The following is a 67,837-nucleotide window of genomic DNA, read 5'->3' as shown; positions in this document are numbered from 1 at the left end:
ACGTTCGGCTTGTCCCATCAGGGGTTTAATTAAGCAACAACTGTGTGTATCTGTAATTGCCATAACAATTGAGAATGTGCCCATTTTTTAGATTTTTTTTATTTATTTTCAATTAAAAAAAAGTCACAATTTTAGAAGAAAAAAAAAAGTTGAGAATAAAAATAAAAAGATGAAAAAGTTACGTTTATAAGGCAAACATGTAGGCTATGTTAAATGATAAAAATGTTGAATCCTTTAAGAATTAAATTGTATTTTCCGAGATAAATTTATTTTAGATTCACTACTTTATCTACCCTGCGAAGGAAATTAAATGGTGAGAGTAAGTGAAAGCCAAAGTGAATTTGAACTTTATTCTTGTAATAGTATGCTTTTTAGATACCTTTATTCTCAAAAATATACAAATATATAACCTTTTTGTTGGAAAAATAGGACTTTATTACAGTAATAATATACATGTTTTGTTTAAAAAAAAATACTTTATTAATGCAGCAATGTCATATTAATATCTTGATATGTACATTCCTATCAGAGGACTATTTTTTTTTTTGAGTTGTATTTACTTTAATTGATGCTTCTTTTATTTGTAATTTGTTTCCACCATAATTTTTCTCCTTGATTGTTTGTTCTATAAATGAAATTCTAATTTACTTGCCTCTCTCCGTATAGGTATGCACTTTTATAAACTGATACGACATAATAATTTATTTGAAATTATTTTTGGGACACTGACATCACTTTTTTTTTTTTTTTTTTTTTTTTTAGAAGGTTACTTTTTATGGGGTTTATTCGAACAGATTAATTATTAATATTAATATGAGCAAATGTGTTGTTTCAGTCGTGCCCTTACCTAAAAAGTAAGGTCAGTTAATTTATCCTGACACAGGTGGTCATGCTGTGGCCTGTGGGCCATAGGCGGCAAATGTAAATTCTAAAATCCACTCAAAATTCAGTGATATAAAAAAATAAATAAAGCACTCCAAATATTTCAACCACAAATGTCTGTAATATAAAAATCAACATTTCTTCTTTCCTGTATTTATTTTTACCGTGGCAAGTGAAAAGATGAGTTTGCGCGTGACAGCAAATAAGAATGTAAAATGTTGAAATCTCTTACCTGAAACTTGCAAATGAACAGATGTTGGTGATGAACAGATGTTGGTGTTGTCGTCTTTACTATGCGTGGAGGTCTGACGTTTACACTGAGGACATGCGAGTTTTTATAGAGGCAGCAAGGAGGGGATGATGGCGGGGGACGGAGTTAGGGGGGTACCTGAATGCCAGAGTGGGAGTGGGAGGGACTGCGGGACACTTTATGTCAAACCATCAACCCCACACGGAGAGCAGAAGCATCCGGAAACACAAGCGTCAACGGTTACAGGGCACAACAAGCACCGGTTAGCTGACATTCTCACTTTCAGCACCATTTGCCTCATTTGGCCTCAAGGAGTGCTTCGGTTCCATTTATATTGTCGTTACTTTCTCTGGTTTGGAACCCTAACCATGCTTGAAACACTAATATGAAAGCCTAATTTGAAACTCTAAACCAAGATTGATACTCTAAATTGAAACCTTAATCCTGGTAGGGAACCCTCATAATTTAACCCTATCTTGGAATCCTAATTAGGAATGATAACAATTGACCCTAATCTGAAACTCGAACCCTGGTTTGAAATCCCAACCCGAGTTTAAAAAACTAACCGATGCTAAAACCCTACTTTGAAACCCTAATTCAGGATTGATGTGACCTCTAATAATCAGTTCCAGACCCTAACTGTTTTCCTTTCAGTCCCCTGAGTAACCATCCTGACTTCAAAGGCCTGTCAAGACGCTATCGGTGACCCCTTGCACGATCTGTGACGCGCACGCGCAGATCGGCCATCTTGGATCGCCAACTACAGCACCTACAGAGGTCCAAACTCGTTCACACACGCAAAGTAAAACAGACATTGCGAAAGATACAGAACATTTGCACGTTTGTTTTTTTTTTATTTAAAATTTAAATAAAATTTTGTACCCAATGTTTGTACGAAAGGTAGATTTTGACACATGCTGTGTCTCAAGCCATATTACAGTGTATTTTTGTTGTCGCTTCTCTTCATGTGATTTGTGAGTTTGACCGCATAGTGGCGCATGTGCCCCCAAGATTAAATGAAGCTCATGGTAAATTAAAAGACATACCGCTGACTTACTGTCAAGTACAACAATGCAGACTCACTATAATTGAATGAGGTCAAAATTAAAATGTACATCATGTAGGATTAAAAATTACATATATACTTTAAAATGCATCAATAATCTATGTAGGGGATTTCATGTTGAATCGTGTTTTTACGAACGCGTACTATCGCGCACGCATATCAAGGTATTTGTTCTTGTGTAGTTGCCGTAGTTGCCGATCCAAAATGGCCGATCTTCTGCGCATGCGCGTCACCGATCGCGCAGGGGTCACCGATCGCGTCTTGCCAAGGCTTTTTATTTATTTATTTATTTATTTATTTATTTATTTATTTATTTATTTTTATAAAAGTGTATTTATTAGAAAACAAAATGCAACAGAGCGACAACCCAGACACATGACAAGCAGGGGTCTCAGCTGAAACCCTTTGACAAGGCTTTCAACAGGAAGTCGGACGCCTGAGACAGGAAGTTGCAGACTTTGCACAGGAAGTGGAGGTGAGACCAAGTATGCAAACTGTGCTTTAATGGCGTACGGGTCATTAACGCAGATACGTGTTGTCGCATGGCTTCGCTCAACTTAAGTGGCCACCCGGCAGAATGGCTTGTGTTACTATGGAAACCACACGCACTATCAACATTGTCATCTTGATGCGTGAGCTTTGTTGAAAATACAAACATAAAATGTATATGAGGAGGTACGAAGCCAGGTTTATAACAAAACGTCTTTTCCAAGAGGAAACAATTTCACACTTGTCTACTCCATTAATTTCTTGTTTCTATTTCTGTGTCAGCACATCGAGGCAGCAAACTCGTCGGGCCTGAAGTTAGGGCGCCCTCTGCTGGTTGCTAAGTAGTCAACGCCATCCCATTACCTCAAAGCATGGTAAGCTTGTTGACCTAAACATCAAATAATTCAATTCCCACATGATGAATAGTCCTAATGACGTGGATATGCATACCGTGCGGTCGTCTTTTGTCGTTATTCCAAAACACAGTGAGCGGGCTCCTCATCCAACTCCAGCTTAACAACATTTCAAATTCATATTTAGTAAATAATTACATTTTTTGCCTCGTATCACTGCAGGAATTGCTTTTATTTATATTGCAGACTAATCGAGCCAATCTGTTTGTCAGGCGCCATGCTCAAATGTTCTTTTTTTATTTTAGAAATAATAAAAATCTTTCTTTTATGACGCATTGTCAGCTATTCAAAACATTTGACTCACACTCATCTTCTTACAATATTGCATAAAATTCCTTTTGACCCAACGCTGACCTTTGATTGCCACGTCTGTTAAAAGCTCATTCACTCCCAGCCATTTTGACAAAAGCAATCACCTTTATTCCCGCCGGCTGTTTTACTGGATTTTGACTGATTTTGCAAGGCCCACAGAATATTGTGTTCTATTGCTATACAAATATGGAAAATAACAAAAGAACGATTAAAGTATCTTCTTTCATGAGGAAAAAAAAGCATTTTTCTATCTTTTTCTGTTTTGCAGCAATTAGCATTAGAATATAGCTACGTTTCATCGTTATTCACAAATCTATTTAAAATTGTGAGTATTGAGCTTTTTTTCAACATGGCCCTGGTTGATCTCCTTTGCTCTGCTGCCGCCTGCTGGCCGTCTGTGTAATAACTACCATTTCTTCAACCGTTCTTTGCAGTTGAGAGGCTGCACCCTTATGTATGGTCTAGCGGAAAGAAAAAAAAAAACATTAAAAAACGTATAAATACGTCTTTGGTACACTTAAAACATTTAAAATAGAACGTATTTATACGTTTTTGGGAGCAAATGAGTTTTTAATCATTGTACTTATTGTTGCTTATGTTTTGTTTAGCATATTTAGCTACATGATCCCTTCACTAAATTTAAATGGAAAATAAGATGTCTGAAGCAATGAGAAGCACCTTAAGATTAAGACTGAGTGTTTTATTCTATTAACATTTTACACATGTATCTTTTTATGCTAAAAAAAAATGTATATTTGTGTTGCAGCATTTGAGATGGAAACATAAAATACAGTGTAATAAGTCTCGCATCTTGGATCAACAAAATCAGGCCATTTTCTGTACAAAGGAAAAACATCTGCTCAAGTCTTATATTATTCTGCACATTTGAATGGTTTTAATTGAATTATGATTATTACTTTTATTATGAACTGGCTTTGGATTTGTAATAATTAGATTTATATAATACGATACATAAGCTGTATACTGTATTTTCTAGAAATAATTTTAAAGTAACTTCATGTGGTCCTTGTTTTTCATAAAAGCATGCATATAGACGTGTTTATGGCCTAAGACCCCCATTGCTTTCGATTGAGCAAGTGTACCTAATAAAGTGTCCCACGAGTGTACATACAGTGAATGATGATTCCACACTGTGTAATTTATTGCACCAGCAGGCCTTTCCTTTGCGGGGGCTCCGAGGCCTCTCGCGAGGTGCCGTTATGCATCACCTTCAATTAGTGACCTGGGAGGAGGGACTCGACCCGCTGCAAATATACTTTAAAAAGTTGTACATGGAGACAAATTGTTTAAAAAAAAAAAAAAAAAAAAAAAAATCACACATCAATCCATTTCCACGCCGCGGGGTCAGTAGAACACAATGTGAGCTCAGTCGCCTCCAACTTGACGGGATATTCTTAGACCCCGCGCTTCTATTTATAGGCGCCGTCTGTCTTTTATTACTCCCCCAGATGGAAAGGCTTGAATCAGTGTCCGCTATGCAAAAAAAAAAAAAAAGCGCATCGCGCTGTGTAAAGATGTCACACGTGTCACATAGTTTACATTTATACGTGCACGTGTATGTTAGACGTTCCAAGGAATGAGCAATGAGTCAAGTGGATTGCGAGTAAGTTCAATCAGGGAAGATGTCAACATTCGCTTTGCTGTCTGACTCAATTTTAGCATTATTGATGAGGGCCTTCTTAAAATCACTTTTTATTATTTATTCTAATAACACAACTGGTAAAAATGTGCAATATGTCTTTTATACGTCCCCCTAACATTAAACAATGGAAAGGTTAAAAAAAAAAAAAAAAGTGCCCCATTTTAGTATTATCACCAATCAATACGACTATCCTGAACTGGGTCCACAAAAAATTCTGAAAGAAATTCAACAGGAATATTTCAACTTTAGGATAATTTTTAGGCCTTTTATTTTCATGAACTATGAGAACATTTGCCCAAACGAGTACCAATTGTTTGGCACCAATAACCACGAAAAAAAAAAAAAAAAAAATCCATAATGACCAACAAATGTTATGTTGGGATCATACTTACAAATTGAAGTATTCCAAAATCAATGGTGGGTGGTGCATTTTGAACGTGGGTCTTCAAAATTCACCTCTTAACTCATTCACTGCCAGTCATTATAGAAAATTTTTACATTTCCAATACTCACGTGATATTACATTCAATAATTATATATAAACCGAATCTACCAAATAACAGAATAGACTCCCTACTTTTTGTCCCGTCCCGTTCTTTTATAATTGACAGCAGAAAAATGTAGGTTTGCCAAAATACAGCCATTTCTCCCATGGACTCTGAAACTGTGTTTATTTCCTATAAAATGGGGCAATGATGTCATCTACCGGTGGTTGGGCATCAGTAAAGTTGTTTCCAAGTTTGATATTTACAGTGGAGCATGCTCAGATTCGCCCCCATTTAGCACCGCTCTAAAAAATACAATTGACAAGTATACTTGTCAAAGGCAGTGAATGAGTTTAATATCACCATTGCCTTTCAAAATCACAAAAATGTGATACAACTATCAGCTTTGATGGCATTAAAGAGAGAGAAACAATAAAAGTTTTAGCTTCCAATACTTCAGTCTCGCTGTCCAGTGGTTGGCACGTCCGCCTCCCAGTTCTGAGGACTCCGGTTCGAGTCCAGGCTCTGGCCTTCCTGGGTGGAGTTTGCATGTTCTCCCCGTGCCCGCGTGGGTCTTCTCCGGGCACTCCGGTCTCCTCCCACATTCCAAAGACATGCATGGCAGGTTAATTGGGTGCTCTGAATTGTCCCTAGGTGTGCTTGTAAGTGTGGATGGTTGTTCGTCTCTGTGTGCCCTGCGATTGGCTGGCAACCTGTCCAGCACCCCCCGCCACCCTTGTGAGGAATAAGCGGTCAAGAAAATGGATGGATGGAGACTTCAGTCTCTAAACAACTCCAAGCCTCTCCACCACAATATAGCAGTTCACATATCTACTAACATAACAAAAGCACAACAACTTTAAATAAAATACATTATACTTACCATAGATGTGTACAGACATCCTCTTTTGCTTCTCAGAGCTAGCTAGTTTCTCAGAGCTAGCTAGTGTTTGTTAGCACTAGCTAGCTATTGCTGGTCCTGATTCCTAAAGTATCAAAAAATAAATCAATAAATCTTACTAAGTAAATTGCTAAATGTACTTTTCTGCTTAGCATGATGAGCAGGAGATTGAAAAGGAATCTTGAATGTTAATGTCAATTAGCGTTCCAGTAGAATCTGGTGTGATGTGCGTCCATGTTTATGTACAGCATGTTTACAGATATCAAGGCCTATGAATAGTCTTTATGTTTTTGTCTCACATGGGAGCAAAACAAGGAACTTAGTCGTAAAATGGGCCCCTAAAAATAGGAGCTCACATAACACACGTGTGTATTTTGGAATTGGCCTCGTATTCCTTGATACCGCGACAGAGACGGACGGTTACATAACAAGTGAAGGAGGTGCTTGATGATGAGACGGTTGGAGAATTTCTTTTACTCAATTTGTGAGTTTATTAGCATTTATCTTTTATCTTGTTACTATTATGTTCCGATTACAAACGTACATTTTGTTCCTAATGATGAATCACTTGAAGCTAACGGTAGCCGCAATCCGGAGAAGAATGTGAAGAGCGGCGAATCCAAAAGTGACGAGGCCAGTTAGCGAATGTGAAGTCCTTTCATCGCATTGTCGAGACGTTATCAAGTGTGATTTATTCGAGAACAGTCTGACACTGTCGGTGCCATTTGGCCTTTTCTGTTGTGGCGTAATGAAACGCAGAAGAGCAGCAGCGGCGCCGCTGCCAAAAAATACGAAGACAAAGTGCGTGTTTGTGATGCTCAAGTTAATATTAAAAAGATCGTTTCCATTATGCCATCGTTTCATTGAAACCAGTTTCACTTAACAGCAGGACATTTGGTCGGCCGATCATGAGTACAACAAAAAAGTCTAGGAAGCCATTTTGAAAAGAGACAAGGAAGTCTGCCATTTTGGATTCCAGTGGACATTTCTGGGTCATTTTGGCCAACTTTCAAGAATGGGCTTCTCGAGCATTTGTTTGATGCTAGGAAATTTGAAGCACGTATGCTAGACAGATGGCCAACGCTAAACAAAAGAACCTTTTCGTATTTGTCATTGTCTGCGGGGCGAAACATGGCGGCAAAGTTTGATGACTCACCATTTACCGGTATCACTTCTGTACCACTGAATTATGGGGGAAATTCAGCCCCCAACATGAAACTCGGTATGCACTTCTACAGTATCATGAGTAGACCCACAAAAAAAAAAAGTCTAAAAGACAAGCCGGAAAAGACGCAAGATGCCATTTTGGGTTTGAGCAGACATTTGGTTTAGGTTTCCTTCAAAAAACAAATTGATTGCTACCAAATTCGAAGCATGTGTACTACAGTAGACAGAAGCTAAATTGGGAAGCGTTTTCATTACGTGAAATCTGATGACTCACCATTGGTTCAAGAGCGCACCCCAGATTTTTTTTTTTTTTAATTAATCTCCTTCAAACCAGTTTTGCAACATGAAGTTTGGTACACGTCTATCATAAGCTCCAAATCTGCCATTTTAGTTTGAAGGGGACATTCAAGGATTCATTTGTTTTAGATTAGAAGCAGCAACCCACCTTTTGTCCTGTGATTGTTGGTTTTACAAACTACGTATACACATGCAGCGATAATCAAAATAATAATAAAAAAATAGATTCCCCTTGCTAGGCCAACAAAACGATAAACTATGTTGACTGTCATTTCAGTGATATATTGTTCACAGTTGTTTTTTGAGTGAACTTAGCTCACATTTCAAGATGTTTTATTGACTTAGATTCCACATCCCTTGCAGCAGATGGACCCCCCCCCACAGATGGCCCCTTATGTGTTTCCAAAAATAACATGTTTACTAAAGTTAGCGTTATAACACTAAGAATGCGCGCCGCGCTTTGCTTGTCGTGAGTTTGCGGGATTTTGTTATTGAAAACAAAAACAGAAAAGGTCCTTTTATTTTGGATTTTGATTTACACGCTCTGACATGTGACCCCGACACGAGACCCCTCGCTTCGCTGGATTTATCTGCATGCCGTTGGAATCACATTGTCCTCGTTAGCGCGCCTTTCAGCGCTTTTTTTTTTTTTTGGGGACAAAGTGTCAGCTGGAACGGGCGAGAATAATTCATCCTCCGCCGCAGTCGAGTCTTGATTTCACTTGATAGTTTTGACCTGTGCCGTCATCTGAATGTTGATGGTGGTCATCTCATCTCATGGTTAACTGTACAGCACAAACCATGAAATATTTGCGAGAAAATTCTTTGTAAATAGAGATATTTATTGGTCCTTTTGAACAAACTTTTTTTTTTTTTGAAAATCAATTTCCACATATGATTTTTGATTTGTATCATATTTGATACATCCGGTCACAATGCTTTAAATTCGTACATTTATAACTGTCAAAAATATAATAATAAACAGACATATTAAACATATTAGTATTTCCCAAAATCAGAAAGAACGCTGGAAAAGCCATCAGCTGGGTGATACATGCAATGCATGTATCAAATCATATACATCAGAGTTTTAATGGGAAAAAAATAATGCCAAGTTAAAGCGCCAACTAATTAATTAATCACAAAAAAATATCGCATTAATCACATTGTTAATTTTGGCCACAGAAGATTGTTACGTTAAAGGTAGCACAGGTTGTGTTTGAGCAATAAACATAACTACATGCATTAAAGTAAATCATTTACTGTAATCAATGTTTGCAGTTGACATTCAGAGTATTTATTCACAGTAAACTATTGGGGTAAAAAAAATTATATTTTAAATTATGAAAGTAATTAACTGATTAGGAAAAGAGGAGGATGAGCGTGTGCAGTGGATTAACATTTTTAAAGACGTCCTCATAGCATTAAATGTCTAAAAAATTAAAGGGATACTTGACTCATTGAACAATTTTCAGCAGTGAAAAGTTAATATTTTGTTCAGAATGAATTTGATGTACAATTAATACCTTCAAAAAATAATTTTCTACTTGCTGTCGACTGATGATGACATCACCTGTGCTCGGGAAGTAGGTAACGGCCAATCATGGCTCACCTGTTTTCTACTTCCTCAGCACAGGTGATGTCATCATCAGTCGACAGCAAGTAGAAAAATTACTTTTTAAAGGTACTAATTGTACATGAAAAATAATGAAGTTACAACATTAATTCTAGACAAAATATTAACTTTTTACTGCTGAAAATGTCTCAATGAGTCAAATATCCCGAACACATAACAAGTGTTGTTTAAATTTGTCGGACAAAAAATATTGATTAAAAAAAAGCGTTTTTAATTAAGCGAGGTGATAAATCTGATTTTAAAAAAAATGTAATCCTTTGACAGCTCTAAAAAATATATATTACACTCAAAATGTATTTAATATGACACATTTGTCTTTATTTAACCTTATAAAGGTTGTAAATAGGGATGTAACAATACCGGCAATATCGTGATATTGCGATATTAAAACTGCCACAATATATCGTCGTGGTCATGTCACAATATTGAAAGCAGCACATCTGTTAACAAAGTCAAGTTAATTTCCATTTGTGCAGTTCTAGCACCCTCTGGTGGCTATTTTTTTTTTAGTGCAGTTTAATTTTCACAAGGCATGTTTTGGTCCTTCTATGCTAAAAATCTAGGCTAATTGTCACATGAAGATGCTTGTGAACAGAGTCAATATGTGGAGGAACTCAATATGCTTGCATTAGCGAGTAAGTGCCTCAATATTAAGTGTTATTAGAGATTGTAGGTTGTTTATATGCATTGCTCTAATGTACAAAAGCACAATATTGTATTTTTTTTTAGTATGAGCTCATTTATTTATTTATTTTTACAATATTGTGACCGTTTTTTGTATCGCCAACCTTCCCACAATATCGTGATAATTATCGTATCTTGACCTTCATATAGTGATAATATCGTATCGTGATATTTGGATATCGTTACATCCCTACTTGTAAAGTGTTGTTTTTCCCCCCTAAGATCCCACAGTCATGGTTTCATGAAATCAAATGCACACTTATTGTCACAATGCACGCAAATCAAATGACTCATAGTTGAAAAGAGTTTTGTCATAGATGACATGGTGGCATGACTCCTTCTTGTGATTGGCTCCAAGTCAGATGCTCCATTGGAGAATAAACCGTAGGTTGTAATAATTTTTGTTTCTGGCATTTGAAAAATGTTTACACAAGTGGAAAAGATCCATTGTCCCCTTCACGTCTCATTTTGCTTTTGTTACCACAATAACCGCAGGTTACGTGGCACCTGCCGACCAGATGCCATATTTAAAGACGCAAAATTAGTTTGATGAATCACGTTACACTTGTTAAACTTGTCAATTTGTATTCCACCCAGAACTCAGAACTACCCGGTAAATGAACTGGAGAGAAGCCGCACTGGGATGCAGGCCGTTGTCGTTCCCTCTCGAAAGCGACTCCGTGTCGGGGCAAACATCTGGACGATGGCGCAGGAAGCGTGCCGGCGGACGGCTCCTCCGATCCTGCTGTGCTCAGCTATTATTGGCGAGGATGCGGGGTAAACAATGCGGCAGTGGAACAACTGGATGCGCTGGCGTGAGTACAGTTCCGATCCGCGGCGGTTGGAAGATATGTGTTCCCCCCTCCCCTCTCTCTCCCTCTGCCGCCTCGCACTTGTGTTTCATATTTGCGCCTTGCCACACATTCTTTTGTCTTCACGGGGGAGGAACGAGCAGGAGGAGACGCGCTGGCTGTCACGCCGAAAGCATTCCACGTGGAGAAAGCAGCGCCACGGAGACACGTTGTCCTCTCAAACATCTCGGCTGCTTATGTATCTGTCTGGGCGCATCTTTGAGCGGGTGTCCTACTTTGCATTTGACACTGCAGCATATATAAGATAGACACACGATGAGCCTTAACGTGAAGACAAATAGGTCAGAGACACGTTCTTGGCATAACAAACTTTTTATCTCTTCATACTGGGAACACAAAAAACACATAAAAGTAATTTTCTGAACCAGAGGTTTTATTACATTTTAAATTGACCGTAAAAAGTGATAAATAAAAGATTCTCAAATAAGTAAAAATCACAAATCTAAATCTATTCAATATTTGTTTTATTTTATTCTAGGTACTATATGGCGTTATTAAAAAACTTAAACTTAGCACGTTTTAATATAAATATTACATTAAACATGTTAAGTTTTAGTGCATATGTAAATTAATATGTAAAAACTTGTGAAACGTATGCAACAATGTACAACTTATGTAATTTCCAAGTTTTTACATTATATTAAATGTGAAATTTACCATGTAAAAAAATTGAAATTAAAACCGTTAGGCATTATTGTGACCCGTTTTGGGCTTTTTGATGGTTCTGACCAAGTCATTTCAAAATAAGATAACGCCCAGGGGGTAAATTACAAATGTGAAAATTACGTTTCATGTTTTTTTTGGGGGTTTTTTAACATTTTTTTTTGCACATTTCACATTTTTTGCATGATACATTTCATGTTTTAATGAGATCATTCTTACGTTAAAACACGAAATTTATTGTGTAAAAAAATGTGAAAATAAAAACAGGAAAATGACCAGATTTACATTTTTACACAAGTTTCACAGTCTAACATGATAATTTACACATTTTTACATCGGCTTTAATGTAATGTTAAAATTTGAAAGTTATTTTGAATGTGCTAACTTTCATATGGTAACATATGGACTTTTTTTTTTTTTTGGTATGGCAGCAATACGCTTCTGTACAATATACAATAAAAACACAATTCAATATTTTTATCTTTACATACAACGGTGCCTTGAAATACAAATGACCTGATTTATGAATTTTGGGAGATGTAAGCCATTACAAGTGTTTGGCTGTTTTTTTGTGTACTGTATTACATTTGGGGATCGTTCTTCATTTGTTAGTTAAAAAAAATCAATACTAATAAACCAGCTAGCTCGCTCTTTAAAACTATGTTAATAAAATGTGAAAAACTAAAGTAAAAAAAAAAAAACTAGCTATAATGAAAAATCCAAAACTACCACAGCACTGGTATCACCAGAAATAAACATAAATCTTGATTTGAATAATGTCAGGCCTCATTCACTAGTAAATGCATAGAAATGCTTCTCTTACTCAAAATCTCAGTTGGATGCACCACCAACATATTAGCCCATTACCTTCACACCACTATGATGATGAATCCAAATTCATATTTAACGACAGTGTGCACCCTAATTTGCATACGCCACGCCCATTCGTCCCCCGAAAGCACCTGTTTTATTTATTTACGCATCTCAGCCAATGCGCAAAAGGGCCGCAGATGCAATGGGGGTGCGGTGGAAAATCAGAAAAAGTTTATCGCCATATGGCAAAACCCTAAAAGAATGCTTTCTGTTTTGGCTGTAGCGGGCGAAGTTAACTTCACACTGTTCCAACGTGTTATCTCGCTAACGTGCGTTTGAAATCCGGTGAGGTGGTTTGCATCATCCTCGCTCGGAGTAGTGATAAGCTCCATTTTTTGCCTCGTCTTCACCAGATGCTTGCTTGCCTTCAACACGGCACCCCAGGGGTACATGAATTGTCCCACGCGTTGTTCCGCACTGTTTCGCTGCACATACCTGAAATTCCGAACGCTCACATTGGAGATTCCTCAGCGGCTTTGCGTGTAGGATGCTCAGGGGGGCAGTTAGAACCCCCCCCCCCCCACTCCTCTGCACCCTACTTGTGAACCCTATTTCCCAACGTATGCGCGCCGCCCTGCGAGAGTTGAGCGCATTCCTGCTTTGCGTCACGTCCCCGGAATGCGGCACGCGAGCCGCAACGCTCGTAACCTCCGGTTGGAGGATGTTTGGAAAGCCAGAGGCATGATGGGATGCAGGCGCCGCTGGGGGGCGGGGGGGGCGCAGGGGGGCCTTTGACAGCGCACATGTTGGCGCGGCGCTCATGCTACGTCTTGTTGCATAAAAGCGAGTGTGCCGAGCGCATCTGGACGCCACATTGTTTTCGCACTTTGTTTGGGCTGTGGCGCCGCGCTAGCACGATAGCAACAACGAAGCGGGGCTGAGGAAGGGGATTTTATGGATAGACGTTTATAAATCGAGGATTTATTTAATAATTTTTAAAAGCAGGGTTTTTTTTGGGGCTAACTTTTTAGCTATTTGTAGTTTGTTTCAGGTGCCATTCTGACCGTTCTGCATTTTTTACCAGGGTTATAATAGTTGAAAATGTGTCATTATAGTTTTTATTTCGTTTTTAAAATGATTTTAGTTTTCATTAGTTATTGTCATCAACGAGGGTGGGGGCCCACAGGTGGATGCCCGGGCCCCGCCCTCTGTTCACCCCTGCCTGTGCTCCACATTTTGAATGGCACCCTTGGTGACGTCTTCGAGCGAGTGCTATAGACATCATTTACTGTACATATCCGAAGAAACCATTTTGCTGACGCAAGGAATTTTTCTGCGAGGTTGTCACATGTAAAACAGACCAATATTTGTTCAATGTGTCACCCAACCATATGCATTGTGTCATTGCAAAGCAGTGAGATCACATGCTGGATGCCTGAAAAGTGAAAAGTGTAAACATGTGACGCTACACAAATTCATTTTAGCAAGCAGATGCTGATGTAAATTCCCCGCAATCACGGGGTCCAGTTTTTTCCTCTTTTTTTTTTTTTTTTTTGTCTTCATATAAATATGTTGTTCTGCCTCCGATTTACTTTGGGTGTAATTCCACTGTTGGGCACTTGGTGGCGCCACACGTTTATCTTTGACACTTAAATAATGTGAAAGAAGAAGAGTGAAAACAGGGAGTACAGTATTTGAAGCTCAGCCTTATTTTTTGCTTAAGATTGTTGAACGTTTACTTTTTATGCGTACACAGAAAGCAGCGGTTGTAGGTTGATTTTATAATGTATGTACTATAAGTTTGTTAGTTTAGAAAAACGGCAGTTGGAGCACTAACGCTACAATATTTTTGTCTTTTCCATTGCTTTTGCTCTCTTTCAATAAATCATTTTTAACATGTTTTTGTATTATAGTAAAGTGTATATAAAGTAATTAAACAGGCTTTTACTGCAAAGCGGATTTCACTAATTGCTGGGGACCACTCGAGAACGTAAACTTCTCCATGACCGAGGAGGGTTACTGTCCGGTTAACTCTATCAATAGCTGCAAAACACCACTAGAGGTCAGTATTGCTCTGTAAACACCTACCTGTTCCGTTCCTCTTCATTATGAGTCCTTTGCCATTGGGCAAAGCAGGCAATTGCTTGGGGCCCCTTAGCCAGCAGGGGCCCCCAGAGGGCCAACACGTTTTTCCACAAACCGCATCTCCTTCCATTAGCAATGCAGCAATGACAATTGACCGTCTCAAATTCCCTGATTCAGGTGTTTTTTTGTTTTTGTTTTTATTAAAAAACAAAACAAAAACACAACCATGTAACCATTGTAAGGCTGATTATTATTATTATTATTATTATTATTTTTAATGATCGTGAATAGTTGTAAAACTTTTATTTAAGAAATGGAAGAAAAAAAAACAAAAAAAAAAAACGATCACGTATAGTAAGATGTTCTTTTTGTCCAAAATGACCATGTATAGTAAGGCTTTTTTTTTTTTTTTTTTTTTTTTTAACGACCATGTATAGTCAAGCATTTTTTAATTTTATTTTTAAAGAGAGGACCATGGGAGTAAGGCGTCTAAAAAAAATAAGACGTTTTTTTTGTTTTTTAAACGGCCATGTATAGTAAAGCTGATTGTTTTTTTTTTTTGTGAATGATCACGAAAAGCTTGTAAATGTAAAGCTTTTATTTAAAACAACAACAACGAAGTAAAGTAAGGTGTTGTTGTTTTTTTTCTTTTTCAAAACAACCATGTATATATAGTAATGTTTTTTGTTTTGTTTTTTTGTCACGACCATGTATAGTCAAACATTTTTTTTTTTAAAAGAGAACCATGGCAGTAAGGCGTCTTAAAAAAAAAAAAGATAGTAAGATTTTTATATTTTTATTGTTTTTAACGGCCATGTATAGTAAAGTTGATTGTTTTTTGTTTTGTTTTTTTAATTTTTTAATGATCACGAAAAGCTTGTGAATGTAAAGCTTTTATTAAAAAAATAAAAATGAAGTAAGGCGTTTTTTTTTTTTCATTTTCAAAACGACCATGTATAGTAAGGCGTTTGTTTTTGTTTTTTATCACGACCATGTATAGTAAGGCCTTTTTTTTTCTCAACAACTATGAATAGTCAAGCATTTTATAACTTAACTTACTGTATGTGCAATACCTGTCAATGAAGTTGTACTAGGTGTAATCGCCAATGCCAAATCTAAACACTATTTTTTTTTTTCATTTTATTTTTATTTTTTATTTTTTTTTACTGAGTGTCCCAAAAGTATCCTGATAGACTTTCCATGGCTTTGCGCAAACACCTGCTCTAAGAGTTTGGTGTTTGTCCAAATGATACCTCAGGCATTTTTCTTAAGGACGTGAGACTACACCCTGTCCGACAATGGCTGTCCTGGTTTTACACTTGGAAAAAGCCAGCTTGCTATTCGTGCAATCCTGCAAATGTTTTTTCAAACTTGACGATGACCAAACAAAAAAGTTTTTTTTGTTTTTTTTTACGAGTGACTCCAATGTCAGTCCAGATGCTCCGCAAACTCTGCCGTCACGCAACATGAAGCAAACCCTTTGGAATTTGGCGTTGTCATATCTACAATCATGTTCCAAATAATTGATGTCAGACATTGTAGTTTCCCTCACTCAGAGTGCACCTTGTCGACCATCTCTCGAGTGTCCGTGCTGCCCCCTGCTGCTCACACATGCTGCTGATGCAACGCGAAATCGTGAGGTAAAACATCATTTTCAAAATGGAAGAGTGCTGCCAAAAATACACGTAATGACATTTTTTCACGGATTAGGGTTGTTATTTTTGTTCCTATGAAAATTACTTAACCTGGAAAGTGTGGGAATTTTCAGGGGTGCTTTTATCAGGGAAACAAGTAGACAAAATGTGTTCATTTAGAATGGTTAAAATTCTTATGAAACATGAAGTCAATGTGTAACTGCAGTTATTGTTACCTCTAAATGTATCGTGTTTTATTTGACGCAATAGTGTTTCCTTGTGAACTTATATTTTGAAAGGTAGACATCCGGTTGGTCTGCGCTTACACTTTTAGTTTTACTCTTCCAGAAGTTACCAAACAGACGGCACCTTGTTAAGGAAAAGACAAGCCTTAAATAAACCAGTTGTAAAGTAAACCACTTGTGTCTGTTCGTGCTTGGAGGGAGTAACACAAAGGATGTTCAGGAATATGAATATGAATTCACCGTTTGATTATGGAATAGGCTTTGATGCAGCGACCCCTACTGAACATATAGGGAACAGGAAGACCCAAACGATCGCGAAAGTAGAATTTAGAAATAATCCAAATGGAAAAAATGCGTGATCACATTCAAGTAACTTCAACACATTTTTATTCCACATTTTACATTTATTAACATGTAAAAATGACATGCCTGTATTACTCTAAACACATAGGAGTCTTCAAACGTTCACTAGTTAATATTAGCATGAGTGCTATAGTTTTCTGAGTCAGAAATAACATATTTACACATAATTAGGGGTGACAAAAAGTATGCTTACTGGACACTTGATTAGGTACGGTCGCAAGTCTTTATTAATGTGTTGTTTTCTAATTTTTTTGCTGCCTATCATTTCGGGAGGTGGTGGGAACAACATGTAAAAACATTACATGGATGATAGTATTTGTATTCCTGCCATGATTTAGGTGTTAGCCTTGCTAACGTAGCCTTGTTGTTGTTGTTGTTGTCTACTGCGCCGGTGTCACCTGGTTCTTCATTTCTTGCCATTTCTTCTCCCTCAGGCTCAGCTCGGCGTCCGAGAAGGCGGCCGGGCCCCAGTTTGTGATCATCTGATGACCCTTGGAGCCTGAAAGGTCAATATATACACAGATCTGATATGAAATGAAGTGAAAGTTATGAAAAAAGATGGAGACATTTCCGACGTTACCTGGCTGAATGAGGCGCATGAAGCCCTCGTGTTCGGCCACTTTGTGCTTCCACGTCTTTGTGTTGTTGGTGGCGTCTTCCAGCTTCTTCATCACCGTCTGACGCACGCGCAAAAATACAAAATGATTATAATCCACTCTTGATCATATTGTGACTGGAAATTTGCGTTATGTGACCTGGTACTGCTCCAGCGCCCCCTGCCTGTCCTGCTCTAGCTGCTGCAGCTGCATCATGGCGTCCCTCAGGGCTTGGTCCTTGGCCAGCCGCTCCTTGTGCAACTCCTCCTTCTCGGCCTCAGTCTCCGAGATGGCTTGCTGCTGCCTCAGGTGGATCTGCTCCAGCTCGGCCCGCTTGGCCGCCTCCTCCTCCAGCAACCTGCGCCAAACCACCGCCACTGTTAGCGGCTAATGCTTACCGCGTGAAATATCCATAAAGTCTAACATCTCGTCCAACACCACGGAACAGAAAACATGCATGAATTATGTACATTTAATAAACATTTCAGTATTGGTAATTTAATTATTATTAAATTAATAAATAAAACAAGAATGAGAATGTGTTATTTTATTATCAAACTACCGTTTATATTTTACTTTTTTAAATTTTATTTTTAAATCTCACCTATGAATGACCTGTGCCATCTGTCTCATTTTTTAAGTTTATTTTTAAGAAGGTAAAAAAAAAAAAAAAAAAAAAAACGAGACGTAACGACGCATCCATCACTTTGGCACTAAACCTTTTTTTATTCATCATTATAGTTAACTTAAAACAGATTTTACATTTAACAATTATTAATGGTGGTGAACTTTTTTTTTTTTAGACGAGTAGTACTATATATACACCTAAATGTCATCGTTCAACATAATGGCAGAAGAACACATTAAACCCGGAAGTCATGGTTTAAAAGAGTTAGGTTCGTAGTTTTTTTTTTTTAATTGTTTTTTTTTATATATTTAAATGATAATTTTATTTTGTTGTTTATAGTATTTAATCTCACTGATCCATTTTCATTTATCAACATTTCGTCATATCCTCCTGTTGGGCTTCCGTAGCTACTTCCTCCTTCCCCTCAAATTGCGAATTTGCGACTTTAGCTCTTTATGGGGCTGGTAAATATTTGTGCATAGTAACATGTTACAACGATATCAAGGTCTTTCGCCGACAGTAATAGTTTTATAGGTGATTATTAGTGTCGCCGCTTTGACGCAAATTCATACGCATTGTTACTTGACCAACAATGTGAAAGCAATTATCCTTTCATATTGTAAATGCGGATATATTGTATGTTTAGGGAGCAGATGTGCAGATAATGATTTAAGAAGACGAACAGTGTCCTGTTTTGTGTTCGGCAGGTATGTTTTTCTTTTATCGACGTTATTTTTGCTGTTAAGTTTTTGTCACTTCCAGTTGCACTTTCTTACATTAGCCACGAGATGGCATTGTTTTGCCACTAATGGCTCCCTTTCCAAAGTTTTTCCAAGTCATAATTTCTTCAACTACCACAAGCATCAATTTGAGGCTCTAATAATTTAAATGTAATTTTTTTTGTGCTGCAGGCGACGCTGCACCATGTTTCCATAGCAACCACAATTCAGCGGCGGCATCGATTTTTGAAAAGAGCTACAGTTAACCATGGTCTATAAAAAACGATGTACAGTAGAGGAGGAATTAGAGCTGCTTCCAAGTACTGACGAGGCCGAGTCTGGAACTGATGACGAGTCTGAGGGTGATTGGTCGCCGGATTTCTCGACTGATTCAGACTGTGAGTCCAAGGAAGAACAGCCCCCGGCGAAGAGGAGGCATGGCATCACCAGTCAAGGTATTATTAGCTTCTAGTGAAATATAGGCTGTTAGATAGACATTTTTGGCAGTACAGGACAGAGTTGAAATTAGTAATAAATGAATATTTTTTACAACAGCTGGGCCGCGAGCAGAGCAGGCCACTGGACAACAGGCACCGTCTAACCCACAGCAATCTGCCTCGGAAGAGCAAGAGCAGGGGAAAGATGGTACTGTGTGGACTCCAGTGGTCCCTTCGAAGGAGAGCGAGAGACAACAAATGGAAAATGTGTCGATAGAGGGCGAGGGCCCCACCGCGCTAGCAAAGCAGAAAATCCATACGACTTTGACAGCCTTCAAGTGCCTGGTAGATGAGGACATGCTGGAGCACATACGGGACTGCACCGTCGTCGAAGCCCGCAGAGTCCTGCAGGACGATTCGTGGGACTTGAGTTTAGCCGAGCTCCAGGCATTCATTGCGCTTGTGTACGCGCGCGGGGCCAAAGGAGAAAGAAAACAGCAGCTGTCCAGCTTTTGGTCCCCGCAATGGGGATTTCCCTATTTCAAGGAGACGATGCAAAAACAACGTTTCAAAACTATTATGAGATTCCTGCGCTTTGACAGGAACGACGCCAAGTGCGCACGTCGTCGGTCCGACACGTTTGCCTTGGCGAGCGAGATGTGGGACGCTTTTATCAGGAACTGCGTGCTCCACTACAAAGCGGGCTCTGAGATCGCTGTGGGCGAACAGCTGCTCCCCACCCGAGCTCCCTGTCCTTTTACGCAGCAAATGCCAAACAAGGCAGAAAAATACGGCATCAAGTTTTTGATTGCGGCTGATGTGGCCAGCAAATATATGCTGAACGCCGCTCCTTACCTGGGCAAAGGCGCGAGGCGCTCTCTGGGCCAGCGACTCAGGAGGGGCGTGGTGCTGAAGCTGGTAGGCCCGTTCACAGGGATGGGAAGAATCATCACCACAGATAAATTGTACACATCTGTCCCGCTCGCACAGGATTTACAGATGAAGAAAACCAGTCTCGTTGGAACAGTCAGCAAAATCAGAAAGGAGTTGCCGCCATGTGTCTATGCACAAATGTCGCTGTTTACCACCAACGTGCTAAAAACCACCGACAGCACCCTGACTATTTACCAGTGCAAAGTGCACAAAAACGTGTGCATTCTGAGCACGGTGCACACGTCAGCCGGCGCCCTGAGCGGCGCCAGAGCCAAGCCCGAGCCCGTGGTTTACTACAACCGCACAAAGAAGGCCGTGAGTGTGCTGGAGCAGATGATGCGTCGATATTCCGTGAAGGCGCGTACAAGAAGATGGCCGGTAGCGGTTTTTTATAACATGCTGGACATGGCAGCCATCAACGCTTGGGTGCTGTACACAAAATGTCTCGGTAAGACCATTCCCCGCTGTAACTTCCTCCTCATGCTGGCCAAGGAACTGCGCGCTGACCACATGAGCGCACAGAAGCTTCTCGCCAGGCAGCCCGCGCCCGCCCCTTCCCCGGTCCCGGCGACAGACCCGGAGAAAAGACGCCAGTGCCAGATTCGAAAGAAGTGTGGCAAAAACCGCTCCAATCATTACTGCGTGAAATGCCACAAGGTTGTGTGTGGCCAGTGCACTGCGACGGTGACGGTTGTGTGCGTAAATTGCCAATAGGCTGACGGCAAACTGTTTTGAGTTCTGTAAATACGTTTGTTTCATGTTCTCAGATTCATATGGAGTCATTTTTTTGTGGCTTGCTATGCTATATTTCTACATCTATACTATCATAACTTCGCATAGGAAATCTTTCTGCTCAAAGTTCATTTGTGTGTACATCATTTTTTGTCTATTTTTAATAATAATTTAAAAAGTATTTCAGTGTTGTTTTGTAACTTTTATGCAAAACAAAAAAATCAGTAAAGTTTGTGCTCCATCTTCCTTGTTGCTTTTCTATACGCTTTATATTCCATGTTATCGTTTATACTAGGCTACATTACATAATTTAGAAGTCAATTCCAAAATTTTCTTGACAATATGTTCTATGCAGCCCCACTAGCCAAAACGTGATATTCTTATTAATATTGCTTGTGTGGAATATGAACTGAGCATCAAAATCCAACTGTTTTTATCATCTGCGGGAGCGACAATTTTGTGACTTGCCGTCGACTGAAAATGACATCACTAAGGGCTCAGGCAACAACTAATCATGGCTCAGCTTCAGAAATCAGGTAAGCTGTGATTGGTCATTAACTGAGCTAAGCAACTGCAATGTCATTTCCAGTCGCCGCTTGCTTTTATTAGCTTCTCAAACAGCAATTAATAATTATTTTACGTAATGCCGTCATTGTCAGATCACAAGCTGTCAAAAATGGTACAAGTAGTCCTGGTTTTAATGGCCCCAAATGTTACCAGTGTGCCACTCCCTAATTTGCACACATAGGTATGCACTTTTTAAAAACAATACTTTATTGCAAATTATTTTGTTACGTCAATTTAAATCCTGCAGACCGCTGGGGCTTTCCAGCCGCCATTTTAAAAACCATCCCTCTAACAGATATAGTCTTATCTGATTACAGCTCCTGTGTTTATGTTCTTCGTGTGTGCGCTCCACTTTAAGCACTCAGCATCTACTATTTTGTCAAACTGTGCCGACTCACCCGCTCCCTGGTCAGGAAAGTTAACGTCAGCAGAGAGGAAGGAAGGTCAAAGAGGAACTTGAATATGTGACTGCTTGTGAGACCATTTAACAAGGCACCGTTCTTCCCAGGACATTCAATTTGGACTTTAGATGAAATTAAGACTTTAATATATACATTTTTTTTTTTTTTTTTGCTAAACAAGCCTCCAAAACCAGTTTCATTTCGGTACATAACCCACAAAAAAAAAAAGTCAAGAAGCGCTACAAACAAAGACATTCAACATCAAAATTCTGTTAATATAAATGCCAATCATAATTCATATAATGCTAATCCACAGTGTAATCAATTAGCTGTTGTAAATTTCGGACAGACAAATATTTTGTAATATTTTTGCCGACTGACCTGGCCTGCAGCTTGCGGACGGTCTCCTCATCCTGGCGGGCGCGTCGCTCGTCCTCCAAGGCGTCCTCCAGCCGCCGATACATGTCCTCCATCTCGCGGACCCTCTGCAGGTACTGCTCCACCTCCGTGGACTTCTGAGCCACCTGCTCCTCCATCTGTTGTCTCACCTGAACAGATGTCGAGCGCACATAAATGTGTACCTGATGCTGTGGCCTGGACGAGTCAACGCTCGTACGCACCATCTTCTCTCTCTCCAAGTCCACCCTGTAGCGGTCCTGGAGGTCGGCCTGAGTCTGAAGCCGCCGCCGCTCTTCCTCCGCCGCGTTGGCTGCCGCTTCTTCCAGAGCCTGATGACCACACGATAGGTTAACATACACTTTCACGATATTTTATTGTTGGAAATAAATCAATCAATCAGTGTGAGAGAGGCAGAGCGTGAGACAGACAGTAGAGTATACATTGAACAATGGCAACAAACGAGCACTTTATTTACTTCTGTGCAGTGTGTGACTGCGAGCGCGTGCATACACTCGTGCATTCATGCAGTCACAAACTGCTGGACAAAAGAGTGGCACCTCAATGCCAAATGTTTGTGCATTCAACACCAAGACAAAGTGTATCAGCCAGTGAGCACACCAGAGTGTCACACGCACACACTGTGTACCCACTTGAACAACAACAGTGCAATCCAATCTGCTCCAGCGCATCAGCCAGTTTCCCCACATGGGAAATAATGGAAATAAAATCTGTTTCAGGGTTAGGGTTAGTTGACAATAATGTGTTTTGTTGTGTTTGATTTTTTAGTCAGGCAATTTTGAGTTAGTGTTATCTGTCATACAAGCGTTAAATGTGAAGTTATGTTCTGCCTTCTCACTACTTTAACTACGGTATTCTAATTAATATTGCATTTGTGGAACATGAAATAAGCAGCAAAATCCACCTGTTTTTCCACATCTCATTTTGACTGAAAATGACATCACACTTGCTCAAGGCTAAGGTAACATGACATTGATAGCTACAAATTATACAAATTTCATTTAAAAGAAAAAGAAAAAACAATCATGTGAGTTTGATCATGTGATATTCACAAGCTGAGCCGTGATTTGTCGTTACCTGGTCCTTGAGCAACTATGATGTAATTTTCAGTCAACAGCAGGTGGCAAAATGGCCGCCATCAGAGTTGGATAAAAATTGGTGGATTTACTTATTAATTCATATTCCACAAGCACAATATTAGTCAGAATGCCATGTTTGGACTAGTCGAGTTGCATAGACCACATTGTAAACAAAATAGATGTATACGGACAAGAAAAAATAAATAAATCATGTTACAAGTCCCAATGCTACTGTAGCATTGACTCAAGTTTAATGCTATCAAAACAAGGTGTTCATATAGCTTTGCTAACAAAAAGACATCACTGGTAACTGAAAAATACATTTGGTGTTTTTATCCTGTTTTGACAAAGCTAGGAGTCAAAACTTTGGAAAGTAATGTCTGTACTTTCGACTCAGACATTACTTTTCAAATATAGGGAGTAAAAGTAAAATTTCATCAGATATCTACATAAGTACAGTAACAAAGTTGTATTTGGTTACTTCCCGCTATTACTGATGGATGATTCATTGAGGTCACGTCATGATGACAACTTTCTTTTTAGAGAGTAAAAGTTGCTAATGCTAATGCTAACATGCGTCCGAAACCGAGAGCACATTAATCCACGTCAGCATTCTGCTGGACGGTCCGGTTTGTGGCTACAAACCAGAAGAGTGTGTTTTAACGGCGACCGACTGGGTGAGCGACCCTGCTTCATTTTTGCATTCCTGCATGACAAGAAGCGAGACAACATTCATGAGCTGGGAGGGGGAGGGGGCGTACATGTGGAGGGTGGACGCTATTCGTATTCATGACACGCCGTCAAACTGGCCAGAGAGTGCGAATGCTTCAGAACAATGGCGCTGTTGGGAATAACAATGTGGCTCGTTTGGGACGTCTTCACCCACTTGGAAGGTTGCCCATCTCTATTGAAAGCTTTTTGAGTATTCATTGATAACCAACCCCACGAATACACCTCCCAATAAGTTATTTTTGTGTAACGTTGGCAGTTAACAAATCAAAACAAGAGCTCTTGCCCCTGTGCTTGGCAGAGGTAATAAAAGCGGACGTGTCGTCCTCCTTGCGCCGTCCTCACCTTCCTCATGTCCTCCAGCTCGTGCTGCTTGGCCTCGTTGGCCGTCTGCAGCTCCTTCATCCTGGTCCGCAGCTCCTCCTGGTCGGCCTGCTGCTTGAGGCGCAGCTCGCGACGTTTGTGGCGCGACTCGCGGTGGGGCGCCTGGCGGCCGGCTCGCATCAGGTTCACGCACGTCTGAATGGCTGCCACAAAACGCAAGCATGCTCAATAATGCTTATACACAATATTTGGGCTGTTTGGCTTTCAGGTGAAATTGCAGGAAAAAAGGAAAATGGACAACTCTTGCCTCAACTTTTGAATGCACTTTTAGCACTACTTACGCTTCTCTAACAAACAACTGAAAATCAAAAATTTTGTTTTGTTTTTTCTATACCTTTCTGTGACTCTACCAATCTCTGTGTATCTCTGTTGCAACCTGCTCATAACCTTCCGTCAGCCACTTCCCTCTGAGAACATCCTGTTTGAAGTATCGCAATAGCAAGGTACTGTTGATCAAATTTTAGGTGGTGTCTTGATCTCATGCAATGAAAATGTGAAGAAATGTGGATCACAAACCTGTTGTCAATTTTGACATTCAGCTTCTTGTTAGAGAACAGCAAGTTTTGGGAGAAAAAATATTGAAGCGTTGTCAGAGAAGGTCAAATTAAGTTCCCAATGTGTTACACTGCATCCTGAAATTTCAACCCCTGGATCAAAAATCTTTTTTTTTTTCCGGGTATTTAAAACATTTTGTTGTTTACAGCCTTATTCCAAAATGGATTAAATCTACTTTTCTCCTCAGAATTGTACACACAACGCCCCATAATGACAATATTTGTTTTTGTTTTTAAGATTTTTGCAAATGTATTAATAATACAGAAGAAAGACATCCCATCTATGCAAGTATTTCAGAACCCGGTTTATTCAATACCACATTTTTCAGACTTTTTTTCACTCTTTGATTACTCACCGATACAGCCTTGCGATTCGGCTAGTACTTGCGAGATATAAAATTTCATTTAACACGACAAAAATTGTGAACAAAGAACTTTCTTTCTGACGCAGATGATGATTCGCTGACGTGTTAAACTGCAGTAAAGTAATACTAACCTGATCTCTTTGTTTCATTTTAAATAAATGTTATCATATAACTTTTTTTCATGTTGTCATTATGGTTTTGTGTGTACAGTTTTGAGGGTAACAAAACAATTTATTCCATGTTGGAATAAGCTGTATAACATGACAAAAATGTGAATATTTTCTGACTTACCCTGAATCCACTCCTGCTTCTTCTTCTTGTCTGACGCACTGATTTCAAAACTCTTATTTGAAGATCTGATGAAAAAGAGGCACTTCTTGCCCTCTTTGTCTGCCAGAGGCTAAAAAAAATTGCACACATCAGTTCAGTTCACAACACCTTTTTTACTTTTCCATTGTCAAAAAAGTGGTGATTTTTGAATAGCTTTTGGATTGGAATGTTCTGAGTCTTGTATGTGTTTAGAGAGGAAGTTATCCTTGCCTCCACACTGCAGTGTTCGTCCAATAAGATGTCCCCCTTCTTCTCAGTTTGGTCTTCGCTCACATAATAGGAGATGGAGTTAGGCTTTAGTGTGAACCAACGTTCTGTCCAGTTCTTCCTCTTGTGGCCTTTCTTCATCATGTAGCCCTGCACAAAGTGAATCTTAACTTAAACTTACGCTATCATGTGCGTTAATGTTTCAGTTTGGACAATTTGTCCACAAGCTGGCGCTACTGTCTTTGATTCAAAGCATGCAGCAAAATTCCAAACAGTTTTACTGTTTTCTGCAAGGTTGCCTCAATACTTAAATGTGCATCTCTTTAAGTAGGCAAAGCAAGTAAGCATGGCAGAGAAAACTTAAAAGGTGTACATTTTTGCTGCATGCTTTGAATGGAGAAAAGTAGCGCTATCTAGTGCACGTCATAAAAGCTGCTATCTAACCACAATTAGCACATGCTAAGTTCAGTAACGAGCCACACATAAAAAAATTAAAAGGTAAAAAAAAAGTAAATACTTAAAATTCTGCTGCATGCTTTGAATGGTTAAATGGGGACGGACCTGCTTGAGCACGTCCATGATGAGCTCCTGGTGGAGCTCGTGGATACCCATGGAGAGGGTCTGCCTGTCCATGCCCTTGCTGAAGTGCCCGGAGCCCACCAGAGCGATGAGTTGCCACACGCTGATGCTTTGCTGCTGCTGCTGAGAGAGCATCTGCAGCTTGTAGTCCTCGAAGCGCTCCTCCACCCAGCTGCCCCCCATCGCCTCCGTCAGCTTGCGCAGGAAGTACTCCATCTGGAAACACGCAGGCGAAACATGGTGTGCCAATGCTGAGAGATGATGTCACCAGCCCAAATGAAAAATACAGTCAAGCATTGGTCCTCATGGTAAATTTCACGTTTTTGCCACACAGTTGCATCATTTAAATGCTTGTCGCTCAACATTTAATGGACTATTTTTCATACAGTATTTTCTCTTAGCATTTCTGAAATGATTTCTATTGCCATTTGAATGGTTGTCTCTCAGAATTCACATCATCAACTTGGTTAAATGTTTGTCTTTCAACATTCATAGTATTTTTGATGCACACCAGTATTGTCATGACTGGGTCATGCCAGGGTTAAGTTTGGATCACGCAAGGGCATGACAGAGTTAGGTTTGGGTCATGCAAGGGTTATGTTTGGGTCATCCAAGGGCATGACAGGGTTATGAGTGGGTCATGCAAGGGTTATGTTTGGGTCATGACCATGTGGTCAAGTGTCTGTTTTGAACTGATGTAACCAGCATCTAGTTTCAACTGGTAAGACGCTATGTGATGTCAGGAGCTATGTGATGTCAAGAATCTTAAATCTCTTTATCTGGTCAACATCCAATCAGAGAATTCCATGTCAGTCCTGTTACCCACGTGTCTAGCCAGAACCAAACACATCGATTCGCTGTCTTGAGAAGTGTGTATTTTTGTTGGATTATTACCTCTGTTCCATCTGGCCACCTGCTCCTCTGTTCCTTGATGCCTTCTCGTTGTTTCTGGTCTAGTCTAGTTAGTTCCTCACCTTTTGATATTATGCGAATAGTGTTAAACTCTTATTTGTGTCTGCGTTTTTGGGATCATCCAACGCCAGAACATAAAACAAGTATGAGTTAAAACGCTTTTTTGCATGATGGTATTATTTTGAATGCTCGTATCACAGTATTCACATTTTTGATACACAATACACCAATACCAGCCTGAATGCTCATCTCTCAGCATTAGATAGTGTTAATGTGTCTCACAACCTGCATAAACCCATTGTAATGCACAGTAACATTAGCTTGAATGTCTGTCAGCATTCAGATTACGTCCCAACCACTTTTAATTGGTTGGCCAATTTAATCAGCAGATATTAGCTCTTTTAAGATATATTTTTACACATTAACAATATACAACAAATGACGATTATCATAAAGATAATGACGTTCTAAAAAAAAAAATAGAAAAAATGTCGGCCAATATAGTTTTAAATTGATCAGTCTTGGATATTACTTTGAATTGTTGTCGCTCAGCATTCACATTTTTTTGATAACGATGTCATATTTTTAAAATGCTCATCTCACAGAACTATTTCTTTTCAAGCAATACTTTTTGTGTTTTTCTCTCAGCAGTCACACAAGGCAAAACACAAACATACAGTACAGAATATAGAATATGACAGCGTGTGACAAACTTCCTGTGATCAACGATGTTTGTCAAAGCCCAAATTTTCCAGCATTTGTAACAGAAGAGGAAGTTCCCAACTTCCTGTTCTTGATCGACACATCAAGCGACCTTATCATCTTACAAACGAACATGTGGTAATCCATACAGGAGCGTAATACTGCAACGCGGGAAGTGCTGACCTCCTCCGTGACGATGACCGGCGGGTAGCTGTCCTCGGACAGGAAGTTGAAGATGCACCAGATTTTGAAGGCGTCTTCGTTGGAGATGAGCAGCTGATTCTGGTCCAGGTTTTTCCTGGAGCACAAAGTCCAGCACATCCTGTCGAAGTCCTGACGATCAAAGTTGTCCGTCGCCTGTCACATATAAGCGAAAATATACTGTATTACCAATGAACTTCAATGACAAATAATGGATGTTATTCATTTACAGTATGTTTATCCAAATTTGGTGAGTTTTTTTTTTATAATGGATATTTTTATTTATTTATTTGCATAAATATTCCTTCATCCATCCATTTTCTTAACCGCTTCTTCCCACAAGGGTCGCAGGGGTGCTGGAGCCTATCCCAGCTGGCTTATATATGACTATAGTACATACTTTTTGTGATAAGCATGTCTATCAAGTCTGTTTTTTTTATTGGGGGAAAAAGCACAACAATATTTGAACAAAATAACATGAAAAACTAAAAAAAAAATAAAAAATTGACTTGTCCATTATTGCTGCCTAATGGAAAGCAATTGCAGATTTTCTTTTGTATCAGAAAAACAAAAATACGTTATTTTTTCCATTAAAAAAAAACACACACACAACAATCTCCCTTTTTTTTTTAAAAATTGTCATCATGTAAATATATATCTCTAACTTTTTTTTTGTTTTAATCATCAGAAAAACTACTGAAATAATCTCTTTGTTTCTAAAGCAAGTTAAAGTCTAAAATTTAAAGGAGGAGATTAAGATTGTATTTATTTATTTATTTTTTTACATTTTTCTTGATTCCCCCCCAATTTCTCCAAGAATAAAATAAAGCATTAATGTGAATGGCACAATTAAGGAAGTGTGCCATGATAGTTTCTATCGTGCCGCAAAAGAGAAGTGCCTGTGTCTGTCAACAACAGCAAAAATAAATCATGCTGAACTTCCCGAGAAAATGTGAGGAACGCGGAGGGGAACACAAGCGTCGCCATGGAGACGGCTGGCAGGCCGAGCGTGCACTCATGCGGCTTGCAGAGCACACATCGAGACAAAATGAGTAGGCCGGAAGTGAAGCGGCTCGTGGGCATCATTATAACGCGACTTTCCTTGTCATCATGCGTAATCTAAGACTACTATACACATGCACACAGACAGGATGTGATGTAACCGCTATTGTGTTCTGTGGGGCTTGTGTGGAAACTTGTGCCACTCCACCCAAAAAGGCTCAGAATGGCACCTCCCTCAAAGATTAGCAAGCGTGCTAGACAATCCCCTCTTTTTTTCTTTTTTTTTTTACCAAAATAAATGTAGATGCTCCAAAGGAAGCTTTGCATCAAAGCTGTGCTGGAAAATGTTGTGCTTCCGTGGGGGCCACTGTTGTGATGCCTGGAAAAAAGGGCATTTTCCTACAAAATGTAGGGGAAAAAGTCGACCTGGCATTTTTCAAGACTCAGAGTCCATTTATGTACACAGTGGGATGCCTTGTGGTGTCATGTGACCAGACAACAGGTTGGACCACCCTGACACACGCATGTACTCAAAATGACTGTTTCTCTGTGTACCAGGGTGGCGTTTCCTCACTACTCTATAATGATGCCATCACTTAATCTGCGTGTATTTGTGTGTACGGGATGATGATGATGACGACACGTCCTGAACTTACATCATGACTTTTGCATTTCCTGATAACACTAAAAGTCACTCACAGTGACGTGACAAGAGTGAGAGTGAGAGAGAGAGCGAGAGAAACAAGAGTCACTCAAAATCAATAGGATTCCTGTCTGTGTGTTGAGTCGAGATAGAGACAACATAAAATCGCAATGTCAGGACAAGGAAGAGCAAGCGTCTGTGACATCATCAACGAGAGATGGACAATGAATGCACTGTTGTTTGATAGCAGCCTGATGACAGACTGACAATAAGATTGAGTGATAGATATTTTCTTTTTTGAGGGTACATTTGAGCAGGGCACAGTATGATTGGATGCTTTCAGAGTTAAGTAAACAGCTGCCTCACTTCTCAGTGGGTAACACAGATCTATACTGAAAAAACAGATGCATTTTCCCTCAGATTCATGTGCATTGTAAAAAAAAAAAAGAAGAAAAGAAACGTGCCAGTGGGTACTAGTTAGTCCAAGGACAACATGAGTAGCCCACTGGTCATTTCTAAATATAGCTCAAAAGTGATGACACTATGACTTACTAAGAAGAATTCAAACAGAAGACCATTCATTTATTTAAACTTAACATGATGAACGTGTCTTCTGTACTAAATATTTTATACAGGGTGTTCCAAAATGGTTGTCCCCATTCTAAATGCCCATATCTCGGAAACTACTTGATGGATCTTTATGAAACTAAATACACTTTATGTTGAAGGTCACAAGGTTTATTTCTTAAATTTACAAAGAAAAGTACAAATATTTGTTGGTTCTATGACAGATTTTCATAAATGTTCAACACCAAGTGTCAGGTTATATTTTGGAATTACAGCCCAATTGCTTTTTCGGACATTCAGAACTTCCTTTCCTGTGTTTTGTGTAAGCTCGATGTTACACAAAAAAACTTGAACCGTTTCTACACAAACTGTGAAAATTCCAACGAAAACTGTCAAAATTATTGGCCTACGAAATGTGGTCAAACATTTTGGAACACCCTGTATTTTGTTTAAAACATAAAATAGTGTTCAATGTTTTTTTTTTTCTTACCCAACTATACATATTTTTTTAAAAGGGTCATTTGAGAGCTGAAATTTTAACTCCGTGATATTTTTGCTCGCAGTTTTTATTACACTGTCAAAATATAATATTGGTCCATCATTTGTTGCTGTGAGATATGTCTAGAACATCTGAACTTTATCTGAGGTTAATCATAAGCACTTTAAATGGTTTCCGTTGTGTGCTGACTCCCATTTATTTACCATGTGAATGTGATTGGTTAATTTTTCCCTTTCATGACAGTTTGTGCGCGCATGTGCAACCATATTATCTCAGTTATTTATTTTCACTTCCCCACTCAAAAAGACACATTCAATTTTTAATATCACCACAAAAGTGTCATTTGAAGACATATGTGTATACATTATATATCCACTGTAGCTGTCGAGACGTGCTGACTGCTGACCTTGTCTAAGATGAACTTGTTGAGGTAAGGCATGTAGCCCTGGTTGGAGACGGGCCCCTCGTCATCATCTTTGAAGTGTTCCTCCAGAGCCACGGGGTCATGTGGGATCCTCATTACTGTACACAAGTTGTGTGACAACACCTACGAAAACACGTACGAAACAACATGGACCTTCAAGTTTAAAAACACCCTGATTATCACATATGACTAATGAATGAATTTCTAAGCTCTTACATCACGTCATTTGTTTTATTTTCATGTATTTTATTTTTAAATAAATAGGTAGGTAAAACTATTTTGTTTTGCATTTATTCTTTTTAACAAAAAAATGTTAATTTTCTATTTATAAAGGTAATTTTCCATTCAAAAAAAAGACATCTTTATTATTATTATTATTATTATTATTATTATTTTAGTTATTTCTGTATAGTACAAATGTAAGCTTCACTCATTATAAAAAACAAATCTTTTTCATAATTACTTTCCAACTACTTTTTGAATGTTTCAAAAAGTAAATCATTCCATTAAGTCAATCTGATGATGATACATTGAAAAAAGAGAAGTTTTTCCATGCCTGATTTAAACAACACTAACTTAAACAAGAAGTGATTTGTATAAGTCTTTGACAATAAAATTACAAACTTTAATAACTGAAATAGTTTGTCAGTGTAGCAACACAGTAATTGCACTTTACCAACACTTGAATTAATCAAAACAGAAATGTTTTTCGACTGTGAAACATGTAATAAATGTTTTAAAAATCTAATACACTGACTTCATAAAAACAAGGATGCTTTTTTTTTTTTTTTTGGTAGTGGGGTCGCCATGTTTGCTTTGCCCCTGACACAGGCATCTCTGTGGCTTCACTGCCCTCAGTTCATCAAAAGACAACAACAAAATATGAACTTGAAGTTTTAACAACGAGCTCATGCGACTTACAGTACAGTGTTTCATACATTTATTTGAGCTCACTGACTAGTTCTGGCTGAATATCTGGATATATATAACTGCTTTTAATAACGTAATACATCGTTTCACGGTTTACATCTCTAGCTAACTTTTGGGACCATTTGCCATGTTGAGCAGCAAATGTTCAACTTTTAACGTTCACACTCAAAATACTTTTTTTTTTTTTTGTGAGTAAAATTAGCTGACAAGCAGGTGCGAGTCATCCATGCGTTTCGTTAGTCCTTTCAAGAGGAAGTTTCGTCAAAACCGTGTTCATGTTTCTGTCTTTCTTTTGAATCTTACCTTGAGCTGAGATTTGGACACTTTTCCGCTCTTATCCACGTCCAGGGCCGTGAAGGCGTGCCAGATGGACTTCAACAACTCGTCCCGCAGAGACATCACCGTGGTCGGTTGATTATGCTGCGTCGACTCGCTCTCTCTTCTCCTTCCTTCTGCTTGGACGTCACACTTCACACTGCATTCTCTCTCTCCTCTCTCTCTCTCTCTCTCTCTCTCTCTCGCACGGGCGAACGCACAGTTCAGATCACGTGACGGTGGATTTTCGTGATTCACTTTTTGAGTAGTTCTTATCGTGTTGCGTTCAGGTGCCCACTCAAGAATCACCTTCGCTAAGAGTAATATTTTAACTTTATACGTGATTTTAAGACATTTAAAAAAAAAATTGTGACTGAGTTGACATTTTTAGAGTAAATATATTTTATACTTCCCCCCACTTCTAGTAGATTTACAGATATTCACCACCACGTCATCTTGTTTAAAATAGTACATTTATCACTGTAGATGCAATATTAACGTATTTTACACTGGACATTTGTGATGCATACACGTTTAAACTGAGCATCAACCATGGCAATGGCAGGGCAGAATTATTTTCTAGGTTGTTTACAGACATATTACATACACACTTTTTCCCCACAGGTGTTTTGCATAGCTACCATTTTTCTCTGCCAACTTGATTGTCTCAGCAGCATAAAACAAAACTAAACTGCTGACTACACACAAGCATGTTTAACATCCTTGAAGCCAAAATGTTGCAGTCAGCCTAAAACGTTAAAAGGCCTGCACTTTGTCATGGATTTAACTCAAGTAGCATTTGTTCAACTTTGATGTGCGGCTGTCAGCTACCAGTCGTCATCCATGTTACCATCTAAGGCCAAAAAAATTATTAATGAAAAAAAAACAAACTATTAAGTGTTTAATAATAAATTCATCTCATTTGAACTTGACATAATGGAGCGACAAAAAGGTGAACATAGAACGACTTTATTAAATAACTGTACAATTTGGGCAAGGCAACGTGTTGACTGAACAAATATTAACATTTTTTTTAAACGTATGTACAACAAAAACAGAAGATGTTCAGAAGATGTTAAGGCTAACGGACCGGCTCATCATCTTCCCGATGAGTCTGGAGGTGCTGCCGCTGTTTCCCTTCTCTCCGGCGGAGGCTCTGGCCAGCTGAGCCTTCTGCAGCTCCCTGAGCACACACAAAATTTGATTTCCAGGTTATAAATGGAACCAAATTCACCAGTTTGGTTGTCAACATATATATTTTTTTTAATTGTATTTTGAAACAAGTTTTTTTTTTTTTTTTTAATGCTAATATATAAGTATATCACGGGTTTTGACTCCTTATAAAAATGACAAAGACTATTTCTTACGTTTGTCGAGCAACCGCTCACCTTTCCAACAAGGCATTCTTGCACTTTAGGGCGTTGTTCTCCAATCTCAGCTGGTCGGTGCTACTCTTGGTCGCTGTCAGCAGCACCGGGTGGCGGATGAGGTCTGTGGCGGAAGGGCGTCGGGTGGGGTCGGGGTCAATCATCCGCTGGAACGCACCATACAGGACGAGTTAACACCAGCACCAGCATTTTTGAAGAGGCCAAATGTGCAGTTACGTATTCCGTCTTCGTAAAGGGGTCGTGCACACCGTGAGGAGGCTGAGAAACTCCGGCGAGAGCACTTGGGGGACAGCGGGCAGTTTCCCCTGTCGGATCTCGTGCCAAGCGTCGCCGTTCCTGGGCAGAGGCTCGGCCCCCGCCGCGCTGACCACCGTCAGGGCCAACGCGAAGATGTCGGCCTTGGCCAGGTTGCTGCAGTCCTGGGGACGAGCGCGAGAAGCCACTGAGGACTTTGCTCAAAAAAAAAAAGAAAAAAAAAAAAGACAATATGTTTTGATGACAAACCTCCTGAAGAACTTCATTGGCCAAATATCTGCTGTCACCTTCTTCCACTTGGTGATTGGTGGCCCTCGTCACGTGACCAAGATCACCTGTAAAAATTGAATAAACTCATTATTATGGAAAATTATATATATTTATTTATATGCAGTGGTGTCAAGATTATTTGTGTATTTGTAAAAAATAAAAAAAAATAACAAATAAAAAAGTTATTTTGAGCCTTGAAACATAAATCAAACCTATTTTGTAGACCACACTGGAATTGAGGCCGTCCTCGTCGTCGTCGGCCTCGTCGCAACTGCTGACAGACTTGCGGGATATGAAGATGTTACCTTGAACACAAAAATAAGCATCTAAATAAAACAATTTCCTGATTGCCTCACAACCAAAAAATAAATAAATAAATAAAGAATAATAACCCTTCGGCCAACTCACTGGGCTTGATGTCCATGTGCACCAGCGACATGGAGTGGATGTACTTGAGTCCTCGGGCCACCTGAAGGAGCAGGTCCTTGAGCTCCAGCTCCGACAGGCGGGCGTGGTGCTGGGCGTTGTCGGCCATCATGTCTGACAGCGTGCCGCCATTGCAGTACTCGTTCTGGATCAGCATGTGGCCTTCTTCGGCCCACGCAGAGTAGTAGCGCACCACGTGCCGATGCTGCCCTAGCACAGCGTGGGCGTACACCTCGCGCAGGGCGTTTTGCCTGCACGGGGGAGAGAGGGGGTTAGTGTTAAATCACAGTCTACATTTAATCAATAAATACAATGGAGCAGGTTTGGGCTGCTCGATTATGGGAAAAATAATAATCACGATTATTTTGGCAATTAATGAAATCACGATTTTTCAAACAATTATTTTTTGGTACAAAACAAGAAAATGTTTAAGCACTTAAAAATATTAAGACCAATTTAAAAAAAAACACACTAAATTTTGTAAGTTTCTTTTGTACCAAACTCAATTTATGATAATATATATTTATGATAATAATAATAATAACAACAACAACAACAATAATATTAATTATTATTATTTATGTATGTTGGCAAAAACTTGCAATTGGAGTGCAGCTTGTGCACTGTGCAGTAGGACAATCATTTATTTATTTTTGATGCAAAACAAGAAAATGTTTATGCATTTAAAAATATCAAGACCAATTAATAAAATAGAAAAAATAATTAAGTCAGTTCCATTTGGACCTGAATATTGAATATTTATGTTAGTAAAACTTGAAGTTGCAGTGCAGCATGTGCAATAGGACAATCATATTTTGGTACAAAACAAGAAAATGTTTAAAAGTAAAAAACAAATAAAAAAAAAAAAAACATATATATATATATATATATATATATATATATATTTATTAAGACGATTATTTGAAACACTAATTATGCAACTTTTGGATACAATTAAATTTATTAAATTAGCTATTTTAAACTTTAAAAAAGCTGCAAATTTATAAACTTAAACAACTCAAAAATTTGTATTAATATTTTTTGTTTACGATTATGCTGATTTTGTAATTATGGAGTGTAATAATTGAAATTATAATTGAATTTAGGTTAATTGCACAGCCCAAGTGCAGGACAAGATTGCACCGGGATGACAGTGGCACTGGTTGCTAAGCAACAAAACAGGTAGTAGCCTGGTGCCTGCAATTTAAGCTCGCTAATAAGAGAAAGCTCAGCAATCGGCATCCATTATTAGAGAGACTCGTGCTGAAAAGACTTACTCGTCCACCGATCCAGCCAAGGGCTTCTTGGAGCGCTTGATTGCGTAGAGGCAGCCGTCCAATCGCTTCACGCATTTGTACACAGCGCCAAACTGACCGCAACCAATCTTCTCCAGCTCCAGGAACTCTGAGGCGTAGCGCGACATCATGTTGCTCTGCATCATGGTGACCCTCTGCGGAAGACGAACGCGGGTTAAAGGCAAGAACTGAGACAGGGAATCAACTACAAAAGGGACACAATGACGTATAAATAATCAGTTACCTTGGATGGTGGCAGGATTTCCTCTTCGTCCTCAACATCACTTGACTCCATGTCTTCACCACTGGAGCTGTGTGGAGATGGAGAACACAATTTACTTTTAAAATGGTATGAATATGAGCTCAACCGAACAATGATGGGGGGGGGAAATCAAAATTTCAAACTGCAACTAATTTTGATACCGTTTGCGTATTGACAACAAAATCCTTGAAGTCATTTAAAACCAAGATTTAAAAAAATTTGTCAGTTGGGTAGGGGCAGCAGCGGAGTGCATGGTGGGATTGCGAAGCATGGGGGCGTTCACAAGCACACAAGAATGTTTACGAGCAAGCATGAGGTCTGAATTCCCAGCCATAGGTCGGAGGTGAGCGACCTTACTGTGACGTTCAAATAAGTTACAGTGAACTCCTGCTATATTGCATTAGTGCACTTCATCGTTCATGCATTGCAGGCTTTAACGTGATTGATTATGAAAGTTTTTTTTTTTTTTTTTTAACAATATATAGACAGGTCTGAATTTGGACCGACTACGTTTACAAGCAGGCAATAACCCTTTTAAAGCCCGAATATTAGCAATATTCCAGTTTTGAAAGGCCATGCAAACACGCGCAATAACCAGAATATGGTTATTAAATCCCTGGGCCTTTCACAACCCGAATTCTTGTGCATATAAACGCATTTGAATACCTCGATCAATCGGGGCATTGTTTTTTGTTTTTTTTTGCTGTGCGCATGCTCGCCATTTTCTTCATCTTCTTCGCTTATTTGATTCGCAAGGAATCTTGGTCGATGTAATCACGACTTTTATGCGCAGCTCGTCCACCTCGCTAAAGGAGCCTCCCTTGAATATATTGATTTCTCCGCTATGTTTTCACGTTGTTTTGTGTATCTACAGTGAAAACGCCACACTTTGTGCCTATATACACATATAGTAAATACAAGTATATAAATAAGTCTGTGCTGGTGTGTAATCCACCAGAAATACTCAAGCCGGTCTCAACAGACATGACGCCACACTTCTTGAGCTCGGAGGAAACAGACTACTTTATTTAGCGTGGTCAGTGACATACATATGTCTTTTATTGAAATGATAGTAAGTTAAAAGCAGAAATGACATTATTTAAGTAATTACGTTGGCCGTGTGTCGCGGTCCGAACGGAATATTCCAATCGAGCGCAAATGAGCATGTAAAGGGGAGTAACTCTGTCCGCCACGCTTGTAAACGTGTTACCTTGATTGTTTCAGAAACCGGAATTCTGACCTTAACCCAAATATTGACTGCATGATTGTAAACGTGGTCATTGTAGGTAAGAGAAGAAGCAGAGACGGTCTCATATGAAGCCAAGAGAATATATGCTTGTGAGTCATGTACTGTTTTTTTCCCCCCAAAACATTTTGGCATTAAACTACACTTTGAGTGTTAATGAAGCAGTTGTTTGACGGTATATAGTTTCTGTAACTGCGCTAATTTCCACGAGCCCGTCCATCATGGCTCGCATTTAGCATTAAGCTAGCAGGGTTAGGGGTAACCAACACATGGTTTGCTTGAACATTTTGCAGTTTCAAGACACAATGTTCAATTCTGCTTCTTTATGGGTCATGTTTATAGTAAACTCCAACTGCCTCGTATTTAGAGAAGTGTACGAGAGAGAGTGTGAAAATTAAGAAAAACTACAACGTACACGTTCCAGTGTGGCCTCTTCCTGTTGGTCCTTTGCTGTGTGGCCGACTGGATAAGCAGGGAGTCGGGGGTGAAGGGGTTGAAGTTCACCAGAGGCGTGTGACGCCTCCTGCCACTGTCACTGTCTGTGATAGACTTTGACAGCATCGTCCCAGGTTCTCCAGTCTTGAATAGGAGACCCTTCCCGCTAGAACCCCTGACGCGGGACAGAAGGCTCTGGAAAACAGACAATTCTTTTAAGTGCCCATGTACCACACATGCAAAAAACAGCTTCAAGGGGAACTCAACTCACATGTGACCAAACCCAGAATACACTTCTTGAGCCATCGCATCAGCAATGCGAGCCCGAGGACACTAACGGCAATTTTAGATGACAGCAGAGGGCAGTTTAAACCCAAAAAAAAAAAAAAAAAAAAAAGCAGCGTCTATTCTGTACAGTGCGCAAGTACTACTCCAATACAGTACAATGTCGTAAGTTTATGTGTGACAAGAGTGGCTACATCTCGGACGGTCCACTAGGTTGTTGTAAACATTGTACATGACACAAATCAACTTTATTTTGTTTAAAGCATAGCTGTTGTAGATGAGAACACAAATTTTAAGTTTCCATTAACCAGTATGAGGACGGCGGGATAGATTATGTCAACCGATGAACTCGATTTAACGAACGCTTTAAATTCCATATCTACTTAAAAAAAAAAAGGCCAATATTTCAAATTGACAGTCCAGAAAATGCAGACAAATTAATTAGGATTCAGGTACTCGTCTTGGTCCTTAAGTTAGAAAATAGGCAAAAATGTTAACACAATTTTAAAGCAAGTGTTGATGAATCATTGCACCTATAAAATGTAAACAGTGTAGTACTTTCATTTAAAACAGGTTGTACTAAATATTGTGAATAGCATTTATCCACTGCATGTTTTTTTCTTTTATTTACTTCGTTTTCTTTATTAGTTTCATGTAATTTAGAAAAAAAAACACTGTAGCCTATCAAGAAAAATATAATGTAAAATGGTATCCAAATCGCAGTGTTACTTGTGTGGTTTAGTAAAACGAAACAAAACAAAAAAAAAGTGAAAAATAGCCTCTCAACATTGCATTGAAATAAAAATGAAAAATAAGTTTCACAGGGGGGTTAAAAAAAAAAAAAAAAGGAAAAAAAGTGCACAGTCATTGTAACCAAGCAGTCATTTCGTCATTTCAGTACATTGGACTATTATGCAACAACACCCTCGTTATGTGGGTCACTGGGTTGCCCAACTGACAGCAAAAATAGTTGAGGTGCAAAACGGGCCAAGTTGCCATTTTAGATTCCTGGTGCAGTAAAACACATTTAAATAATTAACGGGCGATTCTCCCCTCACCTTTGGCGTGTGCGGTGTGTCAAAAAGTCGCAGTTTTCTCAGGGTTTTGTGCGGAGGTGTGTCGGGGCATGTGGGGAAAGGCGAGCCGGATCCGTCCTTATTGGTCCGGCGGCACAACCGCTCCACCGGTGAGCCAGAACACAACCACGAGGTTTTCCTTGGAGATGGCGTGCAGGCGGCGAAGAGCTCCGAGCGCGGGGACAGCAACTGCGATGGGGAGCTGAAGCCCTCTTCCGACCAAATCTCGTCCCCCGTCGACTGCCTCGACACCGGACTCCTATCACCACCGCCCTCCAGCAGCGTGTCAACGACGCTGGTTCGCGACCCAGTCGGGGAGTTCGATTCGTTGAAGCCGGACTCGTTGACGTCCTCCATCGGCTCATCATCGCTGTCCGTGAAACTGAGTTTCTGGCGGACGGGACGTAATTTGGGCGACGGGGAGTCCTTCCAATGGCTACCGTAGCTCGACATGCTAGCCAAGTTGTTTTTACTCTTGTAAAAACTTGCTCGTCGAAAAACAAACAAGCACAACTTCCAAATGTTCCCCAAAAAACACAAAAAGTCTAATTTTAAACTACCTTGAGCGAAGGTATTCCAGTAAGAAGCATTAAAAAATGAAGTTTTAGTAGATTCCGCTAGCCTCGAAAAGGCTCCTGTTTTTTTTTTTTTTCTCCAGCCCACCACGTTGAAGAAGTGGCCGATCTAATGCGACGAAAAAGGCACCAAAACGAGTCAACTACCCGCTTGAGTCGGGTATCGCCCTCCGGCCCAACAGCTCACCTCGCTCCTTCCCCGACACAAACTTAAAAGCTCACAAATTCCACCACAATTAAAAGAAAAAAAAACTAAAGTAGCGTCTCGGCATGAATCCGTTGCTTCTCATCACACGCGAGCTAACGTACTTCCCGCGACCGTTAGTCATGTGACACCAGGCAGCCAATCAGAGCTCGCCTGCGAAATCTGAAAAAATGGGGCGTTCCACATGAAAGAGTGGACTAAAGTCAGAAAAATATTGATTTCTCAAAAAAATAGGTGGTTGTGTCAGAGATTTCCTTACATTTGAGTCTGACGTTAACTATTTTGTATGATTGAAATATATTTAACATATCAATTGAACTTGGAAACATTGCATGCCTTTGCAAACCATTGACTCATTTAAATTCTTTCCTATGATCCAACAGCTGAATATCACATTCTTTCGTGAAGATGTGTGAATATTTTCCAGTCAATAAATCAGATGCTTGATGCGTTATTTTTATTTTTTGCATTATTTTTTTAAATTAGAAATAGCATTAGCTGTACCCTGCACTGTGCGTGTTCATTAGAAAGCACCCCCACACCCATCTCCCCATAATCTGTTTGGTTGAGAGACAAAATAGTCCAGTTATCAAAATCCTATGTACACTTAAAAACAGAAGTTCTTTTGCATGTGGCGGTGGGAGGGAGACAAAACAACTTTTAAGGAAGACTTGCAAGTTTGCATTTGCTTGAGTTTTTTTTTTTTCTTTTTCTTTATCAATCGTCCAGGCCGGGTGACTCCCCTTGCTGAATTCTCGAGGCTATTCGGATGGCTTCCTCCAACGAGGGCTGATCGCTAAGCTGCACAAATTGAAAAAAGAAAAAGAAAAAAAGAATTCATATGAAATAAAATGAATATTTTCCATCATTATTCACCCGTTCACTTGTTAGACATAGCTATCACTCACGTTACAATTTTTTTTCTCTTCAAACTAATAATAAAAAAGATCTTTCAAGCCATTTCTGTGATAATACTTTTCATGTCCAACACTCAAAAACAAATGTAGACATGCTTTCAAAAATTTCCACTATTTCATATGATGGTCATTCAACCTTATCGTCTCACGATGTACGGTTTGCATCGTAATTTTTTCACTCAAGAGTGATGCGACTCTCTCCCCGTCAGTTTCAAGTTTCCACAGAAATTTGCTTTGTCGTTTGTTGACTCCCTTTGATGGCCTAGTCCTGTTTGTTTTGTAATTATCATGACAAAAAGCGGAAACTGGGTTTTTCCATGCTAAACAAAAGGCTGAGCGACAAACTGGTAAGCTTTGATGTGACTTAAGCCCCTCGGGCTATTTAGAGGCCTGAAACCGCATTTGCAGTTTCTAACTGGGGATACGAAAGTCGACTGGATGTCATGAATCCGTCTTAGGGCTTTCCATTTGAGCTCTTTTCCAAAACGTGACAAGTACACAACGATTGATCTGAAGAAAAATGGCAATTATCAGCAAATTTTACAAACATCTGCTTCTATTGAATATATATTTCTATTACGGTGCAGATAATTTAACTGGCCGCACAAGGACCCCTGCATGTCATTCTTGACATTTTTTTCAACATTGAAAAATTAGAAGTCCAGCTCATTCTACAGCAAAATACATGTAAAATGACATGTATGGTTTCACTCATCAAATTGGCCAAACGTTAATTGAGAAAATGGCTTGTGAGACTGAATTAGAAACAATTCTGCACTTCTACTTTGATTCAGTTGCTTCAAGTTGCCATGGATCACCATAAGAACCAACCTGCACGGCAATGTGAGTGCCATTGGAGGTAGCCAATAAGGTGACTGGGTGAATGTCTTCTTGCTCCTGACTGTAAGTGGCTTCCTCCACACTTTCAAATGAAGCCATGCCAGGCGTCATGATGGCCACCTGGGGGAGACAAACACTCTTAAGATCAGTGGTGGGCAAAGTTTTCAACACTGAAATTATAAAACAATATACAGTTTTTGATTTCACTGATATAACCTAAAATGCACAATGACTTTTTCAGGCAAACAATTTGATATTTTAATGCACAGGTCGAACTGCTTAATGTTTTAGTGTTATTTGCACAGCTCACTGTTCTACAGTACATCACAATGATTTTGTTTGTTTGTTTTTACCTGAGCACCTTGCGTGGCCAGTTCATGGGCTGGGATGGTTATGGTGGTGCCTTCTTGGGTCACCATGGTGATGGTGCCGCCCATGGCTTGTAAGTCCGCTTCAGAGATGCTAACCTGGGGAAGGAAAGTGGCAGTGAGAGTTTATAACACCAACGATACATTTACATAAATCGGGTACACATATGGTCATCAGACACCAAGTGCTACCTAAAAAAAAATAAAATACTGTATTCTGAAAATGGGTTATGTTGTTTAACTCATTTGCTCCCAGCCATTTTCACAGAAGCAATCCCGTTCGCTCCCGGCAGTTTTACTGGATTTTGACCGATTTTGCAAGGCCCACAGAATATTGTGTTCTCTTGCTATAAAACAAGATTAAAGCCTCTTCTTTCATCAGAATAAAAAAAAGTATATTTCTATCTGTTTCTTCTTTGCAGCAATTAGCATTAGAATATAGCTAAGTTTATTCAATTTTCACAAATCTATTTAGAATTGTGAGTAATTGAGCTTTTTTTCCCCAAAGGCTCAGGTTGATCTCCTTTGCTCTGCTGCCACCTGCTGGCTACTTGTGTAATAACTACAATTTCTGCAACTGTTCTTTGCAGTTGAGAGGCTGCATCAAAGCCTTCTGTATGCTCTAGCTGACAGGGGTCTCCAACTTCGGTGCTCGAGAGCCCCTATCAATCATGAATCAGGTGTGTTAGTGGAGAGAAACATGGAAAACAGGCTGGATAGGGGCTCTCGAGGACCGAACTTGGAGACCCCCCTGCGTCTCGCATTTAAATATAAAAAAAATAAATATATAAATAAATAAATAATAAGTCTTTGGGACAGACACTTAGAACATTTTAATACGTTTTGGGGAGCAAATGAGTTCAAATCCGGTGTTTTGCTTTAGGCATGCGCTCTACCTGCTGTTGCGTCCCATCCGGCTGCGTCACCAAGGCGACGTGCTGCTGAGCAACCACTTCGGCGCTCTCTACAGGAATGTGTTCGGACTTTGATTCCTCTGCTTCCACCGGAGCCGGAGTCGATGAGTAGCTCACATTGGGGTCGTCGATGGCGTCTACAAACGGGATGTCGACCGTTAACATGTGATTTTAATCATGCAAGATGAGTTTGAAATGACGACGTGTATTTGACTATGGAGTGCAGTATTAAACCTCCTCCTGTTGCAACAAGCAAATTCCTGCATGCACAATTGCACATGCGTCACCTGCGGGCGGCTCAAAGTAGGCCTCCTGCTCCTCCTCGATGGGCTCCGTGTCATTGTGGGCGGTGCGCTTGTGCATGGCCAGCGTGGAGATCTGCTTGTAGGTCTTGCCACAGTGGTTGCAGATGTACGGCTTGCACGGCGTGTGCACCACGTGGTGCTTGTACAGACTTGAGTACTCGGTGAAGCGCTTCTCGCATCCGGGTACGGTGCACACGTACGGCTTCTCCCCTGGACAAAGCACAAATTATAATATTAACACTTCATTTCTACGGTCGTCAATGGAATGATCGTCACTCTGATAAAGACATCCGCAAATGTCCAACTCTATAAAGGGTATGTAGTTCAGAAGAGAGTTACCGGTGTGGATCCTCATGTGGTTCTTGTAGTTGGTGGCGCTGGCAAATGAACGGCCGCAGCTGGGTTCGGAGCAGTAGTACGGCCGCTCGCCCGTGTGCGTGCGGATGTGCACTTTGCGGATGTTGGAGGTGGTGAAGGACCGGCCGCAGCCCTCAACCGGACACTTGAATGGTTTCTCTCCTGCAACGCCACCAAAAAAAAAAAAAAAAGACAATTGTCTTGTTGGTGCTCAGCTCGACAATTAGGCTCAACGATGGCTGTCATTCATGACATGAAATGAAATGAAAAAGATTTCAGAGTCAAATTGTTGTCATGGTTTCATACCTGTATGTGTGCGAGTATGCTTCTGAAGGTCTCCCGAGGTTTTGAAGGACTTGCAGCAGTTGAGCTCCTGACATCGATAGGGCTTCTCGCCAGTGTGCGTGCGCGAGTGACTTTTCAGTCCATACCCTTAGAAAAAATAAAGAAAATGTATCATATTCACCAGTTAATTTGTAAGCAAGGGAGTATTTGACCGGCTATGAATTGAGAAAACCCCCCCCAATAATTTTCTTATCAAAAGAATTATTTAAATGGAGATATTTTATGGAAACTTGAAAAAATAATCCTTGATTTTGACTGTGAATGGCTGTTTTGTTTATATGCGCCATGCAACTGGCTCGCAACCAGTCCAGGGCTCACCCCGATTCTCAGTCCAAATAAATTAGGGATGTTCGATAAAATCTTTTTCACCGACCGAAATGCAGGTACCGTTCATTATACCTTATATCAGTAATTCAGTACTCACCCATACCTAGTTTAAATGCTATAAATACAAGCCTAGGGAGTATTTAACTCGGGTATTTCTATATCACTTATTGTGGGTGTGGTCTGAAACGTAACCCTCGTGATGGAGGAGGAAATTTAAGTATATGAATGAAAATCCATACCCGTTGCAAACTTCTTCCCGCATCCCGGATAGTCACACATGTACGGCTTGTCTCCGGTGTGTGAGCGCTCATGCACCTATGTTAACAACACGTGGAGGGGAAAAAAAAAAAAAAGTCAAAGTAGCAGTACAAACATATTCAGTGTAAATATCCACCGAACAAACACTCACCTTGAGATGGTGTGCAGTGGTGTACAATTTTCCGCAGTCTTCGTGTTCACAGCGGTATGATTTCTCGCCGACGTTGGCCACCCGCCTGTTCTCCTGACCCTGTAGCACAATCTGGCAGGCGAGAAACAAACACCATGACCCCCACAACCCAAAACAAATCTTGTCTATGGAAATGACTGAAATTCTTCCATACCCGCATATGCATGCCGCTGTCTGCCTCAACTCTACCAAAGGGAATCAAAGGATTCTCAATGTTCTCCACCTGAGCAGAAATGATGTCACTAACAACACGTAACGACAATCGGGCCAATTTTGAGCAATTTTTTGTCAAGTCATGATAGCAAAACATAAAAAAATGACAAGAAGAATCTGCAAATGCAATTTAGCGACTAGCTTCTTCTATTGTTTTCAAATACTGTACCAGCTTTTTCCTTAGTATTTTTCATCAGTGCAATGCTGCCTCTCAGAGGTCATTCTTAGTACTGCAACAGTTACTTTCTGTTTCAATGGTTGTCAAAAAGATGAGAAAAATGTGTGTGCATTTTAAAAATTGGTTCATGTGCACCCTGTTTTAGCTCTGGAAGAGACAATTGTGTAGCTGCATAAAAAGTGGTAGCTCTTGGGCACCTTGGTGGTGTACTGCTCCAGCACGCTGATGGTCTCGGGGTCGATGGCGGTGGCCTCGGCCTGCAGGTCAGCGATGGTGCCGTCGGCCTGGATGGCCAGGATGGTGTTGGCCTGCGGCATGTGCACCGTGTGTTGGATGTAGGCCGTGCTGCCGTCCTCCAGCTGCACCTCCTGCAGGCCGCCTTGCTCATACGTTTCGGCTTTGAAACAAAAAGCGTGTACAAATGTTTTTGGTTTTTTTTGCACTTGGACTAATTTCTTGCACCACCTACTTTTCCCCATCACTGCACAGCATATAGATTTATTTTACGATTTTTTTTTTTTTTTTAATGCAGTTTGTTTTTTGTTTTTTTTTAATATATTTTGTGTGTAGTATTTTAATGTCAGTCCTGGTCAATACAGTGTTCCCTCGTTTATCGCGAGTGTTGCATTGCAAAAACTATCCACAATAATAGAATTCCATGTTAATAAAAAAAATAAATAAAAATAAATTCCCGATAAATATATTTCCCGATTTAAGAACTTCATAAAACTTCTTTCAGCTTTTCAAATTTGGTAGCAATCTTCAGGACATCAGGCATCATATCACGTATGGCTTATTCAGAACTTTTTGGACCGTATTCATTATACATGATACATGTTGACAAAATTTCACATTATTATTTTCCTATACCTTTGGGTGTGTGTATAAAGGCTGTTGTTCCATCTTCAAGTTGAACTGCTTGACCATCTTCCAGTTGCAAGCTGTCTCCGCCTGGAACATTCAACCACACTTGATTTTTCAGCAAAATGCCAACATACCGTTTGTGAGGTCTAAGCAGACGACAACGCCGAGGTGGCACCTGCTTTGGGCATGGACACGTGCTGGACGTAGGCGGCCGAGCCGTCCTCCAAATGGATCACCTGGCCGTCCATGATCTGCGCGTCGGAGAAGGCCGGCTTGGCGTCACGCTGAATGTAGGCGGTGGATCCGTCCACCAGGGTGACGGCCTGCAGGCTCACCGTGTCCATGGTGTCCATCTGGTCGGCATCTGGCGAGGGGGACACAACTTTGAAATCCACAAGGAAAGGAACACCTTCGACACTGAATGATGACGATGATGAAAAAAACAAAAAACAAAACAAAAAAACTAATACTAATACAGTAACTAACTAAAACTAAACTAAAACTAAGCATTTATAAAAGAACTAAAATTAATAAAAACTAACAGAACCACCCTGAAAACGAATAAAAACTAACTAAAATGAAAAATTACAAACCCTACTCACTGCCATATTACAAATAAATTGGTTTATATACTGTAGAATTTGTCTAAATATGCAAAAGCGCAAATAAATTATTTGTACAATTTTTAGGACTAAACACAATTTCTCTTCATAACATTATGTGGCCCTTGCGTCCTTATGATTTTCTGTATGTGGCCCTCAAATGAAAAAGTTTGGACACCCCTGTTGTAAAGTGAAGGTAGCTGGAATGAATACAACTTTTGTGTTGAGCCTGAACAGTGGCACAAATAACTCCTTTCGCGCTGCCATTGTGCTCTGTGTGGCTGTTCTGTACAAGCAACTGACACGGAATCGAGGCGGGACGTAGGGTGTAAGGTATTCCGAGATACCAAAGTGAACTGTAACGACAGTCATGTCATTTTTTTTCTGCTGACGCATTGCCACGTTTCGGACAGCGTGGAACTCAATTAATCAATGGTTACATTCTGCAGTTTCTGCTTTTGTTGACATTGGAGTGTTGGCATGTCACAAACAGGAAGTAGACGCGCTGGATATTTTTCTCTGCCCAAAATATATTCACACTCGGTCAGTAGCACAAATCTTAGTAAGGTTGCTTATTTTATCTCTGCATTATTATGCAATATTAATAACAATTAAATCAGATGGTTGATTTTAAAAGGAAAATAATATAGACTCTCAACTGGGTCACCATTAGCAGCCTTCGCCGGACCGTGCTTTCTGAGAACCAACCAAATCGTCATCTACCATGATATTGTCTCACATTAGGAAAATGTGTTTTTAAACTACGGGTAGAAAAACAGAGAGAGAGAGAAAAAAAAAAAGAAAAATGGCTCTGGCAAATTAGCTGGAGGGAATGGACAGTTTCCTTCAGCTCACCTGCCACAGTCACCGCCTCGGTCAAGCACAGCGTGACCGGCTGCCCGTCGGCGTCGTGAAACTCCGTCATTCCCTGGGAGTCCCGGTTGAGCTGCGCCAAGAGCATGTTTCAGCCGCTGCAAAGACACAGCAACGCATGAGTGACGCACGTACAGAAATGTGGTGGTCAGTCATCAGCGCTGATGGAGCTAGATCTCGCTAAAGCTAAACAGTCCCACTGAACATACAAAGGTATATGACACGTAAAGTGAAAAAGGTTGCTCCGGCAACATGACATATACATCACACTGTGGCGTTCTTCGATAGATTTGTAGGTTACATTTCCATAGCCTTGTGCTGTTTTGTGCATGTTTATCAATGATTGTGAACTATGCTGGTTCAAGAGCCTCTGCGTTTCTCCTACATTCAAATCTGAAAATGGCTAAATACATTACCTCATAAATTGGACTGTTTTGGAACAATTTTTGATATACACTAATATGGAAATGTTAACCTACCGCTCAGGAATTCAAGAAGATAGCTCAACCAAATCTGGGTAAAATGAACAGATTTTGTTATTGCTACCCTGTAGCCTTTAATGTTTTGCTTGAATATTAGCTAAGACACCTTTGTTCATTTGATTATTTAAAAAACAAATTGAATAAAAAGGAAATACGGAAATGGATATTATAAAACAATGCTATTTTTCACACATTTCTCTAACAAGATTAAAAAAAAAAAAAAAATGTTAAAAATGAAAATAGCCCCTCTCACCAAAACATCAAATTCAACATTGCAAATAAAGTATTTTCTCCCAAGCATCTCAATCCTAGCCTCTGCCTTTGTGCCCACTACACTCTTTCAAACAGTTGGTTCTTCAATTTATGTATTTTCCATTGATTTTATACTTGGAACGTGTGTGTGGTATATGTTCATAATATGCAACATTTGTTTAGGTTGAAGAGAATTTTAAGTATAAACGAAAAACGTTTTCATATGGTCTTATTGGTCTCTGTATAGTGTAGATTTCTACCAATTGTAGGTGGGTCTGTAACATATTAAGCTATTAAAAACAGGAGTTCAGTGTACACCCAAACACATCTCATTTATGTTATCTTAGCTTATATACATGTTGATACATCATACAATGCATATACCCTTTGTGTTTCAGAAGGCAATTTATATTCAGTGTGGTTTGAAATAGTAACATGCTTACACATATTAACTTTTCAAATTATTATTTTTTGTCAATGCACTTAATTTGTTGACAAAAAAAACACAAATAAATATGTACTTGTAGTATTCATATCAATACAATCACATCATTGAATATTTCAAACAATTTGTATGTCCATGTACTTTTTGTTGGGATTATATACTTCCAAATACGTAAAGCACCTAAAACATACGTAGTTTATTTATTACGATTTTATGATGGGTGTCAGCGATTTCGAAAGTGGTATTCGATGATCTGGTTTAGCACAATGAGGATATTGCGCTTAAAATTTAAAAAAGAAAAAAAGAAAAAAAAAAACAGTAGCATTAACCAAATGAAACGTTTAAAGTCAGTCAGTCTCTTTAATGTTTGCAACTTCACACGCCTTACACTTACTATTTCATCGAGTTACTGATACTCTACATTTAAATATGGACAAACAAAAAACACGACAATAATCATGATTAAATATTGTGGCGCAGTTCCTTTTATTTAACAGCTGTCACGCTCGAAGGCGCGTAAAATCACACTTTAATCAACGAGTTAGCACCAGTGCTAACTGCGGCAGCTAAGCGCTGTCACGACTTTGTAAGACGTTCTTCCAGTTAACGTGAATGTTGTCAGGAGGTTGCATACTTTTTTTTTCTTTTCTTTTTTTAAGTGCTTAATTCCGCGTTCGTTGGTTCAATTAGTGATCGCTAATGTGCTAAAAGGTGAGCCTACGCGACTGTTGCCCACCGAGCTGCCGCCGCTTGCTCGTGTCAAGTAAACGAGACGAGCTCGTGAACGATAACATAAGCATTTTTTTTTCGCTCGCCGCCGACTTGTCTACGTTATCAACGAAGCTAAAAACGACATTCTCCGTCCGTGTTGTGAGCACCGGCCGCAGCCAGCCACACCCTCTGGCGGGATGACGGCTATGGGAATACTGCACACTGGGTAAAAACCAATTTATATACGAACCTCGGGAAAAATTTCCAACAATTCCTCCTGTTCGACCACCATGCACCAGTGCAGGAAACACTCGACACCCGGAACATGTATGAAATCATGACGTTCGCGAAGATGGTCCGCCCCCTTCGTATTTACCTGCATTCTGATTGGTCGACACTTAAAAGAACATCTTTCACTGGTCAATGTGAATGTCCATCTAATAGGCAAATAAATACGGACACGTCTCAATGAATGGGTTCGTATTTTGCTATGAAACGTCAGCGCGTCAGCCATGCTTGAAGGGGCGGTAAAACGACTACTGAAAAAGTGCATTATTTGTGTGCAGCGTGTATTTGTTGTGTGCCTCATATGTGCTGTGTATCGACGTGTTTCTGTTGTGCTTTTGTGTGTTGAATGTGTTTTATGTGTGTGATTTGATGTTGTGTGCATTTTTGTTCAATAATTTTTTGTGTTTGTATGTTTTATTTTGTTGAGTGCACTCTGTGTTTATTTTGTTTGCACTATGTGGTTTTTGTGTGTTTGTGATGTCTGCATGTTTGTGTGCTGTTCTGTTTTTGTGTTGTGTGCTTGTTTGTATGTAATGTGTGTTTATGAATAAAAAAAAAAAAGTAACTACAAATTGGTAGCTTTATCTGCAAAATTATGATAGCAAAAATCACTTTTAATAACCGCAGTTAAATTTTTGTTGTTGTTGTTGTTAATAAAATGTATTTCCCAGGAGGGAATGTGGACATTTCTTAAACCCTAACATTCAAAAACAATCAAAAATTTAACACTGTATTGGAAATTTTCTTTCACTTAAAATAATAATAATAAAAGTAGCTTTCTACAGTCATTTTTAAACATATATTATTTCAAAATATGCTCCCAAAGCCAATTTCAAGGTGACGTCTTCAAGATGAGATCTGTCTTTAAAATGATTGGTACTTTTCTAACCCAATTATGAGCATTGGCTCACCCTTTACCACATCCAATATGGCGGCGACGTCAACGTCCTATTCAAACCACTTGTTTCTTCTCAACAGAGGGCGGAAATAATAGTCTCATACACGTTCCCGGGCCCCTGACAGGCGCCATTCCGCATCGCTTTTCGTATTGTTCGACGCATTTCTACGTTTGCATGGTCCCACAAACAACACGCCAGAGCTGCAACACGCGTGGTACGATCGTCCCTCGACGAGTGTGGCAACTCGCCCTCGATAACGATGGCCGGCTCGGCGGTCGTTGGCGACGAACGGAGACGTGTGAGGAGGGTAGTTGGGTGTCCATATTGAAAACAAGGCCGTGTGGGAAACCAGAAGGGCAGTGTGGGCAATGCAGTCTGACCGACGATGTGAGCACCTGAACGCACCACGGCCAAATAAATCATTAAAAAAAGAAAGAAAGTGCAACACAACCGAAGAAAATGTTTGAAATTGAAAGTTCTTTTGGTAATGAGTCGTGTTGTGATTGTACCAAACGGCATTAGGTCAAAAAGTTAAACCATGCACTTAAATCATAACTGCTTTTCTTTTGCTTTGTTTTACTCAGGCTGTATGCAGCCAGATCGATTGCAAATGTCAATCTGTTTTCAATTACCTTACCTGGATAATTAAGGGACCGGTGGAAAAAAATAATAACAATTTAACAGTAGGTACAAATACACGTTCCTAACGTCAAATGCAACAGCTACACAAAATGTCTTGGCTTTTAAAATATATTCATTATTGATAATGGTATAAAAATACACTACTGCACATGAGGTTTTTCTTAGCACTTGGTCGCAACTCATCTTGGCCCATATTAAAGTAGGACATTATGCTAAAAATACCGCACATACAGTAAGACAAATTAGTCACGGCAGAACTCTTGTGATTATTTGGGTTGGCACTGCAGTATAGCGATTTAAAAAAATAAAAATAAAAAATAGAGTGATTGCCTTTGAAGCAAATCCGATCTTACTTTCACTGTTATTTAATTACTGTATCAGTTGAACTAAATTATATTGTATTCTTGTCATATTTTGTTAGAAATAATAATACTGTTAATTATGCTGATATAAAACTACATTTTACATAAGTTAATATTTAATACAGATAGTTTGTGCCTAAATAATGATGTATTACTGTGTACTGTATTCTAATTATTAATCAAATGTTTTAAAATAGGCATTTTACATTTTGACTTGACTTACCCGACTTGTACTGTATCAACGAATTATGCAAATTCATTTCACGTGAAAGAATCGGATATTGTCGAAAGAACCTGTCAGAATAAACTCTTAGTTAAAAAAAAAAAAAAAAGTCTTTGTTACATTTTGGTTTTTGTCCGCATGACCCGTTGCGTTTACTATTATCATCATTACAGTCATTACATATTCATAATGTAAACATTTCAGTCAAAAGTGGGGGTTTAAAACATTTTGTTATCCGTAAAATTTACTTTGAAAACCATTTACCGGAAGTTGTGCTTTTCATAATCACTCACTTGATGGTGTGGGAAATGTCCTCGTTCCAAGTGATGTTATAAACGTCACATCTCTAGGGGACTTGAACGAGTGTCGTCCTTGCTTCGTTTGAGCATGTCGGCCGGAATGCGGAGAGAGAACCGCGGGGAGTCGTGTCAGCCGGCGGCGACCATGGATGCTGCGACGCTGAGGCAGCAGAGGCGGCTGAAACAGGCCATTCAGTTCCTGCACAAAGATTCTGCAGACCTGCTCCCTTTGGATGGACTCAAAAAACTCGGCACGTCCAAACAAGGGGTGAGGATGTCCTCGTTATGTTATTTATTTATTCATTTATTTTTTTTTCACAGGTTTTCAGTGGACAACCATTTTCCCAATGGCAATAACAGCACCGCTTTTAAAATTAAAACTGCTTTTTTTTTCTTTTTTTTTTCTTTTTTTTTTAAATGAGAAACATCAAATTCGAAGATAGTTGGTTTTCAGTGGACAGTAATGTCAACATTTGAAAAACAATAAAATTCAAAATATTTTTTAGCTATTTAGTTGTTTCAGTATTTTTCCATCCATCCAGCCATTTTCTTGACCGCTCATTCCTCACAAGGGTCGCGGGGGGGGTGCTGGCGCCTATCTCAGCTGGCTCTGTGCAGTAGGCGGGGACACCCTGGACTGGTTGCCAGCCAATCGCAGGGCGCACAGAGACGAACAACCATCCACACTCACATGCACACCTAGGGACAATTCTGAACGTCCAATTAACCTGCCATGCATGTCTTTGGAATGTGGGAGGAGACCGGAGTACCCGGAGAAGACCCGCACGGGGAGAACATGCAAACTCCACCCAGGAAGGCCGGAGCCTGGACTCGAACCGGAGTCCTCAGAACTGGGAGGCGGACGTGCTAACCACTCGATCACCGTGCCGCGTTTCAGTATTTTTTTTAAAATTTATTTTAGGCGAATTTTGTACTGTTTCTAAGCTAAAGCCTTGAGCACTGACTGTTCCTGTGGACCTCTCTGGTAGCAGCCACATCACATCCTTCAGAAGCGCCTGCTGGAGGCTAAGTTATCCCGGGGAAGGATGCCGGGCAACAGCAACAACAGCGTCCTCCTCCTGAAGCGCAATGCCTCCAACTCCCACGACAAGGACAACGGCGACGAGGACGACTTCATCTACGTCTCCTGCAAGGTCGGTTGCATCATGGCCACGGGAGACCGCCACCAAGGCCTGACAGTTGTCTCTTGTCTCTGCAGTGTTTAGGGCAGGAGCTCACGGTGATGATTGACAGCGGCTGTAAACTCAATTTGATGTCCTCAGCTACCGTGGAGAAATTAGGGTGAGAGTTGTTCGTGTTAATTCCAAGAGTATTAGAGCCACCAGTCGCTCTGCAATGTTCAATGTGTTCATTTTATTTATATTTGTTGTAATACCAGTGTTCACCATTAGATGGCAGACACTGCTCACAGCATTTCCAGTCCTGTAGTTGAGAATCAGAGAATTTGGTCAAGAAAAATGTCTCTTTAAAAGTAAAAATCTCCACCTAGTTTGTTTAGAGTTTTCCACTTCAACACAATCTAAAAAGTAAAAAAAAAAAAAAAATTTCACCACGGTGGCACGGTAGTCTAGTGGTTAGCACGTCCGCTTCCCAGTTCTGAGGTCTCTGGTTCGAGTCCAGGCTCGGACCTTCCTGGGTGGAGTTTGCATGTTCTCCCCGTGCCCGCGTGGGTCTTCTCCGGGTACTCCGGTCTCCTCCCACATTCCAAAGACATGCATGGCAGGTTAATTGGGCGCTCCGAATTGTCCCTAGGTGTGAGTGTGGATGGTTGTTCGTCTCTGTGTGCCCTGCGATTGGTTGGCAACCAGTCCAGGGTGTCCCCTGCTTACTGCCCAGAGCCAGCTGAGATAGGCGCCAGCAGCCCCCGCAACCCTTGTGAGGAATAAGCGGTCAAGAAAATGGATGGATGGATTTTCACCACCCCCCAGAACCGTTGACAGTTCGTTTGAAGTATGCTGCCCCGTAGAGCACCTTTTTGTCGTTTTGTTTTTCCAGCATAAAGGGGCTGCTCGAAAAGAACAAAACCGAAATGGACGTCTTCCCGTTTCAACGTAAGCTTCACGTCATCGCTGCCGTCGAGGAGCTCGGCATGGCTATCGGACAAACCAAGATGGCGTGCTCCTTTGCTGTCGTGGGTGAGGACCCCCAGGATTCCCGATGCTCCGATTTCATGCTTACAAGTGGTGCTAATGAGGATCTATTTGCAGAAAGCAGCAAGCTGCTGATTTCGCTGGGGAGCAAGACGTTAAAGTCACTCAAGGTGAGTAGAAACTAATCACAACTGTTTGATTGAAGACAAATTTCAATGGTCATAGTACATTACAAGCTATTGTGTGATTGGTTGCTGCAGTGTGTGATTGACACGGACAATCAGACGTTCACGTTTGGGAGGAGCACAAGAGAGCAAGTTCACTTTGTGAAAAAGACAGAAAGGTAGGATGCTATTTATTTATTACACTGTTAAAACCAAATCTATTAAGATGTATTTCACTGTCTTGCCTTACATTTATGTCACTTTATGTGCAATTTATAGATTATGCATTAGATGCCAAAGACAGAAAAGTGGAATATATTTGTGTTAAAGTGCCCATTTAGTGTCGTTATTTATGTATGATTTCATTTTTTACATTATGAAACTTTCAATTATTAGAATGTATTTATTGCTCATTTCATTACGTTAAAAAATTTAATCTAAATGATGATTATATACTAAATACAAAACAATAATTTGTCTATTCTTTCATCGTTTCATATTTTTTATTCAGACTTCAATAATTTGATTTTGTATTAAAAGGAAAATGATTAAATTTCATACTAAGTAAAAACAAAACAAAAAATCATATTTAATGTTATTACTAGAATATTGATATAAAAATATGAAATTATTGTAAATGTTTTGACACAGATTATTACAAGATTTATTAAATTATATATACACTAGATACAATATTTACGAGTAACAACTGTAATAATAAATTTCCCAAACATTATGGCACAAAATATTCAGTCAAATATTTTAAACTTACATTATTCTTTAAAATATGCTACATTGAAATAGAATTGTATATATTTCAATTGCCTAAGGCTAAACACATATTCCATTCTTTTAGGTCATACATAAATTATAAACCCGAACAATACTAATATTAATGATTATGTTTAGATTTTCATATATATATATATATATATATATATATATATATATATATATATATATATATATATATATATATATAAATTCCTAGGCTGGTCAATTAATGCCATTTTTTCCCCCTTCTTTGCAGAAAAATGTGACTGGCATCACCACACAGAGGCCAAAAGCAACAGGATTCTTTCCTCGTGTAGATCCAGAGGATCATTAGCATCCTTGTAGCAGTAGTAGCTAACCTTTGGACGCTAACTAAGCTTCTTTAGAAGCAGACATGTGAGCTAAGTGTATATTTAAGACTAAAACACGTTTTATTCGTTGAAATGCACCCCATCTTGTTGATGTGTAACTACGTGTAACACTGCATCAATTAGCATTTATGGATAGCAACTTATTCATTATAAATTTGTATTGATAGCAGATCAAAGTTGAGATGTTTTTTCTATGTTAGCATAATTGCAAAGGCACATTGCATTTGACGTTATAAGCATTTTCCTAGTATTTGCATTGAAGATACTGCTTTTTACGAGCTCTAGAGGTGACACTTGAATGTTGCAAATATAAATCTCCTTTTCTTTCCTTCCTCTCGTGCACTTTTGTGTGAGTTATTTTGGGCCTTGTTAATATTAATGGAACGCCAAGAGACTGTATGACAGAAATACCATCATCAAGGGCAAGATCTGTTTCAAGAAAAAAAATAACTTATTTAAGTAGTGACTATAAAAAGAGATACGATGGGAAACAAGCTATTCTTTAGTAATTAGTAAAATTGAATGCACGGATCACAAATTGATAACAGAAGTACATAGTTTTTACTCTGAACTTTACTCAGAATATTCTGGTGATGATTCAGTGGGCTTTCTAGAATGTGTAAAACCACAAATACCACGATTCGACTTAACATTTAAAGAGATGTGTGACTAGATCCAAATGACAGAATTAGACAATGCACTAAAGAAAACAGCACCAGGTGAAGATGGATTGACCTCGATTTTTATTTTTAGCTCTTAATTCCCGCCAGTTCCTGCTTCTACACCAACCACAAAGTCCAATAACAGCTCTCGGTTGCACTCTCTTCCTACTTCCATGAACGATCACAGCTTTCAAATCCACTTGCTTCTACATCCAAATCGCTGCCCTTGTTTCTACTCACTTCCTGCTCTTTGTCCAATCACACCTCTCGGTTCCACCTAGTGATAGCACTCAGTTGTACTCTCTCGGCTTCTTCACTTCCATGACCAATCAAAGCCTTCGGTTCCACATGCTTCCTGCTCCTACATCCAATTGCAGCCCTTGGTTCAACTAACTTCCTAATCACAGCTCTCTGTACCGGCCACTTTCTGCTTCTATGCTTCTATGGAAAGAAAGCAAATATGTGGGATAATTTTTGGAGTATCTTGATGAAAAGTCATGCATGACTGCCAGTCCCAACAAAGGCAACAAAATTAGTTTTTCTTAATTAAAAAAACAAAAAAACGTTATTGTAAGCCTGCGATGCATCATTTCATGTAAATGAAAAAAAATATGCAGGCGACAAAAAAAAAAAAAAAAGTTGACATGAGGGGTAAAAAATGTTGCAGTTGATGTAAGTCCACACACAGGTTTGGTTCAGAGGTTAAATGTGATGCTGACCGTATCCCCAGGATCAAGGATGACCATCTTGGTTTGTTGCCGTGAGCCGGTCCGACTGGTGCTGATGGTGTCCAATCCGGGAGCGACTTCCATGTCGAAGCCGTCCGGCGGTGCAGTCCGGGACTGAAAAATTCAGTTTTGATTTTAGATTGATTCGAGTAAAACAATGACCAAACGTGCAGATAAATGCTCATCTGATGGGCATCCATGACTTGGTGTCATCTTCCAAAGATGAAGCTATTTTGACAAGAGGTGTCCCTCACCATTGCTTATGTGGCAGTCTGTCCAAGGCGACGTAGAGTGCTGTAAATAAAAGTTTGCACAGGTACAGTATGTCCACAAAAACAGGAGCCATGTGATAATGTAGAAAGCATGAAAAAAGCTCAGTGGAGTTTGCACAGCCTGCCCATGTAAACGTTAGCAGTTCAGTCAGTGCTACTAGCTTGCCGTGCAAACACAGCAATCAAATATGTCTTTTGATCATACACATACATTTACACTTATGTAACACTGTATGTAGGATCGCAACATAGAAATTATAATGTTGAAATTTAAAGTAGTGATGGGCGAGTATAGATATCAGGTATCAGTATTTATCAGTAGTAATGCTAAACTATGTTGAACTCACATGTCGCCTGAGGTGAGACGAGGACTTAATCAAGGTCGCCCTGAGGCGTCTATGATAGCGTGGCGGATGTTTCCTCTCAATGTCGGAACCATGAGCGCATCCCACTGAGTCGTAGAACCTCTGCAACACACATAAACACAGTTGAGTGTGATGAAGACCAGCTTTGGAGTGAGTAGGGATGATCAGGTGACTGACTTTGCATTGAATGTGGGTCTCCGCCATGAACGCAATGATGGTGGAAAAGGCCTCCTGCAGCGTCACCGTCGGTTTCTGAAACAAGCTCATGCATGTAAGTACAACGTTATAATTATTCACACCTATCCACATATTTTCATGATTTTTTTTTTTTTTTTTTTTTTGGAAGGTGGCACCCAGACCATGACCTGTATGAAGTTAACTGCTAATCAGCTGCTAATAGCTACCTGCTCAATGCAAACTTAAAGCCAAGTTTGTTAGGTTTTTATTCCTTGGCTTTCAACTCAGAATGAGATTTAGCCTAATTTTAGTGTTTTATTGTAAATGTTTGTCACTGTCACCAGGCCTCACTTTGTCGTCTGTCGCTGCACTTTCTTCATCTGTCACAGGAGTGTAGGTATGTTGTTGCTGCCGTCGCTGCTGCTGTTGCTCGCCCCAGTCCACCTTACGCCTGGAAGCCCGCTCGAGAACCTCCCGTCCCAGACGGGCAGACTTTTGCAGAGAATACTGTAACCCGGATAACGTCGCCATGAGAAAGACAGGCTCACCTTTGAGGAGGAAACAGAACCTTAATTGTTCAGGAATCAATTTTGTTTCTTGACGTTTTGAGAACACCGGGTGTACCATTGTTGGAATTATATTAAGTGACAGAATGGAGAACTTCATTATTCACTCCATTGATACAAAATCGTTTCTTCAAATCAAAATAAGATCATCCTTATTAATGATACCCAAAAGGGAAAATTGAGGTTACAGCAGCATTTAAAATAAAATAGCAAATGACAAACCGTTATCTACGTGCATAAAATGTGTACGTGGCAATTCACATGCATTTCTATGTAGATTTAATTGTTTCACTCACCAAAGACCACAAAATGTCGACTCTCAAAATTGTTTACTCTTGTCCAAACTCCGCATGCACGGAGATTGTTAGCTTGTCGTGATAGTTAGCCTAAGTTTTTTTCCCCACCCAGCAGAACTTGTTTATTTTCACCGGTTTGACAACTAAACTGAGGTATTTAGTAGAAGCATAAAGAAGACGTAATTAAAAATTATGTCATCATTACAGCAGCACTTTAGCGCGACGTCAGGAAGTCTCGCGCGAGATAATGCGATTAGCGAAGGGCAGCCACGTTTGAGTGATTTAAAACGTCAGCATGTGTCAAACTATTCGACCAGAGATTACCTTGCTTTGACTCGTCAGACACTTTCCACACTACATAACAGGACAGCAGGGATGCAAATCCCTCGCTTTTTAAGGCACGCCTACCGGAAATGAAAACACGGAAGTCACAGCCTTAGCAACCGTAAGTCAAAGCGTCCGACATATTGGATCGGGCAACTTTAGACTTCCACTTTTATTTCGCAAACGTATCAATTTTGATACTTAATACATTGAGATACAACTGGGTTATATATATTTTTTGTAATATATAAAAGGTAATTTATGTATGTGTGCTTGGGAAGTTCTCTCGCAATATGGTCCCCTTTTACAAAATACACTTCGATTTATTTTGACTCCAATCCCTTCAGTCTAATTCAAGGCCTCCACTAATGTTTGTGTCACAATAAGAAATGTTAACAGTATTTTTCAGACTCTATATGATTATAGCTAGCAGCAATAACACAAATAACATTCTAACCTAAACAAAATGAGATATATTATTGAAAAAATTACACCTGTGTATTTTTAAACAGCAGAAAGCATTTTTGAGAACAAGGCTTTTGTATTAGAAAATACAATTGAAGGTGGTAATTAAAACAACAAAAATCACTTCAATTGTGTACAGTTTATTTTTTCCAAAACACTCAAAGGCATTTATGCCATCAGGACGCAAGCTCCTCCCACAGACTTGATCTTCTCCTCGGCCCGTCGGCTAAAGAACTTGGCCTTGACGATGACGGGCTGTTTGGGCAGCTTGCCTTTGCCCAAAACTTTGTAGTAACCCTGGAGATAAAAATAAAAGCTTTAAAATCCTAAACGAACATTGAAACTTCCTAGGCATTATGAGGTGGGACTTACGGCGCGCACGGCGTTGATGATGGGTGCGGGGCCGTCGGGCTTTTTGCTGTGGTTGACCCTGGTCTGCTCGCTCACCAGCGTCCACAGTTTGTCCAAGTTGATGGTGGGGCAGTAGGTGGTGTTCCTCTTCAGATGGTAATGTCTCATGCCCACCTTGCCGAAGTACCCGGGATGGCTGAGGGTGCACACAGTCATTGATTAGAATAAGGTTACATTTTTGTGCGACTTTGGGCTTAAGCCCATTTCTTCACATCATCTTTTGTTTTTGATAAATCATACTTTACAATACAGTGCCGTTTTTATGTGTCTTTGGCGGTGCTGGAACTGATTAATGGCATTTCAATGGGGAAACCTGATTTGATATGAGTAAAAAGCATTATGCACCTGTTCATGCAACAAATCAAAACTTATTTGGTTAAAAGTAAAATGTGTCCAACTGACATTATATATTTTAAGTAAAATGTTCATTTTTTTCCCCCCTATTAAAAAAAAAAAACAGGTTAATTTAATGCCCTTCCTGCTCTTAAAAATATGGACATTTCCGAAAATGTCTCTTCGGTCACAGCACACCGCTGTCAAGTACAACATCACACAAACTATGAACTGAGACACTAACATTAATCTAAACATGGTGCTTTAGGGACATGGGTAGTTGAGCCAAAAACAAAATGTTGTGACTGTCCATGTGGCTGAACGGCCTACAAGAGAAGCCATTCGGTGAATAGGAGCAGTGGTTTTCTCTAAGAGGACTATAGCACACCAAGACAATCAAGTGTCAAGATGAGACTCTAGCCTCTCCAACATCAAAACAAGTCAGGGTGTACTACAGATTTCTGCATTTAAACTGAATGTATGGCAGACTACAATTTCTCTTTTATTTGTATTGAAAGCAATTATCAGTAATAGAAGCCACAAACCAAAACGCGCCAGAAACAGCATTTAACAAATGTTTGCTGTACGCAAGTGCCACGGCTTCATTCATGCCTATTACATAGTGCAGCTCATGGTATGGCAGTTTTAATGAGAATTTGCACTGAACAACTGGCATGGATTGATAGCATTTCCATTTCAAATGATCCTCTTGAGACACACGTTTTGATAAATTAGCTCATCACAAACTTGTAGGTCAAGGCACGACACTCTCAAAATAAGACGTCTGTTCCCATACAATTACAGACAACTGTCAAAATGTGTGGCCACAAAACAGTGGACAACAGGACTGTTTACACTGACATTGGCAAGTCCACAAGGTATCACACTCGGGTAACATCCCGTCATGTCGCTTACTTACTATTTATCAAAGTTGATCCTGTGGTGATGCATGCCACCAGCATTTCCACGACCTCCTGGATGCTTTCTGTGCTTGCCTGTAGAAGGACACCACAAAATTCGTTAAATGTGTCAACTTTTTATATGTTATAACGCAAGATATATGTGTGCTTCTTACCAACGCGACCGTGTCCGTGGCTCACATGCCCACGGAGCTTCCTGGTCTTGGACTTCTTAGTAGGCTGCGAAAAGATAATTTACATTCAGGCTGACTAACACATACCATTGGGTCGCTTAACAGCACTTTTAAGTGTATGGTCAGCAAGGTTGTTTGCAGTCATGCGATGTTAAATGCTAAATAAAAATCCATTATTATTTAGTTCTACACCTCGCACCGCGAAGCATGCTAAGTAGCTAATGCTAACACCGGTACTGGATTTAGCGAGCATAAAAATAGTCTACTTCATTGACTGTGACTTTTACTTCGCTACACTGTTTATACAGTACTTAAAAGCTACATTCACGAAGACATCAACAAAACTTGAGTTAATTTAACGGACTTTAGCGTTCGGACAGAGAGGGCCCCGGAGGTCTCACAGTGAACCGACAACATTACGTGGTCAATTCATCAAACAATTTCAATCATAGTCAGCGCTAATACAAAATGTCAGACTCGTGTGTTATTTGCGCTCAACGGATGACACATGTAAGTGTCTCCTAAGGAGGATGGGCATAGATTTAACTGGCTTTCTGAGCACAAGGATGTACACGATAGCACCTACCATCTTTGGAGGTTGATCGAAAGAGGAACGGGATTTGGAAACGTCGCGTTTTTCTGTGTGATTTGGCACTCGGCGATAAACAAACTACAGCGCCCTCTAGTGGGAAGTTTGGCAAATATCACATGGCATATTCCACCACCAACATCCCTAAAATATATTATTGTAATGCATTTTCTACATATTCTTTATATAAAATTGTAATTTTCTACATAAAGTATTTTTTAAATAAATGTTTAGTTGACCTCTTGTGTTTTTAACTGCCATTATTTTTCCAAACCGAGTCTCCTGAAAGGCCTCTAAATAATAGTAATAATGAAATTATTAATAATAATAATAATAATAATAATAAAAATACCCCGCCTCTCACTTAAAGTCAGATAGGCCAGATTCGAGTTCACTGTGACCTTAAAAAGCACAAGCCTGTTAGAAGATGGATTCCTGTTATCCAGCTACTAAACATGCTGTCGCAATAGTCCACCGAGGCTTGAAGCAGTAAATGCACACTCACACACCAGTTGTTTGTGAGCATGGAATGCCCTGGAGAACGAGTGAAGGCATCATTAACAGGAGACATTTACTTGCGGGGATTTCACCTTAGTCCAATCAAATCTTTGGGTTTCTCCCCCTTGACACTTGACTTCAAGACAACATCGTCCCTCTCATTGTCGCTTCTTCTCCAGTCTGGAAAAAAACAGTCAGCAGTCAATCACAATAACCAGGTAAGATTGTTTGTGTGTAGATAATCAGTTTAATTGTGTTTTTGATGTAACCAATGATATATTTTTGCTTCTGACAGCTAATCGCTATGGAAAGTAAGCGAAAAACTGATGCAACTTCTCCATACTATGACAAACAGAATTTTGGGAAGACGTTACTTAACAACATAAGGTAAAAAAGAAAAACAATATTTAATACAGCGCAGCAAATGAAATGTACTAAATTCCATGTATAAATAAGCTAATGATACTTGTTTCCTAGTTTGCTTCTGTTCTTGACAACCTTCCCTGTCATTTCTCTGCTGGCTGGTTGGGGGTGGCATCATGGCACCCTGTTCCATTTTCATGGCACATAAAATTTAAGAAGAATGTTGGGATCAAGCAAATATCACCGGAAATGCCTCTTTTCCATTTAAAAAACAGCCCTCCATCTCCTTTGTCCGCAGAGTGGTGCGACATAGCCTTCTGCACCACGATGCCAAGTAAATGGCATGGAAGTTTGTTGGTTTTGCATCTGGAAGCAATTTTTCCTTATTAGTTCCTTATTTAGTCTGTAGGCAAACTATTGCGTAACTCCTCATCTTACCGTCTCTGGCCGTCCAATCAGGATCCAACCTGAGGTCCAGAGGGTTCTGGATAATACCTGCAAAGCTGTCGTGAGACTGGAGCGTCTGAACCTGCAGCCGCTGGTGCCTCCGGTGCGACTGCCGTGCCAAACCCGAGCCGAGCTCTCCGAGGAATGCCTGGATTGTCCTTGGCGGGTGCGAAATTGAAGCATGATGATGATTCACGCCAGGAAAAAGATTGTTCATGATGTTTCCTTCGCAGAATGAAGTCAAGCCAAATGCATGTGACATCCTGGAGATCCAAGAGACAGAGGTGGGGAGGTTGGCTTGAGTCACTCGACTTGAATGATGATTCCATTTGGATTCAAAGATTATGTTCTTGATAAAATTGGGAATGAGATAATGTTAACAAGGAAGGTTTGTAAATCAAAGATGCGAGACACAACAATTCCATTTAACTTCAACCGTTTCTATAAAACACACAAAGACAGGTAGACTACATTAACTTCATGTCTTTGTACTATACTGCAACAAAGCAGATGCCAATGGATGGTCACTCATGAAAACTAATTGTAGAAACGCTGCACATTTGGTCAAGTCAAGTCAAGTCAAGTCAAGTCATGTGTATAGCGGGCCTTCAGACTTGATTCCTGCACATATGTGGCTTACTCCCACTTTTTTTTGACAGGATGACAGCACCACAATATCCAGTATGGATCCAGTTCATCCTGACGGCTCTTCCAAACCTGACCCACCGTACATCCTGGTTCATTCCGGGAAGACTGATCCAGATACCTTCTACTTGGATCCCGATCGGGAGCTGATCATGGTCCTTGATCTGGAGCCAGAAGATCAGATACAAGAATCTAAATGTGTAGAGCCGTCTCCAACCTGGGAAGTAGCCCAAAACCGCGAAGACAAGAGCAAAGAGATGGAGAGCGAAGATTTTTGTGCCGTGTGTCTGGACGGAGGAGATCTGCTGTGCTGTGATCGTTGTCCCAAAGTTTACCACTTGGCCTGTCACCTTCCTTCACTGAGTAGCTTCCCAAAGTGTGTAGTCCACTACTACAGTATACTAACAGTTACTAGGCTGCCTAGCACATAGCAAGATAGCAACCAAAGGCCGATAATGATTTTACAGCTTGTCTTGTAGTCGGGTGCTATTTTTAAAAAGAGTCGATAGAATTCTAAGGTAAATCACGAAGGATTTTGGTCGGGTAACACTTCAAATAAGAACTGATCAATGTTAATATGATGAGAGCTAACATACCGTAAATAGCAAGATTACTATTGAGTTCTAGTTCAAATCTGAACTGCTAAAATGCTAACAGTTGGTATGCTAACTTAGCAAGATGAGTTGAGAAAGCACAGAAGGTGATCGATAAGATTTAATTTTGAACTATAGTTAGTCGGCTACTAATTCTAATGATAATTGATCAAATGCAAGCATGCTAACATTACGTTCTAAAGTGAGGCCCTGCTGTCTTCTAGGGGTGACTGGGTGTGTACATTGTGCAGGACTGACTACGACCTAGCTGAGAGCTTCCGCCGCGAGGGAGTCAACGTTCCCTATGCTCTGTCCCACCGTGACCAGGGGGTGACAATAGCCTAGCACATTATATCACATCATCAAGTATTGATACTTATTGTATTGTATCTTAGCATAATGTAATCTAATCCTACAAGGTGTTATAGCATAAAGCATCTTTCTGAATCGTAATGTAAGGGTATTGAATCATATTCTAAGTTTGTAAGTATTATATTGTTTGTTACTGTAAGACAAAGATGCAAATCATGTTTGTTTAGTCGTATCTTGTATATTGTAGCCTAAGCGTAGTATAACATTGTACTGACAATTCCGAACATCCGGGCATTCTGCGATTTCCACAACGCAGCGCGTCATTTCTAGGGCGTATTGTATTGCTTCTGCCTGTGACTATCGTACAAACCAGGTATGTTGTTATGGTAGTCAAACAACATTTGATCACATTTTCAAATCAAAATACTCCTCACAAATCAAATTACAACAATTGAATGCTTTTCAATGAGCAGACAGCATCGCTTCACCGAGGAAAAATGCTGCATTCAATCAGAATGATCCCACTCGGATTGTGTCACTTCCGCCTTCAAAACGTTCAAGGCAAATGTAAATACAAAATATATGTTCACGTGAGACAACGTGATTTGGAATGCCTGCGTTAACAAGAACCAACCATTTATTGGAATCAGCCATCTTTATTGTTTACATTTGCCTCAAACGCTTTGAGGGCGGAACTGGGACACTGGAGTGGTATAAATCCGACTTCAAACGCCGCATAAAACCACCATTTTGACTTGTGACGTCAACTGTGTTGTATCTTAGCCTAGCATAATTAGCCCAATATATTGCAGCTTATCATAATGTATTGTAGTGTAACATAGCATCTTCTAACTTATCGCAGCTTATCATAGTATCATCTATGCCATATATTCTGTTTTTATCTGTTTCCATTTTGCAGCAATTAGCATTAGAATACAGTTAAGTTTCATTAATATTCATTCACATTCACAAAAAGAGCTTATTGCAACATGATCCTTGCTGGTCTCTTATACTCTGCTGCCACCTGCTGGTCGTTTTTTGTAACAACTACCATTGCTTTAAGACACCTCTTCATATCAGAAGCTACATCAAAGCCTTCTGTATGCTCTTGCATTAAAAAAAACAACAACAAAACGTACGTTTTGGGAAATGAAGGACTAAGTATTAAAAAAAATGTATATATTTACACGTTTTGGGGTTGGAATGAGTTAAAAGTTGTCCTGTAGTTTAGTCTGTTTCTCTTGAAAGTAGAAGTTAAGCCTCTCTTTTTTTTCCTTTCCGCAGAGATGTGAGAAGTTGACATTACTGCTGTATGTTCACCCGCTAAGCACTCCTTTCCACGAGCCTGTCAGTCGTCTGGTCAGTAACCTTAAACGCTGCCAGAACTGTCCCGCATTTTTTCCTGACTGTTGGATGTGCTTCAGGCGAGGAACTACTACCAGGTCATTAAGAGGCCCGTGGACCTGTCGCTGATCCGCAGGAAGTTGGACAAGAGCAACACTCTGCACTACTTCATGCCAGAACTCTTTGTCCACGACGTGCTGCTCATGCTCAAGAATTGTGCTACCTTTAACTATGTAAGTCCATGTTAGCAATGCTGAATTATTGTGTTTGTGTGTGGGAGGAAGTTCCTACACATCATTAGTTAACACTGGAAGACCTGGAGGACAAATGAGAAAGGGACTTTCGGGACACATATCAGCTCTGATTAGAGTCCTCGAGCGCAAGTGCTTTAAAAGTCAAGTAATTAGGGCCTCATTAGCGGTGTGATGTTGAAGTCACATAAATGAAACAGGCTCTCTGACCCCACTGTTCTGCTCCGGCTCGCCCGCAGCCCGACTCGGAGGTGGCCCGAGCTGGTCGGAACCTGGAGGTGTTTTTCCTGAGCAAACTGAGGGAGATTTTCCCCGACAGGACCTTCCCGTCGGCCAGCCAGGACAGGATGGAGCGAGCTCGCCTGCGGTGGCGCCGTGAGGATGAGGAGGGAGGAGAAAGGAGGAAGAGATTTGTGCTCACTGGCAACGCATCCAAATGTTAGACCAATAAAATGGCAGCTTTTACAACTTTTATTACTGCTTCCCTTCATTCATACCCATTGTTTGTTGTTGTGTAAAGTATTGTACTTGCATAGCGTATTTGTACTGTAACTCAATGACAAATTGTTGTGTAACAACAATACTGTAATGTATCGTACTGCAGTGTAATGTAGTGTAATATTGTTTTGTAAAGTACTGAAGAGTATAATGAATCATACTGTAATAAGCATTACTGTATGGCATCTTATTGTAAAGTATCATAAAGCATCTTGATAAATTGTATCACAACATTTTAAGCTAGCACAATGCATCTAGTGTCAGGCCTGCGGGCCCAGCCCGCTGAGTGTGCGTGTGTCTTCCAGGTGTGGTGCATTGGAGTCAAAGCAGCAGGTGTGTCCAGTTAATCAGCAGCCTACTTAAGCCAGCCTCTGACTCCACCACACCGCCAGATCGTCACAACTCCTGAACGAGTTTGTACATCCAGCTAGACCTTGAAATCAACTTTTACTTACCTTTCCTGACTCGCATTTCTGTCCTCCTTTTCAGCCTGTCGTCCTGCCCGCAGACCCTGACCTTGACACACGCCTCGCCTACCAGA

The 67,837-nt window shown here is 39.9% G+C and overlaps 8 protein-coding genes, 1 long non-coding RNA gene and 1 other non-coding gene across 17 annotated transcripts in view; 2 read left to right on the top strand and 8 right to left on the bottom strand.

Moving 5' to 3' along the window:
- The window catches only part of LOC144016755 (uncharacterized), a 3,881-nt gene extending 2,087 nt beyond the window's left edge, over positions 1-1,794 (bottom strand). Inside the window, exons 1-2 of one of the 2 annotated variants that reach the window (XM_077518078.1) lie at positions 1,271-1,794; positions 1,115-1,199 (exon numbers count right to left, since the gene is read on the bottom strand). The gene's annotated coding sequence lies outside the window, so the exon portion shown is untranslated. Of the gene's footprint in view, positions 1-1,114 lie in introns of both variants that reach the window. The other variant, XM_077518077.1, reaches the window with a different exon arrangement.
- Positions 1,795-16,927: 15,133 nt separating this feature from the next.
- swap70b (switching B cell complex subunit SWAP70b) lies at positions 16,928-32,940 on the bottom strand. Its single transcript, XM_077517161.1, has 12 exons — positions 32,761-32,940; positions 31,510-31,650; positions 28,375-28,548; positions 26,560-26,793; positions 26,002-26,148; positions 25,753-25,861; positions 24,504-24,685; positions 22,554-22,661; positions 22,315-22,481; positions 17,676-17,874; positions 17,501-17,597; positions 16,928-17,419 (listed from the first exon to the last, which is right to left on the bottom strand). The coding sequence occupies exons 1-12, from the start codon at positions 32,854-32,856 to the stop codon at positions 17,301-17,303; spliced, it is 1,773 nt and encodes a 590-aa protein (XP_077373287.1). The 5' UTR covers positions 32,857-32,940; the 3' UTR covers positions 16,928-17,300.
- On the bottom strand, positions 18,616-22,289 carry LOC144016269 (uncharacterized). Its single transcript, XR_013282875.1, has 2 exons — positions 19,414-22,289; positions 18,616-19,331 (listed from the first exon to the last, which is right to left on the bottom strand). It is a non-coding gene; the product is annotated as an uncharacterized LOC144016269 (long non-coding RNA).
- A 785-nt stretch (positions 32,941-33,725) lies between the features above and the next one.
- wee1 (WEE1 G2 checkpoint kinase) lies at positions 33,726-40,650 on the bottom strand. Its single transcript, XM_077517157.1, has 10 exons — positions 39,693-40,650; positions 38,330-38,544; positions 36,651-36,717; positions 36,389-36,561; positions 35,094-35,362; positions 34,898-34,990; positions 34,665-34,750; positions 34,409-34,579; positions 34,161-34,306; positions 33,726-33,955 (listed from the first exon to the last, which is right to left on the bottom strand). Exons 1-10 carry the CDS (start codon positions 40,161-40,163, stop codon positions 33,838-33,840), a joined length of 1,809 nt encoding a protein of 602 aa, XP_077373283.1. The 5' UTR covers positions 40,164-40,650; the 3' UTR covers positions 33,726-33,837.
- A 275-nt stretch (positions 40,651-40,925) lies between these two features.
- On the bottom strand, positions 40,926-51,428 carry znf143b (zinc finger protein 143b). Of its 3 annotated transcripts, none has more exons than XM_077517155.1 (15): positions 51,109-51,428; positions 48,024-48,139; positions 46,742-46,930; positions 46,573-46,653; positions 45,900-46,099; positions 45,466-45,534; positions 45,273-45,383; positions 45,103-45,178; positions 44,498-44,623; positions 44,174-44,353; positions 43,817-44,044; positions 43,512-43,666; positions 42,601-42,714; positions 42,239-42,367; positions 40,926-41,291 (listed from the first exon to the last, which is right to left on the bottom strand). In XM_077517155.1, the coding sequence occupies exons 2-15, from the start codon at positions 48,127-48,129 to the stop codon at positions 41,208-41,210; spliced, it is 1,848 nt and encodes a 615-aa protein (XP_077373281.1). In that variant the 5' UTR covers positions 48,130-48,139; positions 51,109-51,428; the 3' UTR covers positions 40,926-41,207. The 3 variants fall into 3 exon arrangements, with proteins under 3 accessions (XP_077373281.1, XP_077373280.1, XP_077373282.1); XM_077517154.1 differs by lacking the exon at positions 51,109-51,428 and adding an exon at positions 50,182-50,312; XM_077517156.1 differs by lacking the exon at positions 51,109-51,428 and adding an exon at positions 49,957-50,147.
- On the top strand, positions 50,114-56,396 carry LOC144016267 (nuclear receptor-interacting protein 3-like). Of its 2 annotated transcripts, none has more exons than XM_077517159.1 (8): positions 50,114-50,157; positions 52,696-52,912; positions 53,634-53,798; positions 53,864-53,946; positions 54,661-54,800; positions 54,873-54,925; positions 55,016-55,098; positions 55,950-56,396. In XM_077517159.1, the coding sequence occupies exons 1-8, from the start codon at positions 50,129-50,131 to the stop codon at positions 55,957-55,959; spliced, it is 780 nt and encodes a 259-aa protein (XP_077373285.1). In that variant the 5' UTR covers positions 50,114-50,128; the 3' UTR covers positions 55,960-56,396. The 2 variants fall into 2 exon arrangements, with proteins under 2 accessions (XP_077373285.1, XP_077373286.1); XM_077517160.1 differs by lacking the exon at positions 50,114-50,157 and adding an exon at positions 51,241-51,505.
- Positions 56,397-56,790: 394 nt separating this feature from the next.
- Positions 56,791-59,879, bottom strand: akip1 (A kinase (PRKA) interacting protein 1). Of its 3 annotated transcripts, none has more exons than XM_077517150.1 (6): positions 59,455-59,879; positions 58,620-58,816; positions 58,269-58,343; positions 58,074-58,193; positions 57,709-57,748; positions 56,791-57,568 (listed from the first exon to the last, which is right to left on the bottom strand). In XM_077517150.1, the coding sequence occupies exons 2-6, from the start codon at positions 58,797-58,799 to the stop codon at positions 57,459-57,461; spliced, it is 525 nt and encodes a 174-aa protein (XP_077373276.1). In that variant the 5' UTR covers positions 58,800-58,816; positions 59,455-59,879; the 3' UTR covers positions 56,791-57,458. The 3 variants fall into 3 exon arrangements, with proteins under 3 accessions (XP_077373276.1, XP_077373277.1, XP_077373278.1); XM_077517151.1 differs by lacking the exon at positions 59,455-59,879 and adding an exon at positions 59,131-59,448; XM_077517152.1 differs by lacking the exon at positions 57,709-57,748.
- On the top strand, positions 59,459-67,246 carry LOC144016260 (uncharacterized). 2 transcript variants are annotated; one of them, XM_077517147.1, is made up of 10 exons: positions 59,459-59,575; positions 62,987-63,061; positions 63,139-63,230; positions 63,666-63,819; positions 63,887-63,937; positions 64,313-64,674; positions 65,116-65,221; positions 66,488-66,562; positions 66,628-66,780; positions 67,038-67,246. In XM_077517147.1, exons 3-10 carry the CDS (start codon positions 63,148-63,150, stop codon positions 67,239-67,241), a joined length of 1,188 nt encoding a protein of 395 aa, XP_077373273.1. In that variant the 5' UTR covers positions 59,459-59,575; positions 62,987-63,061; positions 63,139-63,147; the 3' UTR covers positions 67,242-67,246. The 2 variants fall into 2 exon arrangements, with proteins under 2 accessions (XP_077373273.1, XP_077373272.1); XM_077517146.1 differs by lacking the exon at positions 59,459-59,575 and having other exon boundaries at positions 62,507-63,061.
- Positions 60,044-62,433, bottom strand: rpl27a (ribosomal protein L27a). The gene is made up of 5 exons (XM_077517153.1): positions 62,343-62,433; positions 61,739-61,802; positions 61,583-61,658; positions 60,292-60,466; positions 60,044-60,216 (listed from the first exon to the last, which is right to left on the bottom strand). Exons 1-5 carry the CDS (start codon positions 62,343-62,345, stop codon positions 60,088-60,090), a joined length of 447 nt encoding a protein of 148 aa, XP_077373279.1. The 5' UTR covers positions 62,346-62,433; the 3' UTR covers positions 60,044-60,087.
- Positions 60,961-61,090, bottom strand: LOC144016829 (small nucleolar RNA SNORA3/SNORA45 family). The gene has a single exon (XR_013283036.1). It is a non-coding gene; the product is annotated as a small nucleolar RNA SNORA3/SNORA45 family (small nucleolar RNA).
- Positions 67,247-67,837: the final 591 nt, after the last annotated feature.

Source organism: Festucalex cinctus, chromosome 3, assembly GCF_051991245.1.
Source record: "Festucalex cinctus isolate MCC-2025b chromosome 3, RoL_Fcin_1.0, whole genome shotgun sequence".
NCBI lineage: Eukaryota > Metazoa > Chordata > Actinopteri > Syngnathiformes > Syngnathidae > Festucalex > Festucalex cinctus.
Note: the sequence above shows the minus strand (reverse complement) of the source record. Positions and strands in the feature narration are given on the sequence as shown.

Excerpts from the sequence above, each read along its gene's own strand:
- rpl27a (XM_077517153.1), bottom strand. Across the intron at positions 60,467-61,582 it reads AGGATCAACTTTGATAAATA|CCATCCCGGGTACTTCGGCA; the intron begins GTAAGTAAGCGA and ends GTGCACCCTCAG. Across the intron at positions 60,217-60,291 it reads TCATCAACGCCGTGCGCGCC|GGTTACTACAAAGTTTTGGG; the intron begins GTAAGTCCCACC and ends TTTTATCTCCAG.
- znf143b (XM_077517155.1), bottom strand. The coding sequence starts at position 48,129 with ATGCTCTTGGCGCAGCTCAACCGGGACTCCCAGGGAATGACGGAGTTT. Across the intron at positions 46,100-46,572 it reads CTTTATACACACACCCAAAG|CCGAAACGTATGAGCAAGGC; the intron begins GTATAGGAAAAT and ends TTTGTTTCAAAG. Across the intron at positions 45,179-45,272 it reads CCACTGCACACCATCTCAAG|GTGCATGAGCGCTCACACAC; the intron begins GTGAGTGTTTGT and ends TTGTTAACATAG.
- LOC144016267 (XM_077517159.1), top strand. The coding sequence starts at position 50,129 with ATGACGGCTATGGGAATACTGCACACTGG. Across the intron at positions 53,799-53,863 it reads TCATCTACGTCTCCTGCAAG|TGTTTAGGGCAGGAGCTCAC; the intron begins GTCGGTTGCATC and ends TTGTCTCTGCAG. Across the intron at positions 53,947-54,660 it reads GCTACCGTGGAGAAATTAGG|CATAAAGGGGCTGCTCGAAA; the intron begins GTGAGAGTTGTT and ends TTGTTTTTCCAG.
- swap70b (XM_077517161.1), bottom strand. The coding sequence starts at position 32,856 with ATGTCTCTGCGGGACGAGTTGTTGAAGTCCATCTGGCACGCCTTCACG. Across the intron at positions 26,794-28,374 it reads CGGTCATCGTCACGGAGGAG|ATGGAGTACTTCCTGCGCAA; the intron begins GTCAGCACTTCC and ends GCGTGTTTCCAG. Across the intron at positions 17,420-17,500 it reads CATGCGCCTCATTCAGCCAG|GCTCCAAGGGTCATCAGATG; the intron begins GTAACGTCGGAA and ends TTGACCTTTCAG.
- wee1 (XM_077517157.1), bottom strand. The coding sequence starts at position 40,163 with ATGTCGAGCTACGGTAGCCATTGGAAGGACTCCCCGTCGCCCAAATTA. Across the intron at positions 35,363-36,388 it reads TTGGCTGGATCGGTGGACGA|GCAAAACGCCCTGCGCGAGG; the intron begins GTAAGTCTTTTC and ends TCCCCCGTGCAG. Across the intron at positions 34,580-34,664 it reads CCAATGAAGTTCTTCAGGAG|GACTGCAGCAACCTGGCCAA; the intron begins GTTTGTCATCAA and ends GCTCGTCCCCAG.
- LOC144016260 (XM_077517146.1), top strand. The coding sequence starts at position 62,870 with ATGGAATGCCCTGGAGAACGAGTGAAGGCATCATTAACAGGAGACATT. Across the intron at positions 63,820-63,886 it reads GCCTGGATTGTCCTTGGCGG|AATGAAGTCAAGCCAAATGC; the intron begins GTGCGAAATTGA and ends TTTCCTTCGCAG. Across the intron at positions 65,222-66,487 it reads TGTCCCACCGTGACCAGGGG|AGATGTGAGAAGTTGACATT; the intron begins GTGACAATAGCC and ends TCCTTTCCGCAG.
- akip1 (XM_077517150.1), bottom strand. The coding sequence starts at position 58,799 with ATGGCGACGTTATCCGGGTTACAGTATTCTCTGCAAAAGTCTGCCCGT. Across the intron at positions 58,344-58,619 it reads GTGCAGCGACAGACGACAAA|AAACCGACGGTGACGCTGCA; the intron begins GTGAGGCCTGGT and ends AGCTTGTTTCAG. Across the intron at positions 57,749-58,073 it reads CGTCTCACCTCAGGCGACAT|CACTCTACGTCGCCTTGGAC; the intron begins GTGAGTTCAACA and ends TTTTATTTACAG.